At 38.4% G+C, this 72,089-nt stretch overlaps 2 protein-coding genes across 2 annotated transcripts; one reads left to right on the forward strand and one right to left on the reverse strand.

The window, feature by feature from the left end:
* The first annotated feature begins 11,823 nt into the window (after nt 1-11,823).
* myl13 (myosin, light chain 13) lies at nt 11,824-14,551 on the forward strand. The gene is made up of 5 exons (XM_054624805.1): nt 11,824-11,925; nt 13,385-13,412; nt 13,773-13,922; nt 14,072-14,245; nt 14,346-14,551. Exons 1-5 carry the CDS (start codon nt 11,824-11,826, stop codon nt 14,450-14,452), a joined length of 561 nt encoding a protein of 186 aa, XP_054480780.1. The 3' UTR covers nt 14,453-14,551.
* Nucleotides 14,552-24,571: 10,020 nt separating this feature from the next.
* On the reverse strand, nt 24,572-49,917 carry LOC129088841 (corticotropin-releasing factor receptor 2). Its single transcript, XM_054596080.1, has 12 exons — nt 49,797-49,917; nt 49,534-49,653; nt 33,597-33,682; nt 32,594-32,700; nt 31,667-31,784; nt 31,367-31,520; nt 28,533-28,593; nt 28,371-28,443; nt 27,755-27,840; nt 26,548-26,683; nt 25,992-26,033; nt 24,572-24,712 (listed from the first exon to the last, which is right to left on the reverse strand). Exons 1-12 carry the CDS (start codon nt 49,915-49,917, stop codon nt 24,572-24,574), a joined length of 1,245 nt encoding a protein of 414 aa, XP_054452055.1.
* Nucleotides 49,918-72,089: the final 22,172 nt, after the last annotated feature.

Below are 72,089 nucleotides of genomic sequence, written 5' to 3' on the forward strand. Positions count from 1 at the left end.
ACCTAAATTAATATAATCACAGCACTATTGAGCCGTGTGTTCCTATAGTCCTTAGTTCATGAACTTCTTTAATGATATGATTCTAACTATTAGAGACAAGATTATCGTTCGATCTATCTATCGATCTATCCTCAAACAGAGTAACCTTAGAAACAGCTGTAAAACCTGATATATATTTAGAAAGCTTTTCTCCCATCAACCTTCACCAATTGACCTCAACAATTTCTACATCCAAACCAGCACTTGATTTAAAAAATATCTAATAAATTGATCTTTGACGTACGATTTTGTGTCAACCTACAGTTTGTTCAGCAATGATCCAGTCAATGATTTGTTCTGGATTACCAACAGGGAAAAGGAGGCAACTGCCCCAGACACTAAGGGGGCCTGTAGACTGCATGTTCACCGTGTGGCACTCAAATGAATGGAATTGATCGGGGCCACTGAGGTGCTCGGCCCTGGAGTTTAAATGTAGCATTTAAGCTATAAATTCTTAAATACATTTGTGATTGAAAAGAGAAACATAAAGTGGGAGAAATTTGAGGTCCACATCTCTTTAATTGGTGCTTGATATTCAATACCTGCCTCATGAACATGTGTTTGTACAGTACTCAGAATATAAATATATTCCTTTTTTCCACTTCCCTTTCTTCTTTCCTTTTTTTTCAAACTCTGTGCATGCCTCTTTCCGATGTTATGTTATAAATGTAACAATATCATCATCAACCTTAAGAAGCCCAGGCCTCTTTCATATCAGAAACAGGTTATTCCTAGGGTGATAGGCAATAAACAATATGAACGCTGTCATAAACCTGTGACCTTTTTTTTCCTCATCCAACATTCAGAAAGATTGATACTGCTTCTCCATGGGACACCCAAAATACTGCAAACTGCAAGAGATTAACAAAGGAGACTGTGTTCATGACATATGCATAATCTCCACTGCATTTCCAATCTGTCAGGGTCTATCACTCCTTTCTTTAAAAAAAAAAAATAATAATAATAAAGAAAGAAAGAAAGGACACGCTTTTGTTTGGAATGTTCTCTCTGAAAGGGTAGATGTGCCTTTAATCACAACTGTATCTCCATGACGCTATCTATGGTTATGGTACTTTTCTAAGGTTTTGGAAGTTTTCATTTTTCACCTTGTGACCCCCTCCTGCATCAACCTCCATCGTATTTATCATTCTTATCTTGCTATACATCTGGCATTAATAATATCCAAACCGCATGGAAAAATGCCATCAATTGAAAGCAGCAAAACAGATGAGGGCTTATTAATATTGGACACATTCTAAACATCTTTATGGGTGTAAGAGGTGTTCATTATATGAGGCATTTGTGGCAGCCAATACTTATTAAATGATGGTGTAATTTACTTAGAAAAAGCTGGAAAGCTGCCATCCTAACCCGAGTCCCACTCAATAGTAAGTTGACATGTAGATGCTTCTTTTCATGGGTTTATATTAGTTGAATGATGGGAATCAGATGTCAGCGTGTTCTCAGGGAAGTGAAAAATTGGCAGTCATCCAGGAAGTTGGACACAGATATGTTTCTTAAATCTCACCCAATCAAATAATACGCTGACAGAAAATTGGGTTCTCTATCACTTAATCTTATCGGCGCACTGGTTCATATTTTCTTGCTGTGATTTCTTCCCAAATCATCAACTGACTTGTCACTAGCTGTTACCGTCCATCTCTGCCAATGGGCTTTCTCTGGTGTTTTTTTTAAAGCCTTCCAAAATCAGATAAACAAGTCAGCACTCACACAAGGGTAGGGTACATTGTATTGCCAAGAATTAAGCTATACATTGTACCCTAAATATCTACAGTCCTTTAAGAATGGGGTACACTGAAACCCTATATCTGTGTAACGCATTTCCCAAATGTCATGTAAAAACCCATATATATATATATTCAAAGCACATGTATGTTTTGGACACATCATGGTTTTAATGTCTGAAGCCTTTTTTGGACTATGCTTATAGTTTAGTACGCATGAAGATTTCTATTAATTCGTATAATTTGATTTCCTTATGAACATTTATTTTACTTTTCCACTCACATTTTCACCTTTACACAAGCCTGACAAAGGCTAATTCAATTGTATGTGAGCGCTTCACTTGCCATGCATTCTTGTTGTGTTTCAAAGACAATAAACGTCACATTCAATACAACCAATTTTCTTCCTTTGTCTCAAAACCATTGGTGCGATCCTCCAGAGGAAGCTATTTCAAGTTTGATTGAGGTCATCTCATCTTCTCTGAAGCAACCCATATTGTTTTGACAGCTCTACCACATAGGTCCCCCAAAGGTTTACCACAGAAATAGAGTAAAGCAACAATTCTGGTCAAAGAAATTCCGTCATTGGCACCCTGAAAACGGGTTACACATACACGCCACCAAGGTCGAAGACTTTATCAAGACAGACCTGATTCTTTCGACCTTCATGTCTTTTTAGCTATTGAAGAAACTTTGATCAATGCTATGGCTCAGACAGATAAAGGAACTTGTGGTAAATAATGACCACGACTGACCTCTTCACTATAACATCCACAAGCATCTGAGACATTTTACTATGACCTGGAATTGAGACAAACACCAACAGTGGGTTTTTTTCAGTAGGAGTTTTAAAGCCAGACATTTTTTCCACCCAGGGAAGTATACATTTAGTCACTAAATGTCACATTTTGTTTTCATCAACATGATAAAACCCAAACTAGGGGGCTAGCAAAGCAAACACTTTACTCAAGATTTACTGTGGACCTTGAACAAATTGTTCTGAAATTCACAATTACGTTAATCAAAAATAGAGTAAATGCAAAAGCATGCAGAGGCCGCACACACGGCAAGTACAAAATGCGTTGTGATCTTTGACTGTCAACAATGTCCATCGATGTCAACAAATTCCTAAGTAACCAAAATGTTTTGCAATAAGATAGCAGTGGTAGAAAAAAAAACGCACCCCACCAGCATTTGGGAAAAGAGTTCTTATAGTTGACAAAACAATTCACCACAAGGTACGATAAGTAGCTTTTCATGAGCTTCAAATATATATCACACAATCTTCTGCAGATTTAATTTCAATTTTTGGCCCTTTATGGAAATATCATCTATGTTTGCTTAAAAGTTGAGATTGAAAGACCATTTTGGAAACAGCAGTTGATAAAACAATCTCACAACAAGGTCCATGTGTTTCTGTTCAAGTCCCTAAAAATGTATAAGCTTCAAAACAGCCTTTAAATAGAGATTATTTTATTAACAATTGTTTCCTGATCAAGAATGAACTGTAGGGGGCCATTTGCATGTGTACAGTTGCCATTGTAAAGAATTGTGACCATTGTAGGGGTCTAACTTCCGAATAAACTGCTCTATAAACCATCTTAGATATTAGTAAGCCTGTGCTAATTTGTAAATAATAATAGTAATCCACAATTAAATGTTGGTACTCTATTAATTATGGACCAGTACAAGTCACTGCATAATCCACAACTCTTTCCTGCAAATATTTCGGAATAAAAGCAATGTGTTAACAGGGGATTCTGTCCAAAGAAAGAGGGCTTTTATTTTGAAATGGTAACAGAATGTGTTAAGTTGAAAATAACTATTACCTTTTCTTCATGTCTGTGCCATTTTCAACAGATATGACATTGGAACTATAGTAATGTTGCTGGTATTGTTATAAGACATGATATGTAAGGTGTCATATAAGACATTTCATACAATCTTGCCAAAACAAAACTAAACTCATCAGTAGCTGGGTTGCAGCGAGGTACAGCAGTGTGTACTTTTATTTCCATTAGCTGTTGGCTGATCGGCCAATTACACTGTTTAAAGCACTGAAAGTGGGCAAACAGTTTTCCCCCATTGTCTCGCTGGGTGTCGGCGATGCACTCAGATGTTTTATCACTAGCGCCTGGCTGGGGAAGGTTAAGAGTAGTGAATGAGGAGTCAACGGCAGTATAAACAGGCTATAAAAGGTGTTTTGAGAAAGTTTGAGTCACCGCAACAATGAGAGGTCCTCGAGCATGCAGCCATAAGTGGGCATAATGCAGTTGGCTACAGCAGAATGGGAGATAGCCTTGGACAGACACAAAGATTCACACTCACTCATTCAAGGACGCACACACAAACAAGGTCGATAGAAAAAAATTTGAAAAATGCATGTATACAAATTATCTTGAAATAATGGATGTAGAAAATGGTACATAAGTGAACAGACATTAAAAAAAATTAGCAAATGAATTGATAAACTATATGTTTTTATGCATGACTTTTCATTACATGGCATAAACAGTACGCTTAGACATTATCTGCACAAACTTAACCATTAACGTTTTTGGTAACGTCTCCTGTCCTTTACAACCATCACCATCAGAATCATTACGTTTCACAGCCAGATACAAACGATAAAACCCAGGGGTACATGTGGCTATAGTAGAGACTCATAGACAAATATTATGTTGACAGATAACCATAACTTATCTAACTTATCGTTAACGAAAAGCAGCAGTGGGGTTTAGCAGCTCTGATGAGAGGCTCATTTGTAGCTTTAATACTGGCGCTGCACTTTGCAAAGATCATAACAGAGGACGCCATTTTATGTGAACGAGCATTTGTCACAGTCACTTGGCAGAGTCGCCTAGCAGCAAGGGCGTTCCGTTGTTTAGTGGTCATTGTGTGCCGCAGAGAGGCTGCCCTCTGCTCTGCTGAGTCAAATTCAGAGGAATTCAGATGAAAGGATTAATAAACATCAATAAATCCCTTTTTTTCTGGCTCATGACTGCTCAGTAGGGGACTGGGTGGATACGGGCAGGTGATAACACAGAGAACATGGAGAGTGGGGTTTTAATGTCATCTACCTAATGTGAGGATCTTAGGAATGTCAGGTGGATTCACTGATGCTGCTCAGCGGGGCTTAGGATCCAAATGTCCAAAAAGACCCCATTGTTTGTGTGTGCAAACTCATTAGAAATTGAGGTAAAACATCCAGGATGAAAAGATGAGATGAGGAAAACATCTGAGAAAATCTATGAATGTGGGGATTTACAAGGTTTAAATTTGATAGTGATAGCTAGTTACCCTGTGACCAAAGGAGGGCGCTGTGGTTCAACTGCTGGTACTGCTGTTGATGTTTGACGGCATAGAGTTTGACAATTTATAATTTAGGCCCACATACTAACAACCTGCCCCTGAATAAACAATATTTCATCCAAATTACCTTTCAGAGATTTGAACTTTCCGATTGTGAACACTGAGGATACATTCTGATGTAAGACATGTTTTGTTTGATTGGGAAGGAATGGAACAAGAATAGTTCAAACTTAATCAAATTGTTTGTTGTCTCTTTGCCACACACACACACACACACACACACACACACACACACACACACACACACACACACACACACACACACACACACACAGACACATAGACACACATACACACACACACACACACACACACACACACACACAAACAGGAACAGCATATACGTTGTTTATTAAGGCTAAAATGTCCTATGCGAAACATGTTTTAACGGAAATCCAGCTGTGAGTCGCAAAAACAGTGTTTATCTTTACTAAATAAGAAATTCTGCCAAACAACATGGCAACAGAGTCAATGTTGGAGTGAAGCCTGTACAGGCTGGCACTGCACACTTAACTGGATACCTCATCGGATCCTAGCTGGACAGGGGACAGTTTAATTAAATGCTTGCTCACTTCACTGACTGCCTTGTGGAGTTGATAATGAACACGTCACATCTACCAGGAACACAGCTGGTGTATTAACCACCTTATTAGTTTTAGCATTGGCTTGGACACACTATATCCCGTGTGCTGGTAAATGATGATGTGGAAAAGTGTCGCCACAGCTCCTCAGAGAGGTAATACAGAGCCATAGGGGAGTTTCTGTCTGTCAGTTTAAACTACAGAGCACTGCACAACTTAATACTCCAGTTTAAAGCCAACAAATGTAAAGTAAAGGGTTGCCACAAGATTGAAACCTAGCGCTTCCAAACTGTCTTTCAATCCGTAATAATAACGTTTTGTAAATAACAGGAAGCAAACCTATATTTTGATAATGACCAACTGAGAAACACAAAGAAATGCTGAGTTTAGATCCGTTGCTAAACATAACCCAACATAGACAAAAAGCATTGCAAGGTTTCATATTAAAAAAGTATCTGAATGGCATTCAAATGATGAATGCTAATTTGAACTTTGTTGACATCTATGGTAATTTACATACACATAGTGTGACAATTGATCAATTCTAATGAACAAAATGAAGAGCAGTGTTGTAGTCTAGCACACCTAAACCGAGACCAAGTTAACGCCAAGACCAAGGCAGGGTGTAAAATGTTGAACATTCGGTATATATATATATATATATATATATATATATATATATATATATATATATATATATATATATATATATATACAGTGGGTACGGAAAGTATTCAGACCCCTTTAAATTTTTCACTCTTTGTTTCATTGCAGCCATTTGCTAAAATCGAAAAAGTTAATTTTTTTTTCGCATTAATGTACACTCAGCAACCCATCTTGACAGAAAAAAACAGAAATGTAGAAATTTTTGCAAATTTATTAAAAAAGAAAAACTGAAATATCACATGGTCATAAGTATTCAGACCCTTTGCTGTGACACTCATATTTAACTCACATGCTGTCCATTTCTTCTGATCCTCCTTGAGATGGTTCTACGCCTTCATTGGAGTCCAGCTGTGTTTAATTAAACTGATTGGACTTGATTAGGAAAGGCACACACCTGTCTATATAAGACCTTACAGCTCACAGTGCATGTCAGAACAAATGAGAATCATGAGGTCGAAGGAACTGCCCAAGGAGCTCAGAGACAGAATTGTGGCAAGGCACAGATCTGGCCAAGGTTACAAAAGAATTTCTGCAGCACTCAAGGTTCCTAAGAGCACAGTGGCCTCCATAATCCTTAAATGGAAGAAGTATGGGATGACCAGAACTCTTCCTAGACCTGGCCGTCCAGCCAAACTGAGCAATCGTGGGAGAAGAGCCTTGGTGAGAGAGGTAAAGAAGAACCCAAAGATCACTGTGGCTGAGCTCCAGAGATGCAGTAGGGAGATGGGAGAAAGTTCCACAAAGTCAACTATCACTGCAGCCCTCCACCAGTCGGGGCTTTATGGCAGAGTGGCCCGACGGAAGCCTCTCCTCAGTGCAAGACATATGAAAGCCCGCATAGAGTTTGCCAAAAAACACATGGAGGACTCCCAAACTATGAGAAATAAGATTCTCTGAGATTGAACTTTTTGCCGTTAATTCTAAGCGGTATGTGTGGAGAAAACCAGGCACTGCTCATCACCTGCCCAATACAATCCCAACAGTGGAACATGGTGGTGGCAGCATCATGCTATGGGGGTGTTTTTCAGCTGCAGGGACAGGACGACTGGTTGCAATTGAAGGAAAGATGAATGCGGCCAAGTACAGAGATATCCTGGAAGAAAACCTCCTCCAGAGTGCTCAGGACCTCAGACTGGGCCGAAGGTTCACCTTCCAACAAGACAATGACCCGAAGCACACAGCTAAAATAACAAAGGAGTGGCTTCGGAACAAGTCTGTGACCATTCTTGACTGGCCCAGCCAGAGCCCTGACCTAAACCCAATTGAGCATCTCTGGAGAGACCTGAAAATGGCTGTCCACCAACGTTCACCATCCAACCTGACAGAACTGGAGAGGATCTGCAAGGAAGAATGGCAGAGGATCCCCAAATCCAGGTGTGAGAAACTGTTGCATCATTCCCAAGAAGACTCATGGCTGTACTAGCTCAAAAGGGTGCTTCTACTCAATACTGAGCAAAGGGTCTGAATACTTATGACCATGTGATATTTCTTTTTTAATAAATTTGCAAAAATTTCTACATTTCTATTTTTTTCTGTCAAGATGGGTTGCTGAGTGTACATTAATGCGAAAAAAAATGAACTTTTTCGATTTCAGCAAATGGCTGCAATGAAACAAAGGGTGAAAAATTTAAAGGGGTCTGAATACTTTCCGTACCCACTGTATATATATGCGGTCCTCAAATTGATCTGAAAGTTCCACATTCCCATAAAATACTTAAATCAATCAATAAATCTCAATACCCTGAGAAATGTCTTGATAAAAATATCAAAAGGCATCGCAGAGATTACTTTTCCTTTGTTTTCCATGAGTAATAACAGTAATCATGTTAACAAATAATTCAGACAGTGCGCAGGGTATTTATTGATATCCCTGCAGTGTGTCTGTGTCTGAGACCGAGACAAAACTAAAATTGCCGTCTATTCCAAACGGGACCTTCAGAAAGTGGTCTTGAGAACGGTCACTATAAATAAACAGTAATAAAAGGCAATCTTTATAATGCATGCAAAAGTGATGTAAGTGGCAAAACAATTATTTTATAATGTAAAGTACAAATCAAAAACTCATGATCATATAATTTTTCAAACATCTAGTTAAAATAAAGGAAAAACTTGTAGTTTTCTTTCAAAATTAAGATTTTTCAAAACTCTTGGCCTAATGCACTGCACAATTCTAACTTGACCATTTCCTGATTTCAGAGCGTGTCTCCTATTCATCATCCACCTCCTCCTTTTGAAAATCTGAAAATAGGATTTTCCATATCTTCCCTAACTGGATTTCACACTTGTGCACCATCACAAGTATAAATTGCCTCAGACTCACACTAGATGGGAGAGACACCTCGGACACTTGATTAATGAGTTTAACTTGTGCAGTGGTTCTAGAAAAAAATGAGCACTCTGGCTAACTCTGGAACATTTACATTGAGGTGGAAACTGAGATGTCTTTTAATGTGCACTGTCCCTGGTAAATAAATAAATATAGGAATAAATAAAAATATCCTTTGGCTAGATACTGAACCCAAAATTGCTACTTAGAGTGAGTGTGAATATCTTTTGCTCCTGATGAGCAGGTGGTACCTTGTATATGGAACCCATCCATAGACCAGTGTATGGGTGGGTGAAAGGGTTGAATGCTGGTGTGTGTTGTAAAGCGCTTTGAGTGGTTGCAAAGACTAGAAATGTAAATGCAGTCCATTCAACACAACTATAGAGCTTGTTCATCCAAATTCAATAGTAGTAACATATATTGAATCACTGCATGAATAAAAAAAAAAATCCTTTCTGTGGGGATAAATGTGTGGTAAGAAATGTATGAATATATTTGCCACCCCCCTAGAAACAATTTTCTGGGGTAATTATATACCTGCTTTGATCCAGGCTGTTAATTCACCGTACCACAAAGGCTACAGCTGCAGTGAAGGTCATCTGATGGGTCCAAGTAACAATTGGCATTGTACACAGAGTGGAGCCTTTCCAGTGTACATATCAGCCCGATTACCAGTCTAACTCCAAAATAACAAATTGGACATGTCTTGGATGTTTTAGGAGCTTGACTGGATGCGGTTGGTCATGTCGTGAATTGTTGCCGCAGCCTGTCAATGACAATCACCTGGTGAGACCTGAAGGGGGGTTGGCGATGAGCTATGTAGGGCTGGATCCGTTTATAAATCGGCCTGACAAACACAGTTTCCGTCTGTGTCTTTCTGTAGGCTAGCTCCAGCCAGACACTGACCACTTCAGTCATGTGCTATTTGAAAATAATGAGGAACAAACGGCAGCCATGACTTATTATTTCTCCAGCACGCACTGATCTGGGGATTTGTTTTACGCTCCGATGGCCCAACTATTCCGCTGCGGACCAGGCCATAGTGAGCAAGAACAAGAGAGGCAGCCTGATTATATTACGAGTGTGATTCTCTTAGTTATATTTAAAGGACCTTGCATCATTGTTTAATGAGCAGTATCAAGATGCGGTATATCAAAAAGTCTCTCTGTCAGCAACAGTCCTAATGCACAATAGCAGCTGACAGGTCATGCGTTGCCTTCTTAGTCCAAAGCTCATAATACCTCTGACATCATCCCAAATGATTAGTTAGTTCATAATGACTTGTGTGTTGATTGAAGTTGGTAGATTGTGTTTAAATTATGCACAACAAATGGATTATCATCACCACAGGGAAATTATTCTGTCCAGGTTCCACCAATATTGTTTTTTCTTTTCAACCTCTCGTTGCAGAGCAAAGGCGATCTCATAGCTCATTCAAAATTCAAATTGACTTCTACGTCCTTGCTTTTCATTATGACCAGGAGATGTCGAAACTAATTAACATCATTGTAGTGCAAAGACAAATGGATGCAATGAAGTCTGTGTGGTTGGGAAATATTTCATTCTCCATTTGTCAATAGATAAACAGATCAAATAGATCGTAGCATCGGCTCACAGTTCAAAACGTCCTTTTCAACAGTCGAAAAGAGCTGAATACTGAATAACTGTGAGCCTTTACCTAGAATAAACAATATTTTAATGAGTAAATCTCCCTTAAATTAATCAGCCCTCATAATTATGGTAATTATGGTAATTATGGTTATCTATGGTTATTTAAGGGTATTTATGACTGCTGTGATGAAATTTAAATGAGCTGACCAATGATATTCACATGCTTGGACTTTCTTTTTGCAAATTATAATTGCAAAAATATTGCGTTCATGTTTGTTTGTGAAGCGGAGCCTCACACATAAGAAGCTAATGATGCTGACAACAAACATTAATGCACACCAATGAAACAAAAATGTATTTAAATGATTTCCAAAGAAGGTAGCTTTGGTGCAAACCCAGAATCAGCAGGACAGCTGTCCCATATATTTTCTGAGCATAAACACTGAATGCTCTGTTGCCTGGATTGTCCTGTGAGCGGAGAAATCTGTTCCTGGAGGCATGTGAGATACATAGTGTGCTTATACAGTAGTTCTATAGGTGGATATACAGTGAGGAAGCAGTGTAACAAATGTCATTGGAAAGAAAAGGTCGTTAAGAAGGGCTTTGAATGAACATCTTACGTCTTTGTTTCATAAAGATGCAAACATCAAATACTCCACCCTGGCTGTCACTTTGTCTACAAAGCTTGTCTCCACTCAAGTGTGAATGGCAGCTTCTCAGAGTGGCACTTAGTGTCATCTTAGATTACTTTCTTGACTTCTATGTTGTTGGCACTCAGCTTTAGAGAGGCTTGTTCACAGATACAGAAACGACACTCGAAAAGTCCAAGATCAGACGGTTCTATGAATCCTATTTTTGGGGCCGCCAGATTTGAGTTTAAATCTCCGCAAATCCCTCTGATCAGACCAGACAAATGCTCATCACATACATGTGTCCTGGCGCAGCACTTGCACAGTGAATACTGCTGTGTCATTGGCTGCAATTTTGTAATAATAATCAAGGATAATTGCTGTGAATTGCAGCTCCCACTTCCCATCAGACAGCATTGTGGCATTGTAATTTAGACAACTTCGCCACCATCGTGTTCAGTGATGATTGTCTTCGTCCCCCTTCTCGCTAATAACTGCCACACTTCACTGAACACGTTCAACAGTCCAAGACAAAGGGGGTTACATAAAGGTCTCACTCATATTGATGGAAATAGCCTGATTAAAACAAGGTCCCCGTCATGGGATTTCAGCTAATATTGTTTTCCATCATCTGTATGCTGATGATGGACACCCACAACAACAACCTTTGTCTTAAATAGAAGCACAAAGACATATCCTTTTATAGTCCTCCCCCTATTGTTGGCAGTGTGGTTGGTTATTGTACTGTAGGGGGGTGGTGGTGGAGGAGATGACACCTGTGGATAACAGATAAAGGGACCTGACCGCATTGTGCTGTGTCAGTCCTCCGAGCTGCCTCCTGAGAGCTTCTTGCGATGGCCCCAAAGAAGAAGGAAGAGCCGAAACCTGCAGCACCCCCCAAACCCCCAGAGCCCGAGCGCCCTAAGACCCCGGTGTTTGACCCTGCAACAGTGACGGTAAAACAAAAGAAAAACAGCAATAACAAGCAATGCATTTTAATCTTCTTTTAAATGGCCAGTGATTAATCACACTTGAAAAGAAACTTAAAATGTAAAAAAAATTGTTATTGTTATCAAAGAAGCATTTCTATTTATCTTAGGATTGTTACTAATAAAGAAACTTCCTAGAAAATGGTCACATATTCTTTCCCTGAAAAGGAAAAGAGCACCAGAGACCCCATGTGATCCAACCTTGGCAGTGCAAGCACACAAGGACTTTACAGCCATTTGAATGGGCTATGATATGATTATGCTGGCAATTTAATATTTATAATTATTTAATGTCTTTTTTGCACTTCAAACATGCATAATAAATTGTGTTATACATTTAAAAAAATGGGGGAGGATCAGAGTCAAACTCGCTGATACCAGACATCATGGAAAGATCTTCTGCTGACTTGGCCCCTTCTCAATGGATAAATGTTTTCGTGGTGGAGGGAGTCGCCATGTTACAATGAGGAGGCGCGGTTAAAGCCACAAAATATGATTTTCATTATGTCTGTGAATAGCGGACCACCCGCACCATTCCTCTGAGGGCAAAGGGGTGGAAAAACCAGGAGGAAGAAAAATATAGATAATTACATCCATCACCCTTCCGTCTTTAAACTTGCTTAGATAAGTGCTTGGATAACATTTTTACAAAGCTTCATGGATGTTTGTAGAGATCCAGACATATACGGTGGGAGGCCAGAATATATTGTTTAAATAGTCAGCATTTGTCATGGGTGTTCATAACAGGGATTTATTTTAAGACTTATAACTTAAATGTTATACAGATTGTCGTTTTCTCTGCTTTAAAAGACTGTATTACTAAATAACTATATACTGTATTGCAAAATATATTGTACAATAGAACCTACATTATGACGCATCCCAATCGAGTTAGTATTAAAAAGCCTGTTATACCGTAAAAATAAAGTTTCTGTTCAAATTTTGAACCACCTTCATGTTTCTATCGACAAGTGGTGGATGAATCAGCAGCACATGTTAAAATGTAGTGCTTCAAAACTGCAAACGAGACTCATCATCAGATTTAGATTTCTGCACCTGGTTTAGATTGTAGTTTATATCCTGTTTGTGTTTACAGTATCAAACATTCCTTGACACATATTGCGACTAAAAATAAACTCAAATGAGGCTGACAGTAGCAGACATGCTGTTGGGGAGGGGTTGTCCGACCCAAGGTCACTGATAAACAATGACATATGATCAGACCTGTAACTCGATCTGCTGGATTGGCATGATAAAGGTGGAGGCAATGGCTAGGGACAACGATTAAAAGTTTGTTCTCTGTTTTTTTAATCTCTAATGAATTTCCCCTGCTGTAAATCCCTCCCACTCACTCGCCTTGTGAACTGCACTAATTCCTGAATGATGAGCGGGATCTAACTGCTTTATTTGCTTCGTCTCTTTCCAGCTGGAATTCACCCCAGAGCAAATTGAGGGTAAGGTTGGACTGTCCGCTATTTATAAAAGGATTGTGGTTTGTGGGGATCAAGTTGTCCATTAGTGTGAGAGAAATGTCCAGCAACAGCTGATGAGGGGGATTATTTTAAAGTAAACATTTCCAAGTAGATCTCTTTGAAAGGAGATGAAGGCACATGCCAATCAAGGCAGAGCGTGACACCTGAGGATTTGACAATTGCTGGCATTTTCTTTAGCAGAGGACCCTTTTATCTGAGGGATGCTTTTATACATCATTACTTTGAAGCGTTTTCAAGGCCTCTCGTCAAAGCTTCTGCATGCACTCTTGGATGACAATGAACTGAATAGATTAACCTTTTTGTTGATGTTGTTTTTCACAGACTTCAAGGATTCTTTTCAGCTGTTTGACAGGACACCAGCCAGTGAAATGAAAATCACTTATGTGCAGTGTGGTGATCTGATCAGGGCTTTGGGCAAGAATCCTACCAATAAAGAGCTCATGTATGTCCTCGGAAAACCCAAGCCTGAAGGTGGGTTGCATGCACCGCAAAACTCTGGGTTCACAGGCAGCCTATGTGGAAAAAAGAGAAAGGTTTAAATAAAGTTCAGCATTGGTCATGACTGAAGCCTGAACAGTTTTTCTTTTCTTTGGTAAAACCCCCCTTTTTTCCCCCCACAGAAATGCAGACCAAGATGCTTGACTTTGACCAGTTTCTGCCCATACACCAACACATTTGCAGGGCCAAGGAATGTGGAACATATGAGGACTTTGTGGAGGGTCTGAGGGTATTTGACAAGGAGGGGAACGGCACAGTCATGGGTGCTGAGCTCAGGCACGTTCTGGCAACACTGGGTGAGTTGAACAGTTTTTACCGCAAACAGATTCTTTAAAGCCGTATATTAGGATGCATACTGTGCTGACAGTCCTCTTGTTTCCTCCTTATGGACCACAGGTGAGAAGATGAGAGAGGACGAAGTGGAGCAGCTCATGCAAAACCAGGAGGATACTAATGGATGCATAAATTATGAAGCTTTTGTGAAACACATTATGGCATCTTAAAAATAAACAGAACAAGTGTATTTCAACCTCATTGTCATTCTGGTGCTACATCTCTCTGCATGAAATCCATATGAGTGAGTAATGAGTTTGTTTGCTCTTCACCACAGAAGATCTTGTATATTGTTTATTTCCATGCATTACAGATGGATCTATAACTCATCAATATTTCACCTTGTTTTTCTAAGGCCGACTGTGTTGATGCTGTGCACAAATTGCACCTTACCTCTGTTCATGTTGTAGATCATGCTAAATAAATAAATAAATAAATGATGATGGTGTTCTCTTTTCAAAACTACAATTCAAGACTGCTCAACAAATTGAGAATTATACATAGTTAATTTCATTAGGAACTCCAGCACGCTGTCAGCACTGAGTTCATTATCAACCCATCATGGACCTTTGTCAGGCATAGCAGACATTTTGACTTGTCGTTATAGAAAAAAGGACAGGTGTTACCAATAACACTTACAATGGCTCTGCTCTATTCAGGTGTATCAGTGGGAGTGACAGTGAGCCAGCGTGCACGAAATACCTTTTTCACAGCAGACACTTTGACATGTCAGAGACGGAAAAGCACAGGTGTATTAAACAGCATTAATGATGCAATCCAATTAGGAGAGTCTCTGGTATTTTGCATGCTGTCCCTCTGGAAAAGCCTACAGGGCACATAATGGGAATGAGGCTGAGCGACTGTTTATGTTATCAATTTCACCGCAACTTTTCCCCATTACAGTATGAGTCAAAATGTCTAATATGAAAAATGCATATTGGTGCTAAAAAACTCTGACAGCCGACTTTGGTCAGAAACTAAAACTTTTTCTTGAATGAATTTATTTTCTCACATATCTTTCCACCAAGTGTATAATAGACATATTTTCGACATCTCCTCGCTGAAAAATAAAAATGAAAAGAAATGGGCAAAATAAAGATTATGCTTCATTAAAGCTTAAATTAAATGGGGGAAACAAGGAAATATTGATTCATGTATTTATCCCCAATAAATTATGTTCTTTAGATACTACTTCAAGGTGAAATGCAGTAACACATACACATATATGTTATTTTTTGTGACAAGACATAACATATAGGCTTTAGACAAAACGTTCGAATTGGGGTCTCAAATGTCTAATTGTCCTTATTCAGTGTAAAAATAGTGTAGAAATCCCACCGACAGTTCAACATGGACATAACATATTTGTGTAATAAAGACAGATAAAGATTCCAAGTTCAAGAACCACCGAAAAATATGGCAAAACATAAATTATTAGTGCATAAAAACCATCCAGAGATGAAAGATAAAACAATATGTATATATCAGTATAGAGATTGAATTAATGGAACCCTCTGAAGGAAAAAATACGTTGTAATTCACTTATTTAGCCAGCAGGGGGAACTGTTGTAAAGATTATTTCATCTTCAGTACACATTGTGGGAAAAAAACAACTTGCCATTCCTTTGCTAAATTAACCCTGAAAGCTTGATTGTTGTTTCCCCCTCCTCCACTACAGATTTAAAGCATTATAAACCTCTAAAGTCAACTTGTCCCAACTCGCCCATCCCACTGTGCCCCAAAATGGAACTTCATTTAAATTCAAATTTCCATTTGATCCAATCAACGCCACAGTCACAGTCACATTCACACGTTAAATGAAGACCCATAATTAACAAAACTGACAGGTGCTCTTCCCCTCAAAAAATGCAAAACACACATTCACTGACTTCTGGTGGTTGAATAACTCTTTCTATTTCTGTCCTTCTTTCAAACCCACGTTTAATTAATGTGAAATAACACAACCTACTCACAGAATTAAGTATGATTCATTTTGTGCTGTTACACTGCATGAACTTTTTGTCCACAGTAGTTTGGTGTTTCGTGCACCATTTGTATCATAAAACATCAGTTTCTATGCTGTAGGCTAGCCTGGTAGTACGGTTGGAAAGAGTACTAGAATATTATACTCAAGTAATAGTCATACTTTATACTTTTTTGCAGTCACAACAATGACACTGATTAACAGTCACAAACAGCAGTAGGTCTCACACACCTAACTGAAGGTAAAAGTTCCTAAGTGAACGCAGAAGTCACCTAGCAGTTGTATTCACCATGCATCAAGAGTTGGTGATGCAAAATCGTGGGTATGTTTGATTTTGATAACTTCACATGCTCGCCGGACGGTGCATTAAATCACTGATAAATAAGATATGCAACCTTTTTTAAATATGCATTGTTGAACTGCTTGGCCAGACCTGGTTGCTGCTCTCACAGCCCCTGAAACTGTCAGTGAACATTTACATTTTGAACATGTATGATTTCCAGAGTGTGTGTGTTTTTTTGCTTTTCGCATGTCATTTAGGTGGCTATATGCACCAAGTAAAAAGGGCTCCTATTACTTTTTGAAGGCCTTCCCCCACTCCAACAAGTACAATCACCACTCACTTAACCTTGGGCCCGTCCAACCTGCACAAACATCAGCCACGCTTAATTTGCATACAAATAGCCATCAACAATCACTTGTGACTGCAGTTTAATTTTATGACTAAAAGTCGCGCTAGATGGGATCACACCAACCTCCAACCATAAAGTGGGGGCACCAACACATAATGTGTGAGAGAGATGGATAATGTGTGTGTGTGTGTGTGTGTGTGTGTGTGTGTGTGTGTGTGTGTGTGTGTGTGTGTGTGAGTCATTCCAATGATAGCTGATACATAATATTGGTTTTGATTCAGTAAGTTACAGCTTCAATAATGAAATAAACAAACAACAATAACTGGACTCAACCGTCACTAATGTTAACGTAGCTCCTCACAGATTGAAGCTGATATTTTTCCTCGTTTTGACAATCTAACAAGTGACAACACATAAATTAAGGTCGTAAAGACAATGGCTGTTGGTCGTTGAGTGCTAAGGTCAGATGTGACTTATTGCCCTGGTAAATATTCATGTATTCTGCAGTCTGAATGATAGCAGTCAGCCACCAGTGTCACTGAGGCCAGGCAGCTAATTTACGAATCCTGCAATGGCAAGAATAACCCGACCTACTCTGCCTCTGATACTAGTAATCTTTACCCTCATTGGTTGGATTGGTTACGTTTAGGTTAAGGAGTAAGATTGGATAGGGTAAGACAATCAGAGGCAGAGTATGGCGAGTCATGCCTTTGCTATAGTGGGATTTGTAATACCACGGGTCAGGCATGCAGCCTCCCAGCCATGTATCACCTTTTTCACTACTAACTTTCAACTACTAAGGCTCTTTATCGATGACAACACAGAGATACCAAATGATACCATCATCACCGCTCACAAGCCTTATTAGAAGTAGCAAAAAACGTCAATAATCAATAACTCACAATCAGAATGTTTTTTTTAAATGTCCTGAAAAATGCCCTTAAAAGTGTCATGCTATTTATACGCGCTCTCATTTGTACGCCTTCCTGTAAGAGTGTCACCTCTCTGGAGCTCTGCTTAATGCGGCCGCATAGACACACCAGCTGCTGTTTTTGGCCATTTCTTTTGTCCCTTTCTCACACAGTTCAAAGTATCCTCATACTACAGTTCCTATGATATCGTGGAAGTTATTTTGTTATGTTTTCCAGCCAATGTCCAGCAACACGAGCGATCACTGTTCATGTGTTAGACCGTCTGGTATTTAGGCAACAAAACTGCTTGGTAAGTTGTTTTCCTTGTGTCGAAAGACAACTAGCCACTGAAGTATTCCTCTTTATTCCCCTCTCAGTAGCTTAAAGTGGAAAAAAACAACTATTGTCTACCACTAAGAATTACATATTAGCTTGAAGTTACAGTTTATAACATTTACACTTCAAAGAAATACATTCTAGATGTCTTATGCATCATGGCCTAAACGTATCCCTGGTATTCAGATATATTTTGTATAATTGGAAACATTGGGGCTTATATAATATTTAGAAATAAGTGGGCTCTGTGGGCTTAAACATTGTAAGGAGTTGTAATGAGTAGCCCATCAGCTTGTTCAGAGACTAATTTGGGAATAAATTCACCCAAACTTTTTTAATTAGATACGACCTTCAAATTTAAACACTCCTCCTTCTACGGTCTGCTGACCAAAATCAAACCACATAATCTTGGTCGGTCAATTTTCCCTCTTCCAGCCTGAGCGCTGGGCTCTACATCTTGCCATTATTTGTGCATAGCTAAATTTCCCACTGGACCTCCAGGACAGCACCGGTTTAAATTGCTGGGGAATTTCGACTTAACTGCACAGCCAGATTAATTCACTGAACCTATGGTATCATAATGGAATCATTTCTCTCATGTGAGCAATGCTGTTCTTGTTAAAGTGCACTCTAGCTGTGCTCAACTTCAGCTCCCCAAGGCTGAAATAACATGTTCTTATTTGACTCCCCTGATTAATGTAATGAATTATACATATATATTCAGCATTCACTGTGTATTTTATAAGCCAAAGGTTTGAACCATAGTATATTATTCTACTTGCATTCCTCTGACATTCAGCTTCAGTGTCACAGCCTTAACCTAAACCTAATTATTAATTTGTCAATTCAATTATGTTTTCCCATTAGTGAATGATTGGTTGGCAACAGGTGCTTCTTGGTTGTTTTGATGTAACCAATGAGGGGAAGAAAACTTAATTGTAATCTTGGTCTTAATTGTAATCTTGGTCCTATAATGTTATGGTTAAAAGAGGGTCCTTTATAATATTGTAATGTAAAAAAATATTAATCAGGATGTGATCGTTTGTATCACTCAACCTTCACATTTAATCTCTATTGTTACTATTGTTAATTTAAAGGTTGTGGTGCTGCAATTGAACTGCACAATAGAAGCTTAAACTTACTTTTCAATTTAGTCACAAGAAAGTAATTAGCAATTAAAGGAAAACTCCACCTATTGCATTTCCTTTAAGTTGACTTTCCGTCTTTGGGTCAAGCTCTAAACTTGTATTACTTCCCAATTGATTTAGAGAAATAATACCATCAAAAAATGGTGCTGGAACAGTATTTCTGAGATCCTGCATATGGCTCTGCATGCTGGCTCCTCTACAAGATAGTGCATTCAGATACAGTATTATTCAGAATGTTTCACATTTTGTTGTGTTGCATCCTTATGCTAAAAAAATGGAGTTCATACTCTCATCAATCTACACTCAATACCACATAATTACAAAACAAAAAGAGGATCTGAGATTTTTGGCAAATTGATCAAAAATAATTTGCTATAGACTTAGACCAGGTGCATCTCATTTCTCTTGATCACCTTCGAGACATTTCTACACCTTGATTGGAGTCCACCTGTGATAAATTCAATTGATGGGACATGATTTGGAATGGCCCACACCTGTCTGTTTAAGGTCTCACAGCTTACAAATCTAATCAGACCAAAAAACAAGTTTCTGCTGAGCTCGGAGACAGGATTGTGTCGTTGCACAGATCCGGGGAAGGCTTCAAAAATATTTCTTTCATTTAAAGTTCCCAAAAGCACAGTGGGAACCTTTTTTCATTTTTTTTATGATTTTGAAATAATCAGTACTCTTCTTGGAGCTGGCCGCCTGTTGCTATTGGGCTGTGTGTTTTTCAGTGGCATGGACTGGGGAAGTGGTCAATGTTAAGGGAAAGTGATTATTGAAAACCTGGTCCGAAGTGCTCCCTACCTCAAACTGGCCAATGGTTCACCTTCCAATACTTCTATGAACTTAAGCACACAGCAAATACATCGTAGGAGTTGGACAACTCTGTGAATTAGTGTCCCAACCAGAGACCAGACTTAAATTATTATTGAACATCTCAGGAGACACAATGTAATTGAGGCAAATGGCAAACTTGAACCCACGTAATAAAGTAGAGCTTTATTCATTCCAAAGACTGACAAGGTTCAAAACTAAGCATCAGGCAAATAATTATGACCAGGGACAGGCAGGGGAATCCAAAGCTCAGGCAAAAAGTCCAAACAGGCAGGTGAGGCAAATCTGGTAATCACAATGCTGGAAAGCTATGCGATGCTAAACCATCTGGTAGAGAGAGTGAAACTGACACTGAGGGCCTAATGAGGGAATGAGATGCAGGTGAGGATTTGGGTGAAAAGCGGGTTAAGAGCTTGAGAGGATCTGCGGAGAAAAATGCAAAGCTTTTTGTGTCATTCTCAAGAACTGTGTTGCTAGATCAGATTGCCAGTTTACAGCACAATCACAACTTAAAACCTTGCCATTTCAATAAAAAGCAACCAAAAGCATAGCTGTAAAACCGTGACATGCACAAAAACACCTGAGCATGCAAAGCCTCATATCTGCATCAAAGAACCAAACATAAATTTGCTAGATAAATAGGCGATCACAACCCAAAAAGGGTGAAGTCATACAATCAAATACAAAAATTTTCATAGTTCGAATTTCCCATTATATCAGTCAAAAATACTGAATATTGCATCTGTGTTTTTAACCTTCAAAGGACTTCCATGCTTGTTTGAGTAAATTTTTTCTTTCAAGTATTTCAATTCCATGCTAAATTATGATAAAAGCAGCCCATATTTCATCTGCCAGCTCAACTCTTTTCCCTGCACAGCTTAATTAGAAGTAACCAGCAGCGGAAACCAGCCCAATGTGGCAACACTGCTCATGAACACCACAGTTATTGCTGCTGAAGGTACTTCAAAGTACTGAGTTCAGGGTCTAAATATTAAGGTCAATGTGATCTTTCAGGGGTTTGTCTTTATACATTTGCAAACATTTCTTAACTCCTGATTTTGCTTTGTCATTATTGCGTGGAAAACATTAATTTAAGCAATTTTAACATTTAGATTTTAAGTTGCAACATAACAAAGGGGTCTCATACTTTCTGATATGTAGAATGGTAGATAGGTAATGACTGGTGAAATGCAGTTTAGTATCCACACAGAGGAGCTAAGGACAGACGATCCTAAATGGCGTGCATATGTGCTGCTTGCCTCTGGCGCTGGTTCACTCCAGAACATCCTTTTGCACTGTGTGCCTTTCATGCTTTTGTCAACCTTCAAAAGCATTAATTGTCACAACAAGCCTTTTATTAGGCTACATCAGAGTCTGGGCTAATTGTTTTTCAGGATGTATAACTCATAATGACCTAAGGGCTTAGGCTATAGTTTCTGCTCCACTGCAACTGCATCTACATTCATATTACATAACTGAGCAGGCACTCTCAGGACACTTCGATCACTAAGAACTATATTTACAAGTAAGATAATTACTTGCCACAGTGCCAGTGAAGCTGCAGTAGTGTACTATATACTAAGAATAATTATATGACTGTTATATTTATTTCATACAGTGCTTGGAGATATGGGGGATGCAAAAGCAAATTATTTAACTAAACAGATCCCATTAGTGCAATCTGCAACTAATGCCAGATTGTCAACTGTAACTGACTGAATGTGATGCGTCATGTACTCTGTCAACACAGATCACCGTTGTTTACGAGCTCTCTTGGAAATACAAGACCTTTTTAACATGAAAAGTCAAAGAGAAAAATTAAGAGTATAGTTTTAATCAAAATCAATATTTTCGCTTTCACATGTGCATGTAACACAATGATACATGATTTACAGAGACATTAGCTTCCTTTTCACACACAGACACACACACACACACACACACAAAAAAAAGCATTTTCTTTTGTTTGTGTAAGGCAACATGGGTGGTTCAACTAAAAGTTTATCATAAAATCAGTAAGTCCAATGTGTTCATGTACAGTAATAAGTTAACAAATCTGACATCACACTGCAATGAATGCATTTCATCATGTACAATAATGGTGTATAAAATAAAGTCAATATGATTTGGTCCACAAAGTGCAATGGCAAGAGTAGAAATATGTAGACAATAAAAAAATATGGATGCTGGTAAACATGGTTTGTCTCTTTGGTGAGTTTAAGTCCTTTTTCATATTTACATGACATGATAAGTTCATGGAGGGGGGGGGTGCAGTGTTACAGGAGTGTTACAGGAGTGTTACTGGAGCTGGAAACTTAAACTAAATTTTAGTTAAATGTCATAAAATATAAAATATTTACAACATAATTGCTGGATTTTATGTCAGTCCAGTCGAGCAGCATACAGTATCAACATCAACAACAACAAAATGTCTACTTTAATGTAACAAAAACATACAAAATACATTTCTGAAAATGTACACTTTACTACACAGTGCTGAAATATTTTATGTACTATACAACACCCTCAAACAAATTTGATCACAGAAATTCTGTATATTTTCCATTTATTTTTCAATTCCAAAGTCCTCAGAAGAACTAGTGGATGTTATCCTGATGAAAATATCAAATAACTACAGCAATATAAATAAACAAATAAATAACAAAACATTAAATACGAACCCAAACTGAAAAAGACCAAGATTTCTTATTGTGAAAATAGTTTGGGGAAGTGTGCGTATTTGCTTTCTCTCCTAAGAGTTACATGAGAAGGTCAGTACCAGTTGAAGACTCCTGTGGACAGAGCAAAGCTAGCTGTTTCCAGTCATATGCTAAGCTAACTGGCAGATATGGGACAGATTCGAGAGGGGTATCAATCCTCTCCTCTAACTCTCAGTAATTTAAATATATGACAAACTATTCCTTTTTAAACATTCTTAATTGTACCAGACGGAAATACTCTACTGATGTAATGTAGTAAATATTAGGGACACACAAAGGAACATCTGCATCAAAACTAAAGCTTGAAAAATAACTCACTTTTTTATTGTTCCTAATCCTTTTCAAAGATCACACTACATTTCCTCTCTTCATCCTTTTTTTGCAGAAAACAAAGTGGTTTTGGACTTTGACATCGAGGATAAATGGTGGTTCCCATTATTGTGTGAGCGGCCTGAGCAGATGTTAAGAGTTGGCATTACAGGCAAATGTTTGGTGCTCATTTCATCAAGCCTTCCTTCTGTTAAACCTGCAGCTTAGCTTAGTTGTGACACTGATTACTGGAAAGCCACAAGGATTTCATAAAGCCAGAACAATTTAATCTGCTTCCACTGTGCCTACGTGAAAAATTCCACGCATGGCAGTTGACATACACATAAATTACATAAATGACTCACTTTCCCACCTATATATATTATATATCATCTTATCGTTCCTCATTTGGAATAGATTTAATTTCGTACTGCTCATCCATCAGCCGCAGGGAGTTTAAACACATGACACATTAAATTTCTCGTTATTTTCACACCCCTCCCTCTCTGAGAAAACCTGATAAAGTGGAAGTGAACCAATATAGAAGGGACAACAAACTACAGGAAGCTGAAGTATCATGACAATGTTCACAACAATACAGTACAAGACAAAAATTTCATCACGGTATAAAAGAATACATACTTAAAGGAGAAGGCTCAGTCTGCTCCGAAGACACATCATAAAGGCTCCATTAGCATGGCTTGTTCGTATAAAATCAGCTCACATTGACGAGAAGGTTTTTAACACTCATTGAGAATGTTTTGATGAATACCAAGTGTTCAAATTATCCTTTGAATCGTTTGCCTTTTTATACAGTAGTTATTTATATTTAATTCAGGTGAACCTTCTTTGTCCCCGAAGCCTTTTTCCTAGCTGTCAAAAGCAGATGGATGATGATATTCATCCCACCAAATTCACATCTGACAACATTTCTGAGTGCATCTTGATTAATCTATCTAATTAAATGGCAAGTGTGCCATGCCGCCTTACCATTAAGTAACAATGGGAGCAGTTGTCTATGATTGCGTGAGCTGTGGAAGTTTCCTGTTGCAAATCCTGTTGGATTATTTTGCTCCCCCATCAACCGCTAAGCAGTAAAATGACAGCGATGAGAATGCTGTAGGATAAGACTTAAATACAAACCCCATACCTCATGTACACTCTTTTACGGGAGATAACTCTTCCAAGAATCTTGTGTGTCCATTCTACTGCATGTGTTGTTAAAGTATATGTTGAGGGCGCAATAAATAGTTCCCACCAAACAAGAGAAACTGCCAGGCTCTTCAGTCCCACTCGACACACTGCACCCTTGTTGGAGGAATCAGTCTGCTCCACACATCACTTCCTTGTTTGGACTGGAGAAAAAAGATTTAGTCTGTTCCCTTGATGTTGTAGTGGAGATTGTTTGCTGGTCACACAGCTGTGGTCTGTTTGATGCTGTGGAAGCTGATCCTGGTTGGAGACGTGGGGATGGACATGGCTCGTGCCACCCTCACTCGAAGGGCGTGGTTGTCCTGCCAGCGGTGCCATCTTTTCCTCACTGCAGAACGTACCTAAAGTGTTGACGATGAAGATGATATTATTGTAATTATTATGGATACTTTGTATTTGCAAAGAAGAATGATTTCTTCTAACATGTGACTTTGAAATCTTTTTTGTTAAAGAGATACTGTGGCGTGTTGGGAAATTACTATATTTGCTAAATGTGAAGATAAATATCACTATTGTGTTTGTATTAAATGTGAATCTACAGCCAGGAGACAGGTGGGTTAGCTTAGCATAAAGACTGGAAAGAATATTATCTTGTTCTATACAAAGGTGGAAAAAAAACTACAGGACATCTAAATCTCACAAATAAACATGTTACATCTGCTTTTGTTTAATCAGCACAAAAAGCAAAGTGTAAAAACAAGTTGTGACAGAGCTAGGCTAACTGTTTCCCCCCATTTTCAGTCTTTATGCTAAGCTAACCAAACTGTCTCCTGGCTCGAGCTTCATACTTAACAAACACGTTGTATCTGTGCCAATGTCAAAGTATTCTGTTAGTGTTGCATCCTACAGAGAATCCAGACAGAAAACGTGATATAAACTATTTGATTATTAAAGAGCAGTATGTAGGTTGAAATTCTTACAGGAATTTAGTTTAGGTTGATGGAAATATTCATGTTGAAAGGAATGTTATTATGTATGCACTGTAAATATTGTCAATTAAAATCAGTGCAGGACAAGAAGACAATTTACTGAAAACAAGAAAACACATCTATGTGAGCACTGAGCACAAAACTCTAAATGTCTGAAACTCAAAACTAGGCTTAAAGCCAAACAATTAATGATGCCAAATACAATTTTACACTTGTATTCAGTTATATACCAAAATGGGTGACTCATATTCTTCACAGTTCATTAAATGAACCACCTCTCCACCACTGATTTCAATTATTCGAGGGTTGTGAAAGAGCGGGAAAAGGGTCCTTCATTTGTCACAATTACTGCTAAATGTGTCATTCTTGTAATGGCTTTAATGACTTCAACCTGCTCGAAGTCCGCAATTTGCTTCCATTGTAATTAGATGAATTTGACAAAGGCTTTCCTTTCGTATCTAATCAACATGCTACAATTTCATAAGCAGAACGGAACATCTTTTGGCATTTTTGCCTGATTGAATTTAGCAAAAATAAATCTAACTGGAGGGTAGTTAGGAAAAGAAAAACACGACTAAACTAAACAAGTAAATCCATGTTGGGCTTTATTAAGATCATATGTCAAGAAACACATTGACAACTTAATTAAATTCATAAATACTGAGTCTTTTGCAAAACTCATGTGACTCACCTCTCCATTTAGGAAGCAGTAAAACACTGACACAAAGAACCCCTGCAGAGTAAAAAGACAGATTATTGTTATAAGAGGTAAATGCAGCTGTGTTGTGTAAGAGCACAATAATTAGACATCTTAGAATTCAGATGGTGCGGTCATGGGAAGAAAAAGAAAAATTAGGTGTTCAGTTTGGAGAGCGAACTGAGTCATGCCAAATATAATTCCTGACTGTAAAGAAGCACTGCATGAAAACCCCCTTTTTTTCCACCCACTCTGTCTTACAGTTAAAGATAGAAAGTCCGCAGAGCAGAAATCATGCCCACACCGCCTTGTTAATCCTGTCATCTGAGAGCACTGAACAGGAGGCAGAAGGGGCCACTTTGTGTGCCAGCAAAGCCAGGATGCTACTTCGAATCATCTTCCCACGAAAAGGCTCATAAACGGCAAAAGAAGTGACAAAACACGGCTGTAAAACACATTGAGAAATCCGTATGACTCGCACTGTTCACTGTGTGTGTGGGTTTTTCGAGCGTTGGCCCGTGTCACATGACATCAGTATCCTTTGTCTCACCTGAAAAGACTGTAAAAAGGAGTTGAAATAGATGAAAACGATTTGTGAGATGTCGTCCTCCCCCGGATTCACAAAGAAAAGCATGTAGGTGATGCCCAGCAGAGGTAACAAGACCAGTGTTGCTTTCACTGCTTTCCTGTGAAGACAGCAATAGAAAATCAGCAGCTTTATTTGTGAAATTTCTCTAATAAGAACTGGGATTTCATCCAAGTTGATTTGGGAAAAGGCATTTTGCACCAATGGGCCGACTTGGGGAATAAAATCCACATACACACACCCTCTTTGTTTCTCACAATATCAACAAGTTATTAGAGATGAAGCCTCCTTTGCAAGATGGCTACAGTACTGCGTTCTATTGAGGCAATTTGCACTTATTTGGTAATAATGCTTTCTTAATTTGTGTTTTGTTAACTTGATTGCAACCCCCCAGGTCTGCAGTGTGCCATGTCATTAAGTTTGAGTTTACAATTATACATCAAGTATGCAGTGCAGTATGCAATGTTGATAAATTGTAATAAATTAATTTTGATTTGGAGGTTCTGAGGCTCCGTAATCATGACAAGCTGTGCAAATCAAGCAATTCACACATCACAGAAAATTCTATTTATTTCCTTGTCTTATTTACACCATTGTTTATAATGTACTTGTCATTCTGGTAAAACCGACAGCGCTTTGAAGGAACCATTATATTTTCCATTTCAATAATTTATGTCTGACACTCCGGTCCTCCACTCACTTACATCTGCATGGCTCATGCCAGCATATCTGTCACACCATGCAACCATAAATCCAACACCAGCCTGTCAAGCCTGAATTGAAGTTGTCTGAGCTGTAACTCTACAAACACACTCGAAATAATCCCCCAAGGAAAAAAATACACTTGACAGAGTAATCAAAGGTGAGAAAGCAAACTCGTACATAGAGGTTTGCCACCTTTAAAGATGACTGGTGGGGCAAAATGAAATAAACTCTTGCACAAAATACTAGACTTTCTGCTCTGGCAGTAATTTCCCTTTGGTGTCATAAACATTGGAACCTTTGATCTCCAAATAGCTTCTCTTTGAGAGGATTTGTATGAAATTAAGTCAGAATTTAAACAGTGGCAGTAATTATAAAGGTTAATATAAGTTTGCTTTCTAAATCAGCTACTGTGGCGCTAAAAGCAGAAGGAGAAAGTGTCATTTCTATTCTGCAAACATAAACTCACCTGTACTGTATTGTTTCAGACGTGGTTGAAGCTCTTAGTTTGGTCATAAGAATTCGTACTATGTTGAAGAGAAAAACAAAGTTTATCTAGGAAAAAAAACACAAAAGAATTAGTCTTTGGCCCGGTGCTAATGGATTTCTTTGCAATACATCAAGAGCAAGAACATACTCTGCTCATTAAATACGGAGGAGGAGGAAGAGGAGGAGGAGGAAGAGGAGGAATAGAGGACAGACACAAGTCAAAGCCACCTTCTTATTCAACAAGAACCGGTTGCCACACTGCTGCATGCCGATAACAGCTTGTAACAAACCATTAGTGGATACTTTCCTATGAATACAATTTCCTATTTTTAGTATTTATATGCGCGGAAATGCCTGAACCCATCAGGAAGATTAATACCACCTTTCCAAAAAGCGAGACGCACGATGGAAATGGTTTTCATTATAAAACAATTTTCATTTTAGGGCATATTTTTTTAATCAGTTTACATCTTCAAGTAGGCGTAAGGGATGGATCTTAATGTAAGTGTAAATAGTGTGTTATGTGAATGAATGGTTCAACAAAATGATGTGGAAAATAACAGCAGTGGATGTTCGGTTAATGTGATACGGCTCACCATAAGCACAAGAATAACCGGTCCCTGGTAAATGTAGTCCATATATTTTCCAGGCTCTTTACCAAACCAACATCTGTTGACAGGAGAAAATAAATAATCAATACCGGAAAATTTAAGAATAATATCAGTGTCGGAAAAAGTGGAGAATAACTGGATACTTACTGTTCATTTTCATAATATAACTTTCCTATTGCCCAAGCAATTATTATAGGGCATGGAATACCTGGAGTGAAGATATAAAATGGTTCATGTAAGTCAGAAATAATTCAAAGGCATTTCAGTATAAAGGGAACAAAATTATGTTAGAAAGAAAATGACAATTGAAAAAATTGAGGTTTTAATGTAGCAATCCATATTTGGTAACCTAACTTCAAACTGCTTTTTTCTTGGTTTCACTGGAGGGAGTCAGAATAACGAAGGTGAAAACCACAGAATTTCATTTATTTTCAGATCAGGCTCCTTCCAAAAAAAGAAGAAACATGCTCTCACTTTTCTCTTCCGAAGTAAAAACATTTTCCGCCTAACGTGGCTTCACAGTCGTATACATGATTAGTCATAGAGGTGGAGGAGAGAAATGATGGATATAGTATATATCTGGAAAACAGATGTTATAAAGAAGGTGCTGTTTTTCAATAATACATTTTGTGAAATCCCTATAATGGGATAATGAGATGAGATGAAATCATTATTTAAATGATGGAACAATGCATGTTTATTTCTCCATTTCTCACGTCAAGCCTACTGGCTCTCTCTATAGAACTTGGACCACATTTCAACACCGATCACATCAACAGGAGCTGTCTGGGGAACGCACACCCAGAAATGAGTTGCAGTTAACGGCACTGACGTGATTCGAGAAGAGGATGGCCAAATATTTGGCTCTGGGGGTTTTATTTTATCAAGTCTAACTTTAAAAAGAAAGACCAACTGTGCTTGAATCATCTGCAGTAAAATAAAATCAATTTAACTTTGGGTGCTGTCATCCTCTCTCCAAAACAGACACAACTTTTGGGGATAATTCCAAAGATTTTAAGGACTTTTCTTTGCAAAATTCATATTTATTTTTCAGTTTTTCCCATTTTTCACACTAGCACACTTGCATCTCCTGTAGTCTAATCTTATCATGTTAACGTGGTCTGCCTTTCAAAGCTTTTTTTTTGTGACCAACATTTTATCAGTTTTCCCAGGCCTCACAACGCTGCATAAACATACAGACATACAAATAATACATCTGTAAGTACAAAAAAGAAAGAAGAGCAAAGAGCCACTCCGCCTCAGCATCAGCGCCTTCTTCGCTGCGTGTTAAGATCAAAGTAAAAACACCAAAGCACTCTGGACTTTATTTCAAGGTAAATCTGCTCCAACAAGCAGTAAATTCTTGACTTTCACCCTGTCCGTATGCCGACCAGTTAAATTAGCTTCTAGCTAAATATCATTAGTGAGTGCACAAATCAGATGGTGACAGACAGCTGACCAGAACTGGTGAAGTTATATAGACAAAGTGGATCAGAGGGTCAGATTAAAATGAACTTTAATGGAGATGAAATGCTCTAAACCTATTTGGATCTAACATCAGGCCTCTGGTGGAAGACAGATTTAATCCGCCCCACTTCCATCATTTCCTTAATGGATTCTTATTAACAATCTCTCAAGACTTATATCAGTGACACTATGAGAAATGTAATCCCTTCACTGGCTCCTGGTTTCCACAATGCAGTTGTAAGAAAAAGAGAACAAGATCATTTGTACAGATTGTATTTATATATTATATACTGTAATAATGCTACCTGTTTCTGATTTAGTATGACCCTTAACAACTAATATTAATTTATTCTATTACATTTCAGTTAGTTATAGTTACATGTTTCCTTTATCTGCTTCCAATCTGATTAAGCCTGCTTCTTTGGCAGCACCAACATGTGAATTTATGTAAATGATGATAGACTTTTCACAGATGAGATATTACAAATGAAGGGTATTGATTACAGAAAATGAAAATATTAATTTTCAAGATATTATGTTCACTAAAATACACCACTACTTCACATATGTATTGGATTAAAACAAAACAATCATGCTTCATATAAACCTGCAGGAGAAAGAGGAAGCTGCACACACAATCTAATCATCACAAGAAAAGCTGTCAGTTACTTCATACTCTAATCATATTAATTAATTTAACTACATTGGTATGATTGATATATGCCTTTGGTTATTTATATTTTAAAGCCAATATGAGCTTCCCAATCATGTCATCCATGTGTCATTAGTAATCATATGTCATCTCCTAGTTATATTTTTATATCATTCCAATGTTCATAAATCTCTGAGTCAGTTTAGCATGACCTAGATGCATTAAAGTGTGTTTAGTTTCCTTTCTGCAAGAACACACAATGTCCATTACATAAACAGACAGAGAGGAAATGTCAGACTGACTCAGGGAAGCGTACAAACACGTTTCCATGTTTTTTCTGCCTCAAGATGGAATATTTTGACACCATGCTCTGCTAAATACTGTACAGTAGTTTTAGTCAAGGTGAGCATAGATAATTAATCTGGTCATAAGTGGCATCTGCTACAGTGCATGTTCAAAACTCATTCTAACTGTTAGTCAAGCACAAACAATGACATTCTCCTCACTTCACTGGAGCTCTGTTCTCCTGAAGTGAAATTAAAGTACCATCTTGAGTCTGAAGCACTAAATGGTCTCCCTCTGCTTCACTTGCTGACCAGACTTTTCTTGAACTGCTTTCAGTCAAGCAAAAGTTTGAACGGGGGAGAAATGTCATATAACATTGTGGGTCAACTGTTCCACAACCTGGTTTTAATTTAAATTGTACAATGTATCAAATTCATTTTGGGCAGATAGTTACAATATTTTAATGAAAATAAGCTTCTATTATGTCAAAAGTACTCACAGTTAATCCCAAACATTCATAATAAATAAATCAGTCCAGAGTAAAGTTTTAATGCACCGTCAACATGGAAATACTCACACCAACCGATGAAAAGGAAGACCCACTTCCTGAGTTTATCAGTTGAATAAGTCATCACGATGGCTGTGTGAAGGTAACATCCTTCAACAAACATCCAGAAGAAGTTTGTCACCACAAAGTAGTTGTATATTGTTGTAATTAATCGACACCAAGGCTGAAAAAAACAACAAGATTCAAAGTTACTTTTAAATTGCAACAGAAATACTTGATATAACATTTTGTATAGCTTATCTTAAAGTTTCTACTTTATGCAGTACATGTAGTATATGTGTGTACAACCCAGTGAAACAAAGCTGTTACCTCATTGCTCTCGTGGATATTGTGGTCGATCAGCTGAAGCAAAAACCACATAACGTTCCTCAGTATGAACGTGGTGATCAAGTTCCAGTGGATGATGTTTCGAAGACATCGTATGCTCCTTTACCACAAGCCAAATACAAAACATGAGTTATTATCAGGATTTCATAGAGTCAGAACAGCTTATTCAAAGTAACTTCATATTCTAGATTCTTTTTCATTATACTGTCCGTAAATTATTGGCCGACCCTATCACAGAAAGAGGCTCCAATATTACATGCAAACAGTTTGTAAAACCTTTATTCATTTATTTATTAATTAATGTCATGCATCCAATCAACTCCCTTAATTCCTGATTGCACTGTACCAATGGATGTACAGACAACTATCACTGGATTACTTTGATACTGAAAAAAATTCCAAATGTGGTGATTTTCAGGCAATTTCTGGAGTAATGAGGGGAGTTTTTTTCCAGATTTATGGACGTGCCAAGAGTATAGAGTCACAAAAAGCTAAGTAGTTGTAGATTGCTCCATGAAATCTTAAGAGAGTATTCTTAGAACAAACTATTGACTATTATATACTTTAATCTAAAGAAATCAATACTTGAGAAGCTCACATGGATCAAACCATAATGCACAACACAGCTAAGGCTGTTGTTTGTTCTGTCATTGTAGAGGTAGGTGTGTGTGTGTTTAAACCAGGTCATGAAAGAAAGGTACAGCTTCTTATAAAGGAAATCATGTTTTTTATAAAATTCCCATTGTGTCGTTATCAGCCTGCGTACTCCAGCTGAGTCGCATCTATTCATTTTTACATAAGTGAGTTAATGATGTGCAATCCAAGGATATTAAGTGAATTTCCCTGATTGTCCTCTACGACTCTCATGCATACAGGACACATTTAGATAGGGACTATTTCTGTACTTGCCTTAAGCACAAGAAGAGAATGAAGGCCACGACTAGAGCTCCCACAGAGATACAATGACCTAGGTAGTTGATGATCAGCGCAATTTTATAATGCATTGGATATTTTCTCTGTAAAGACAACACATGAGTTACTTCTTGAATGCAACTGCTTGATAATAAAACAAAGAGAAGAGGGTAGGAATAAAACAAACAAAACATGAATATAAGTGCATACAGTATTTCTATTCATCTATCTCAGCATGTTGTTTTGAGGTTTAACTAAAGTGAAGAAAAAGCATTTATCTATCTATATATATATGTATCATTGACACACTTCAGATGTCATGGTTTAAAATGATCTGAGAAAATGGAGCAAGATCCAGAAACAAGGAGTCATAATGTGAGGTAACAAGGCCAAAACTCATTACATGCAATACATAAGTGTTACAGTTTGGCCTCAGGCTTTGCTTATAGGGACACAGACAAGATTGCTCCTATTACATTACATTACAGTCATTTAGCAGACGCTTTTATCCAAAGCGACTTACAATCAGTAGTATGTTACATATCATTCACCCATTCACACACTGATGACAGGCTACCATGCAAGGTGCCACCATCAGACTCTAACTAACATTCATGCAACATCCAGTCCACACCGATGGCAAGCCTTCAGGAGCAACTTGGGGTTAAGTGTCTTGCCCAAGGACACATCGACTGCCGAAGCCGGGTATCGAACCACCGATCCTCTGATTGGAGAACTACCTTGCTCTCCACTACGCCACAGCTGCTCCTATGTTTTTGTTAAGTAGTCTGGTAAAAAATGTTTCAGCAGTTTAACTGGAGTGCAGTTCAATAAGCGTAAAGCAATCAGAGCTACACATTACTTTTGCTGGATCTGATTGTTATTCTCTGTGTGCCATCAGTGTAGTTATGACAAGCTGTGATCATTTATCTGAGATGCTTAACAGGTTGCTAACAGAATGGGTGACATAGCAGGATTGCTCCTGTGACGCCACACTAACCTTCTCCTCCAAAATAGGTTCACAATTGGAGTAATTGCTCTTCAGTGCCCAGGTCCCATTATCCATGCATTCTCTGTAAGCACTCCCTGCAAGAAAAGAGTCAGAAGCATGGTTGAAAAAACAGTGAAAGTGTAGTGTAGCATTGTTGCAAAAGTAATTCATGTTTTAAAATACTGGTTAGTCTTACACAGAATACTAATTCAGCAAGGCACATTTTATCCACGGTGGGGGACTGCAAAGCCTCTTACTCCTTCAGTTTATATGCATATATTTCAAAACCCACTTTCCATAATCAACTTCGAACTGAATCTTTCTCATTTTGCAGTTCCTCCCCACGCGTTCCGCGCCTCCTTTATCTCTTTGACACAGAAGAATGTTTAAGGAGTTGGGCGGAAACAGAGCAGCAATAAAAGTGTAAAGGTCGTTTTCTTCTATTCCATTATGAACAGCCACTTAAAGTGATAAACCACTCTGATGCTGAGATACACATCAGTAATGTAGTTTTTTTTTTCATTATTCTGAGTGACAACTTGCAGCAATTATGGGATTGCTGCTGTCAGAAGCTACAACTGTGATTTATACTAGTAGAAATAATAATACTAATAAAGCTACTACTACTACTACTACTACTACTAATAATAATAATAATAATAATAATAATAATAATGATGCACAGGTCAAGGTCTCCAGTATAAAATTCATATTCAACTCCAAATAATTCACTGCGTGATATGTGTATTTCTAAATGAAAAAAAATTTCAACACTATTACATAAATGTGTGCTTACGTTGCTTCTAATTATCCTATTTCCTGTGAGTTCAGTCCTCGGGCCACTATGATATTATTCTAAATATCTGAACGGATGAATGAACAAATGTGTACATCTCAAATGTTCAGAAAGTTGCATATTCCTCCCCCCTCTGGGATTAATGGTTTAGACAGAGTAGAATATTATGTTTATATTCACTCATCCCGTGTCCAAGATTTTTGTAAACAACAAAACAATATGGTAGTTGGTAACAAGTGAAGATAACATCTTGCCTACAGTGACTCTTGGAGCAGTGGCAGCAGCAGGAAAAGATCCTTAGCATTCAAATTAATGTTACGTCATGTGACATTTGTATTTGGAGAGCAGAAAACTGCTTGTGGCAGCTAGAAACGGAGAAGGAGCTGAGCAACACTAACTGTACTGTGACTAGACAAGGCTTTGTGCTGCTCATGAAGGAAAATCCCAATCCTCAGCTGTTTGAGTAGTAGCTGTTTAGCACAATGATCAATAAGAGAAGGAAAATCACTCAAGCAGCTGACTGGTTTAGTCGAAGGTATTTCCCCTGAAACGCAGTAGGAAAGTAATTTGTAATGCGCCCTGAAACAAACAGTGCTTGTTTGTTTGACTATCCCACCATGTTCATTGATCAGCTGTCATGGGGCATTGATAGAGTTGATGTGCAGTGTAGGCAACCATGAGAGGACAGCTACTCCCTCACGTATGGTTTAAACATGAACTATAAGGCTATGGAAGAGATGCAGAGCAAATCATTTATTATCATTAACGAAAGTATCATTTATATTTGCAGACCTGTAAGGAAGCAAACTGTTTTCACCATAGACATACAGTCTATGGTTTACTCTGGCTGCAGAGTAGCGTTTGGGTTTCAGTAAAGCACTTGTGGCCTGGGGCTGGTTCAGAGTGGTCAGTGATTCGTCAGCAGGCAGTCAATGGCAGTATCAGAGAGGCAGTAATAAGTGTTTTGAGAAAGTGTGTGTCACCACAACCACCAAGGGTCCTTGAGCCTTAAGGCACGCAGCCATAACTGGCCACCCAGAAGACGCAGTTCGGGGAGATAAACTACTTTATTACAGTATAAACTCAATATAAACTCAGCCTGAACCCATTTTTCACAACCTGGCAACCCAAAGACTGTTCTTATAAATACCTCCAAACTGATTTATGCCATATCAATAAAACATTTTTGTCAAATATCAAGAAAGACATTAGTTACAACTCATAAAATGTGACCTATTTGATGGTGTGTACTGTTAGGTGTTTATAGAAGACACATGTATGATGGAGAACTATATTCTTATCCTGAGACATTATATTTGCAAACAAAATCATAGATGTGGCACGTTTTAGGTTGCTTGAGCTAATATTACAGCAGCACAAAGTGATTCCCAGATAAAGTTCCGAAGTCCAGGAAAAAGTCTAGGAAAAAAATCTCACTGTGTGTGTGAAACAAGCATTCGTGTTGCAGAAATAGAGGAAGAGGAGCAGGTTGTGAGTGTTGTCCCTGTGAGCTATTCCGCTGAGGCAGGACTGAATCATGGCACTGGTGCATGGAAAGCACATTTCTGACTAACCATCTGTGCACTACGCATGGTGAAGCTCTTCTCATCACACTTTTCTTTACAGTGCATTATATTCACACAGTGTGAATAAAGAACACTAAATTATTATTTTTTTGCTTGGGTTTGGATTAGGGACAGGGCTGCCATGCGAAGATGTTAACAATACTGGAACGACCAAACACTGTCCACACTCCAATCGTGTAAAGATGCAGAAGAAAATAAATAGAAAATGTGCAATTTCCAACTGACTTCCTCACGCTAACATTGCCTCCTCCGCCATCCACTGTGCCAAACTCGCTGGCTTTTCTTGGATGCACAAATAAATACTTGCATGCAAACAAACACAGTGTGATTGCTCAATGATTGGAGGGTTGGCAGCTTGTTTCTCGAGGCAAATAAGGAAATGTTCTTTAACTTAAATATATTTAGTGTGGAGTGGTTCTTTAATTTGGGGATAGAACACTTTTCTATTTTGTGTTATCATTTTGTAACACATTCTTAATTGCCGCTGAGCTGTTACTGTCAGCTGATTGCAACATTTTTATTCCTTTGTCTTGAATTTGATTGCTCTGTGCTTTAGTTTGTCATCTGTGCTGCTCTTGAGTCAGGAGGGTCGTTTCCTGATGACATGACTGTTAGTGAACGCCTCGTCAAAGCACCGAGCTGCTGTTCATAGCTTAGTGTAAATTACCCATTTGTGTTAGCTGTTTTGTGAAATAGTCAGTAGAACAGGGGGCCTTTTATTCGGATGAGTTTCAAATTGTTAGTTAAGATGAGAGGGGACGATATCTAAAAGTGGAACGATGAAAACATCTCATGTGAGCCACACACCTGAGTCAGTAACAGCAGCTTTCCTTCAAGCCACTTGAAATTTAATTCTGCGAGCCGGAGACAGAGTAAACTGGGCTTTACCTTAACTCCATGGGAATCTGGCAGCAGTTTGATATTTCATTTAATCTGCAGGAAATGGAGCAAAGCTGCTGTGTCACCTACACCAACGTCAGAGGGTTTAAGAGAGGACTTGACGGAGTGAAGAGGTTGCAAACACTCATTTTGTATTTTTGATATACAGCATGGTGAGGGAATAAACAGTATTCAATCAGTCTTTCGTTGGAGTTCTCCGGAGCATTTTTTAAAGCTCTGTTTTCACTCTAAATCATTTCAAGTTTAAACCACTTACATTCATGCTTTTTAATTTATGTATTCTGAATAGAGCACGGCTTTAAAGTGCGTTCAGTCTCCTCAGAGAGCCGTATTAGGAGCTCTTAATGGCGAGCGGATGCATTCGCTCTTTAAGAGCATCCCTGATCATTCTGTTTAATTATCTTCCATCAATTAGGTTTTCAATAACTTCATACAGTTACCTGCTCTCACTAAACAGTACATCTTCATTTATTTTATGGTGAGAGACAGGAATGGAAAGCATTTTCACAACGAAGCTAATCTCTATGACTGTGTGAGCTGTGTAGTTTTTTTTACAGGGCACCACTTAAGCAATGCATTTTTAATAATTGTCTGTTTTAGTTTTTGGGTCATGATTTCTTTTACATTGTCAGTGATTCACTCTGGGGCTTACATCTCATCTCCAAGTCTCTTGTTTTTTTACTTTGTGCGTCTCAGCGACCTCCCCTGCCCTTTTTGTCTTAGATGCAAGTGTCCTTTTTCAAAGGGCAAATATATAAATATATATTTTTCTTTTCCTCACATATTTCTGTTTTATAGTCTAGCTAGAAAAGGAATGCCCCAAGTGATATGTTTGCTCAAAACACATTACAGAATGCCCTTGTGACAGATTAATAAGTAAGTAAAGCACATATAAAAGCTCCCTGTGAGCAGTATATTGGAAAACTCAAACTCTTCTCCAGACTATAAATAGCACATATTTGTGACCCAGACGACCTGCGGTTCAGATCATAAAATGTTAGTCTCCAGTGTTTCTAACCTGTCAGCACAAACATGCCAACATCATTCACAATATTAAAAACGCAACTGTTCCCAAGCCCTTGATTGACCCAGCTTTGATCAAACAGAGCTTGGCATCTAAACCACTTTACACAGAAAAATAAAACTGTCCTGCTCTTGTCACATTTACTTTGTTATACATTTTGTCAGAGGTGCTGATCCTGTTTTAAAACAAGTCCCTGGCTCTCTGGCATTATCAGTCCATGGTCCAAAAATGATTGCATTACCTGAAGTACATCTCTGGGGGGTTTATCTTTAGGAGGTAATGAAAGCCTAGTCACACATGCATAAAAAAGTATTTAGACTCTGTTCAGAGCTTTTATGTTTTCAGGTGCATTTGACTGCTGTTTTCTAGCAGTAATAAGCACTTCATGTCTTAAATACGCTAATGGGAAATAACTTGTTAACTCGTAGCCTGCCCTGACTAATAAAAAATCTGTTTGTTTTCAGGGAATATTTGTGCAACTTATTATTTCCTCTGCATTGCTCCAGGAAAATCAAGCTTTTGCATTAAACTGCACATGAAGTGAGTGTTAAGAGGGTTTAGAAATCAAATAATTATCTGACAGACTCTGCTGAATATCTTTGTTTTGTCATATTTTCCCTCTGTGAAATTTTGACACAGACTACTATAAATGTAACTGCCCAAGGGGAGGACGAAAAGACGTTTGAGCTTTTTCTTGCGTCATGCACATCTGTTGCTTGTGCAGAAATATACATATATCTGAGGACAAAATCAGACTTCTACTGCAGGTGCTTCTTGTAGCTTAAAATAGATCTTGGGAACATAAGTAAAGTTCAAATTTTAGTTGGTGACAATGCAAGGAACCTGCCAGAGCAGAAAGCCCACTGTTGCTTTATTCTTTTCTCTGTGACCGTACACCTCTGTGTCATATTCTCTGCCTCCAACAGATGACAATTGAGTTGGCAGTTGGAGATGTGGCTCTAGAAATGCTGCACCAGGTCTAAAGGGGACATTTCTCAGGGTGACTGGGTCCCGGAGCACCCGCAGGGACCAACAAACCACACAAACTCAGGACAACCTCCACTGAGCCCATGAAAAGAAGACGCATGGGGTTAGTGAGCTTTGGCTGCTTGACTGCTCCAACCAGCTGCTACCACCCGTTACAGCGACATACAGCACAGTTGCTTAAAGCAGGGGTATCTCTCTTGACAAATTTGCAGCAAATTGGCAAAAAGAAACCTAAACCCCACACTCATGAGAGATGTCCTTTATGTCATGCAGTTTCTCTTGAGGTTTCTCTTGTGTTTAGCTGGTTCAGCAGGGAAGTTCAATCCACTGCTTTTGGCTGATTTCTCCCAGTGACTAATGCAAATCTCTCGTACGTCCATCAAGGAGGGAAATAAATCAATTTATAAAATGTAAATGAGAAAACATTTGATCATTGATTGAGTTGATTTTTCAAAAAAGTATCAAAAAAAGCAATAACAGCTAACTGGGCGATCATTTTTTAAGGAGGTTGTATAAAAATCTGGATGTAAATAGTTAAAAGTGCTAAAAGTGTCTATGAAATACAAAGAGACAGCTATTGACAACAACCCGTCAAGCTCCTTTTGTCATTTAGCACACAATGGGCCCTGACTTTCGCTCTTTAGTTTCCCATCTGCATCATGGAAAGTCATGCTGCTTTGGCCTTAAACACCTCCTTTCATTAGCATTCATACACTGTGTTAAAAAGGCCAAGGCACAGAGGGATCAATTAGCTTTAAATCTTTTACCCTAATGTGAAATTCCAGGATGTAGGTCTAGAATTGATGATCAAGGAGAAAGAAAAACTGCCCGAGCAGCCACAAAGAGAAGCCAGCGGACAACATGTAGAAACAGTTTAATCAAACACGTTCTTATATATCATCATTCTCTTTCTGTTTCGAGTGTCTTGAAAAGAAGATTTTATGACAAAAAGAACCTGCAAAAGCCTGTCTTCATGTTGTTAATCTCTGTATTTTAAAATGGAAACGGTTTTGTGACAACCCAAAAATCCCTCCAAAATTGAACCCAAGGGAAATACAATTTTTACTCCCCAGATAAGGGATTATAATGTCATCCAAATATCTTTGGCAATGGAGCTGAATACTAAAAAAAACAACCAAGCATTGAATATGTTAATAACTGACAGTTCCATTACAAACCAGGGATTGCATGCATCAGTGGTGAAGTAAAAGATTAGTCTCAAAAAAACTCTGCATGTCAGTACCTCTTGATTGCTGTACTGAAGTGTTGTTCTCCTGAGCTAAGTATGTCGGCTATTTACTTGTGATAATCCATTGTATTTTGCCTTTGAGTTGATTCATAATTTGCTAATTGCCCGATTGTGTGCATCTCCCTCTTTTGTAAAGGCTGTTCGGCCTGGTTTAAGACCCTATGCATGCAACCAGCAAAAACTGACACGTTTGGCTGGCTTCTGTAGGAAAACGCATTAAAAATAAGTACTAAGCACAATCAGTGCAGAGTCAAAGTGAAAAAAGCTCAACAGATATATTTCAAAGCATGCAATTCCCTGCATAGAAGTGGCAGTTCTCGAGAAGAAAATGATAAATTTGCTCCTTTGGTTAATGCCCCTCAGCAAATTATTTTATTTGTAAGTAGAATCCAGTGGGAGTGCAGCCTTTACTCCGAAAGGATGGAAAACATGATCAGGGGATTTTTGACATTTTTATTCCCATCAAAGGGGTTTAAATGTAATCTTCAAACTGAGCACTCAGTAGGGATTGCTTGGAGCTCTTGTCCTTTTAAAAACACCTTCTTGATTAAGTGATCGATAAAACAACTGCAGCACAAACACTTCTTTTGGCCTTCTGGGTTGTCACAGATTGTCATGATTGTTGTGATATTTCATATTTTCTGAAGGACTCGGGGGGGAAAAAATTGCTGTTTCTGTGACTTGGCGACCCAATTAGGGAACTCTGCCGCTCCACTGTGTTGCAGAGGTGATTTCCTGAGGCAAAATACAAATGCAATCTTGTTTTAAAAAAAAAGAAAGAAAATTTAAGCCACCTTAGAATGAATAGCTTGTTCATTTTAGGGAGGTCAAATTTGAACACCCTTATATCATCAGACGATATTATATTTCTCTTAACAATTAATTTGTAAAGATGGACCTGAATGTTTATTCCCCCTCTGAACCGAGTGAGACAACAAGTATGATTGGCATTCTCATTACACTTGAGATGGTTCAGTGAATTTTATAGATGAACTAATGAGATGGAGTGTAATGGACATACATGACATAGGTTGTATTGTATTACTTGCTTCTGACCTGAGGTTGTAAAGTCATTAGACAAACAGTGAATCCAAATACCCCCTCTGGTAAAACAATAATGAACCTGGAATTAAATATTCTTTCAGAATTTGATCAGTATTAGTCAGATGTCTAATAGAGTGATTATTTCCCTAGAAGAGGAGGATTAGAAGTGAAAAGAAAGCAGCTTTTCTCATTTAAATTCAAAAGATGGGGGCAGGTTTTGTTTGGGTTTCAGAGTAAGACACATTCGTGCCGAGAGGGAAAGGAAGAGGGAGAGAGTCCGTACAGCACACAACTGTTATTATTTCTCTAAGTGAAGATTGTTTTGTTTACATACGAAAATAATTGTGAAGGTCGTTGCTTAGAATTATATTTATGAACCCAGCAGGGATACATGTCAGACCCATGATGCACATTTCAAGGTGAGGATTGTTATTTAGAATTATGTAGAGCTCTTTATTTCTTGGGTCCAAAGTTTTAAAGTTACATAAGCAAAAGTCTACTCTATTGTCCTTAGAGATGCACCAATACTGTAAATAATATCGGTTGGATACTGAATAAAAGAGGCCGATCTGGTATCACATACCACTATAGTAATACAAAACAATTTATAGCATTAATATCTAGGGTTTTTTTCAGGGTTTTTTTTCACAAAGTTAGGAAAGCAATGTTTAAGCCAAGCCTGAGGTTGCTTTACAAGTAAATGAATGATTCTAGTCTCTTCCACACAGTGAGGCTTATTACACATACAGCCAATACCTAAAGCCCAAGTATCAGTATTTGGACAACTAGAAAAAGTTGGATTGCTGCATCTCTAATTGTTATATCCTTAATTCTTATAAACACATGTTTTGCATTTACATGTGATATTGGTTTCAAAAAGGTATTCGGTTAAAGATCAGAAGACTGAGGAAACCAGCAAATAATCACATTTGAGAACTCATCTCATTATCAAATTTCATGACATTGGCAATCCATCCAATAATTGATTAGACATTCAATTAAAACCACAAATGAGAACTTTGTGGTGGATTAGTCAGGGGATTACCAAAGTCAGAAGGATACATCTTCTGGAGATCATGAATGTGTGTAGAAAGTTTTTTGCCAATCCATCAAGTAGATTTTGTATGTTAACGATACAGGGAAATTCTTAGGAACACCAAACTCTAGGCACCATGGATATCTATACCATTGTCAAGGGCAATCCATTCAATAGTTGCTGGGATATTTCTGTCTTGACAAGGCGGCAACCTCTGGCTCTGGAAAGTTAACCCCACGCGAAAGTGCCTTAAACTTGCATTATTTCTAATAGCCATCAGGGGGCGACTCAACTTTTAAAAAGATGTTCGATTGTATTTGGGTCTATTAGATAATGACCCTACTTCTCACTTGATTGGCTACCAAAGTTGACGTTGTAAACATGAATTTATGATCTCGATTTAAGGAAGTCTTTTACAATGCAGCATCATGTTCATTTTATAAATGTTGTCCCATTTAGAGAAAAATAAAGGCATGCTTCAGGGCAAGCTTGTGTTTGAAAGGTCGCTATCACAGCATGGTCTGCTCTTTCACATTGTGTTTTCAAATCATGAAAAAGTCATTTGTATGATTTGTGGTTGCCTGAAAATTAAGATGATACAAAAACCAAGATCATGGTGGCAAAAATGTTGAACTTGAGACTTCAAACTGGCAGTCCACAAACTGATGGGTGACGTTACGTTGACTACATACATTTTTTGTATACAGTCCACGGTCTGTTAGCAAGAAATTCTAAAAATGGCAGTTAATCAATTAGCAAAATAGATGGAGAGCAATGTTCTATTTATTGACTGATGAATTTAGACCCTTCAACATCCGATTTGATCATTTTAACATCAAGTTTGAGCATTTGAATGGTTGAACAACAAGATGTTTGGATAAAAGTGTGACTGGTACTGTAACTCCAATGCACATGTCTTGTAAGTGTCACACTGTGAAGAACTGCAACGGAAGAGAGCCGGGGTAAGTGTCAGTCTATCTCCTCTTGTTAAGCAGGGAACGCTGACTCTCTCTTAAAGAGTGATGACCATTGAAGCAGACAGGACAAAGGAGCCCGAGGAAGAGTTGCTCTGTAACTTCTACTTACAGCTGTGTCTCTCAAGCTTTCCTGTTTCCTTCCATGCCCTCCAGACACATTAGTAATAACTACAATCGTAGGTTATGGATTCAAATGTTCGTGTTTTCTGTCAAACCTCGCAGCTGTACTAAAATCAGTCGGTGAGAGAAAATGAGCAAACGGATGTGAGCTACAAGTCAGTGGCCCTAAAGGGAAACTGACAAACCAAACATGGAGTTAAGCGTGTTTGGATAATGAGAGCATATTATGCCACCACATTACACAGCTATAGAGCAGGCGTATGCTGTCACATTTTATAAGCACTTCATCCAAGTCATTCATAGCAGGTCACTGCAATAACTACAAAAAACTATTCTGTCTGACCTTTATCCTTAAAATCAAGCAATTCAATTGTATCTGTAGTGTGGACTTTTATTACAACAATAAGGAGCTGCAACGTTTTTTTAGTGTCAAAAATGTGTAATTCAACAGTTTTTGGGGAAACATTGTTCAAATACAAGAATTATGACTTATACCCTTATACTGCACAAAGTCCATGAGGAGGAGGTTGCAGTGATGCATGTTTAGGCAAATAAAACACTTTTGTTTGATTATTGAAAGAATCAGTCTCATGCTTCAAGTCAAGTGCACTTCTCAAAATTTAAACCAAGAACATGATATTCAAACCAAGAATCAACTTTTACTTCAACTATAAAATCGACAACAACAATTAAAACAGATGCTACAAATTACCTGTGTTTATACCAATTAGTTTTATGTGAATCATTCTAATGGAATACCTCAAAATGCACATAAAAATATGTGAAACAGGGCTAATGAAAACACAGAACACAGGGTTGGTATTTCAGTGACATTTTGAGAGGCTATCAAAATAAGACCTAATGAGCAATAAAATACATTGTGACCCAATGTATTTTTTATTTTGGGAAACATTGCTGTCGTGTCTATGTGAATGCTGAGCCAGTGGTGTGTGTGTAGTGGGGGTTGGGGGGGGACAGATGCTGATTACCCCCTTTGGCACTTGCTGTGCAATGGCTAGTGAAATGTTTGCTACACACACATGCTGGGTGATGAATTCACTGAATGACTACCCGCTTACCAAGTCTCTCTGTGGAGTAGTGGATCAAAGCTTTCAGGAGGGTACATCCACCGCAGGAGAGGTGCTTTAAAGCACCACTGGGAAGAAGTGAGTGATTCTCTGCATGAGGAGATGCACATCAGTTGCATCAGTAGGTTGAGTGTCTGACATTAGATGTTCTGTGGTTTGGAAATTTGAAACTGATAAATCAAGTGTTACATTTTTACATGCAAGTGTTTTGTATGGCTTTATTTCTCCACAAGGGAATTATGGGGACAAATTCCGACTGTCATTAAACTTGAACTTATGCTGACGGTACACAAGAGTATTCGATTTCTTTCACACTACTTGGGTAACCACGCCTCGCAACAATTTTAAAAGGTTTGTGCCCACAGGGTAGTCCTACAGTGTCTAAGTGGTTCTTGAAAAAATGTAATAAGAGAATTATTCTTTCAAAAAAGCATCTCATGATTGCAACTACAGTTGTATGTTTTGACGTGACGAAAAACAACAGAGACGCACCGTGAACTTTGAGAAAGCATGCCATGTTCATTTTTGATGATGAGATATTCACCGCTCTACTTTAGGTTCATGCTTGCCTGTGAAGACGAGGTAATGTTGCACACAATCGCATTTAATAAAAAATAAAATATAGCATCAAGCTGTACCAACAACAGCAGCAGCTCCGCTTTTCTCTCTGATCCCCATATACACCAAGGAGCTGATGCATCTCAGACTTTATTAATCCAGATAAGAGAATCAATAAAGTTCTATTGTAGAAGCAGCGATTCTGACTTTGATCTGTGTTGACTAAAGGGACACTGTGTGCTGACGGGATCAGAAACAATGAACAAACAGCGATGAGGTGAGTTTAGAAGAAGCGTGATTCATTCAATGATTACGGTTACACTCTGAGAGGCTGAACAGAGAATACATAGGTCACCGAAATGCGGCTTGAATTTTAAAAAACTGACACGTTGACAGAAAACACATCACAAGGTAACCCAGCAGTGACAATGAATGACCTTAAATCACATCTAACAAAGCTCTGCCTCAACTGTGGTGATTTCCTGTAAACCAAAGACCTAAATAAATGCACCAAAAAAAAAAAAGGAAACACAGCAAGGTTTAAAAATGCATAAACCTCTTAAGCCACTCAGCGCAAATATTAATATTTATATATGCTCAAAGAAATGGAAAGGAATTTACAGCGCCCCTCACCTAAACAGGCAATGTCAGATTTATGTAAAGCTACAATTTTGTTTTTACTCATCCATTCCCTTTAAAGTCCTACAGTAAACATACGAGGTTAAACCAAAGATAGCATTTATATTCTCCAGTGTTCACCAACTGGGAGTACGAAGCACAGGGGCTTGTCTTGAGATATAACAGAAGCCCCTCCTGGGTCATGCTATTCAAAAATGCAGGCCTGTAGCATTAAATGTTTTGCTCTGAGACATCCAAGGGAGGCAAATGGAAGAGAATCTATTGTTAGTCCCATAGGTCAGATACTGTGTGTGACCAAAGTGAGCCATCATGCATCCAGTTCGGCTTCAGCTTGCAAAACGGCGTGCTTTTTTTACCTATTTCAGACTCTCTGTGTAACTGCACCGTTCTAATTAACACTTTCCCCGCGTCATGTTCGGGCCTACTTCTATTCTTAGTCTGACCTATTTAGTGATTTTAAATTTTTATTCATCTGATGCCAATGTGACCCAGCAGCATGAAGAAAACTCTCCTCCATTGTCTCAGGACCCATGTCCCTTTAAATGTAAAACATGCAGCAACCCGTGACTTAAGTATGAATTATGTAATAAAGAGTTTTGTAAAGGCTTCACTACTGTTCCACTAATACACTCACCCTAATACAGTTAAGTTAACACAATGTATATGCTTAAAATTTAACGTCGACAGTTAATTCTTTGGGGGCAATCATTTAAATCTACTTCATATTTGTCCATCTTGTTTTGTCCATAACTCAGAAAAACACCTCTATTTAACTTACATTTGAGCGACTAAGAATAGGGAATACGTTGCACTAGTAGTTTTTCTTGGTGGTGTCTATGTGGAGATTTACTGGCAGCCTACTGAGTTTCACAGAGCATCCACACAACATGACACAAGATCAACAGGATCTCATGGTGCATTAGTGAATAATGTCAAACATAAACTCCACCTCCTCTCTGAACCTACCTCAACAACTACTGTAAGTGCTATAGACCTCACACAACTAAGCCTGTTTTTGATACATGAAATAAGTTCATGCTAAGGTTAACCAGGCTTCGTTTGAACAAATCACGCTACAGTCCCATCAACCTCCCTCCATGTACTCCATGCTCGTATGCATCACTGCCGTGATCTATAGAGACTCTAATGTTCTCTCACATGATCAAAAGCTTGTTAAGGAGCTCCATACAGCGAATTCTCATCAGCCTCTTCAAATCCCTGTGTCTTGTCATATATGACAATTGATCACAGGCAGCTAAACTATTCAAGTCTGCCTCATTGGCTCTGATACTCAATTATATGATGCAGAAGTCTATTAACATCAGCTACAGTTGGACATCTTAAAAAGTCCCAAGACACTGCAGTCAGTGTGTGAAACGAGCTGTAAAATAATTTCAGATATATGACTGCAAAGTGGTCAAACCATAAACTCCCATCATATTATTTTTCTCCTTTGTTATCTGCCTGAAACCTTTTGTGTATTAGTCATAGTGTAAAGTGCAGTGACACTAAGAGCGCTAATGCAGCTATTTTACAACCAATGGGCCCACTGGTGCGCCTCTAGTGGGCCACAGCGGTACTGACAAATAATTTGATTAAATTTAAAATATTTATTTTTTGGGGTAACTTCCAAAGCTAGTGATTTTTATAATTATATGTGCTCAGTGATTCAAATACATACATAAACAAAAGCATCATTTCAATGACTAGTTACGTTTGCATATCACCACGCCAATCACGACAAATAATCAGGTAGAGAGAAACTTCTTTTGCCACTGTTAGCTGGCTAACATTTCCTCGGATTGAGTGACGCAAAAAGGATTGATTCTTGAAAGGAAAAAGTTATGTGGGAAAAAGCGTTTAAAAGGTAAAAGCTCTTTAGTATGTGGTGAGGAAATGTGACCCTGAATACAATACATTTGGATTCATAATGGCAGGCAGGGATGTGTGCAGGGCAGCAGTACGTGCATAAGGTTACAACTCCTCTCTAATTGCCTGGATTTGTTCCCAGTCCAATCTGCTGTAAAAGTAAGTGGACACTTTCAATAATAATTACCTTACCTATCGGGTCTACAAAAGGGAAAAAAAACATTAGTCTCCTGTGTCATTCCACCCCATGTGTTCAACAATGTGGCTTCATTTTCCTGAAAAGTTTCTCTTTGATTCCTGTACTCATTATATCCTATTGGATTTGTCAAACCTGTTAAAACAGCAGGAGGAAACAACAGTAGTGTAATTAACTCATCACCTCCAGCAAACAAAAATAACTGCCATTAAACTCCAGTGCATTTGGCAGGTATATTTGAATGGAGGATGAATTTTACAAAAAACATTCGATCACTGCAATCTCACTAAAATATCTGATCTAATCGGTGAATCAATGCAGTAAGAGGTACAAAGGCAGGCTGCAGTGCGTGTGTGTGTGTGTGTGTGTGTGTGTGTGTGTGTGTGTGTGTGTGTGTGTGTGTGTGTGTGTGTGTGTGTGTGTGTGTGTGTGTGTGTGTGTGTGTGAGTCTATTACAGAGATAACAGCTGTGTTAAATGGAAAGTCCAGCGTCCCACACTCTCACACTGTCACTCTGAACCCCTTACGCTCAAAAGATATTTTCTGATGTTGTTTTCTGGAATTAAAAACACTGTAATTTACTTTTCTGAATGTGTCAGCAACTTCATCATTCTTGTGATTAATCAGTTCACCAGTTATATAATGTGACATTGTTGAGTTGTGATATGCTGCTCTCAGCACTTTGTAAAACTGTTGTCTGAGACAGAATGGGTTTGGAATTGCTCAGACTTTCAAGCCAGCAGATATAAATCATCCCTTCATCTTATTGTTGATAGAACCCAGCACGTTATAAAAAATGTCATTATTGTTGAACTACAGATAGCAGCAGTGACTTGAGCTGCAACTGGTTCAAAACCAGCTTCAAACCACACCAGTCAGTTCTCCATCAGGCTACATTCACAACCAATACACTGATTGGCTCTGTGATGACAGGTGTGGTAATGGGGAAGTTGTAATGCCATAAATTCAGCCATTTGAAATGTTAATGGGCTGGACTCAGCAAAACATATGTGATTGTCAGAGACATTGTGAACTCAAGTCTGTACCAGAATCGGTGGCCAAAAAAAAAAATGGTGCTGGCTGGCGGATAATTCTGTTTGTTACAGAATAGCAGACTGCAACCCATTCTGGTCTAAGGAAGCTGTTAACCATAGCTGCTTGTGATGGATTATACAGCTACACTCTGAGAGGCTGAACAGAAGAAAAAAACAGTTCACTGAAATATGGCTTGAATTTAAAAACCGACATGTTGGCATTTATATAATTAATCATTATTATATAATAAGATAGATAGATAGATAGATAGATAGATAGATAGATAGATAGATAGATAGATAGATAGATAGATAGATAGATAGATTTTTTTTCTCTTCTCTATAAAACTCCTCTGTAACTACATCACAAATATCTTAACATTGTCCAAGTTTGGTTTGTTACAACATCTGATGGAAGATTCAAACTGGAGTAAGAAGTATTATAATCATATCACGTTCCAATGATGTGATTTGTGTGAACAGCACACATGCTTTTTCTTCCAGTGACACAAGTGTAATAATGATCACTGAGATGCACTGACACCACTGCTCTACTTCAGAGCACAGGGGGGGGGGGGATACCACAGAACGATTTAACACGAGATGTGCAAACACATTGCAGTGTTTGCTTATACTTAGCTTTGCATTTTCATAATCATTATATCATTATATATAATAATATATAATAATAATCATGTTTCACTTTTACTTTTACAGCCTGCACATTTGGCTTCATTGTGCCTATTACAACAACAAAAAAAGAAAAAGTCTCGTTCGTGCAATGTCATTTCATCCAAATCAATGCAGAAAATAACTTTTTTTCCATGATTCCATAATTCTTACTGGTTGTGTTGTACTTCACCCCGTTGATGTACTCAGGGCAGGGTATCTCTACAATCCTGCCGGTGCTGCTCCGCGGCCAGCATGTTCCAATCTCATCGGTTGTGGCATTGCAATAAAAACCTTAAGGGAGGGGGAAAAAAATAATAATAGAACAAAACTGGATGCTTATAGTTTCCGTTCTCCGAGACGCAGCATCACTCAATATTGTACAAGACAACAAAAAAAAAAAAAAAAAAAAAAAAAAAAAGGAAAATCCATCTTACCATCAGAGCTGAGCAATGACAATGAGGCGTTTTCCAAAAAAGTGTCCTGGAGCGCGTCCATCAAACTACAATTTAGGTCCCCGAGCTCTCCAAATATGATCTGGTAGATTGTAGCATCCATGGTGCGAGCCTCTGCTTTGAGAATGTCCTGAGATGAATCCCCGCACTGAGCCCAGCGGTGTTCACGGGCTTGTGAATCGGAGCAACAGTAATGACAAGCAGGGAGCCCAGTGCCCCGCTGGGAGCCGTGTGCCTGGCCAATCAGAGCCGCTCAATTGCTCCATCATCCAAGTGCTGCAGCAACCAGGTGAAAGAGAGCCGAGGACCGGACCAACGGACCATTAGGGCTTTGTCACCCTGACATATCCCATACACCTGTTACCCACCTGTCCTGGATTTTTTTTTTATTGTTATATATAAAAAAAAATGTATGGGAGAGAGCTTTGAAATAGAACAGTGATAGATAGCCTATAGAATAATAATAATAATAATAATAATAATAATAATAATAATAATAATAATAATAATAATAATAATAATAAAAAATAATATGTAGCCCAGGCATGTGGATGACTAAAGCCTGAATGTGTACTAAATGTATGAAAAAAGTAATTTATCAGCTCATGTGCAAAGTACAAAAAAGAAAGAACCACATAGGCCATTGAATTTGCAATAAATAAATAAAAAGTGCAATAAATGTGATTGTAATCTTCATCATCAGTTATCGTCAAGGCAACAGTTTATAAAGAAATTGGTTGATAACATCCAGCATAAAGGTATAGCCAACCTCTAAAATCCCTTCTTTTTCATCAACCATCCATGTGCTGCAGCAACCAGGCGAAAGATGAGCCGAGACCGGACTAACGGACAATGAGGGCTTTATCACCCTGACATGTCCCATACACCTGTTACCCACCTCTCCTGGAATTTTTATTATTATTATTATATATATAGAACAGTGATAGATAGCCTATAGAATATACATGTAGCCCAGGCATGTGGATGATTAAAGCCTGAATGTGTACTAAATGTATGAAAAAAGTAATTTAACAGCTCATGTGCAAAGTACAAAAAAAAAGGAACCACGTAAGCCATTTCATTTGAAAAAGTGCAATAAATGTGATTGTAAGCTTCATCATCAGTTATCGTCAAGGCAACAGTTTATAAAGAAATTGGTTGATAACATCCAGCATAAAGGTATAGCCAACCTCTAAAATTCCTTATTTTTCATTATGTATCTTAAACCTCCAAAATGTCTGTGAAGATATTTAGTCAATAAGGTTTATGGGATTTCTGCGGGTTATAAATCAGAAGGACTGTATTAAAAAAAGTTAATTCTTCGAGAAATCTACAGCAAACAAGAATCCCCAGGACTATATTGGACAAATCCGCACCTCACAATTTTATTACAGCAATAACCAAAGGTATGGCAATTTGACATGACCTCAAGGACAAGCTGTGCTTTTGCAAACCATTTTGCCAGACATAAAGCTCTCTCTCTCTCAAACACATTCGCAATGCCTAATCTCTGTGTCATATGTGAGTTATAGAGAAAACGTCTTTCACCATATTCATTTTGACCAATGTTTCCACACTGTGGACAGAGATTAAAGGATTACACGTTATGCTATCACAAACACACACACATGCACAAAAACATACACACTTGCAAACACTCAAAACCTGCAATAATAACAGGGTACCATTTATCCAGGAAGATTAAAGCACAAATGTCTCCTGTGGTGATGTGTTAATTTAACTTAGTGTACCATTTATCTGGAGAAGCAGGTGATAGGGGAGTGGATGCCAGGGTGGTAGATGGAGGTGTAGCAGATGCATTTAATGCTTGAGACCAGCATTCGTATCCCATCATAAACCTGTTATTAAAGTAATGCATCAAGCTTGGCACAATATTTACCTAAAGGTGCTGAACCCCCACACAGGTGTTTTCAGTTATTCTGGCTGATTAGACCTCTGCTCAGGTTGAATGAGAGCTGGAGCTTTGATGGGAATTCATTCTCCATCTACCAATGAGAATGGAGGTGGTGTAATTTGTCCCGCCCTGACAGGTTCAACCAAGCTAACAGGAGGTTCAGGAAGATGTCCCTCAGCTGGTCTTTACACCCACACAGTCCTGAAAAAAAAGGTGTTCAAAGCCTTCTTAGTTGCCTTAACTTAACCAGCATGAGGATATTTGTCATAACCAGTCCAGTCCTAACCACAGTTTCCATGTGCAGAAAGGGCAAAAAGCTTTGAAAGTCAGAATCCTCTAATACCGACCTTCTTGTATGCACTACTGTTTTCTAAAGCTAAAGGCTGGAGAGCTGACATTGATGTGACATATGACATTGAGATGTAAAATCCGACGTCAGACAAAAAGTGTGGCTTTGATTGAACAAGCCCCTCATACTTTACCTTGACAACAAACTACTGAAGGTCTTCATCACTGAGTTTTAAAATGACTCAAGCCCTTAATTCTTTGGTAATGGTTTAGTTAAGGGTTGGCTATTGTCAAAAGACTCAATATTGACTATGGCTGATTCATATATAAATATATATAAATATATATTTTACATATTTATTGAAAAATGCAGAGGCTAACACAAAATAGTTAAAGGAGAACTTGTTTCCGTCGTGATCCTCAGCCATGGTTTCTGGTGTCAGAGTCAGACCCCTAATACACCTAACCACACACCTCACACTCATCCTCATGTGGTTTTGTGACCTCAAAATAGCATCGAGCTGTTTCCACCTTTGTTTCCGAGACAGGACAGACATTATTTCCACAACCATAAAACATTGGTTGTCCTGAAAATGTAAATAAAAGGTTATTTTAGCATTTGAACAAATGACAGACAGTTTTTTTGTCTATGTGAGGGCAGTCCCCTTTTATGATGGACACTATCTTTGAATCCGTCCTGTTTTATATGCAACCCGTCAGGAATGCTGAAATACAAAAAAGAATTATTCAGTGTGACTGCCCTCACATAGTATGACTCCACACATCGAGTCAGCAGAGCCTGATTTCACTCTTCAGTGACATTAGCTTTCAAAAAAATGAGCGATAGATAAATTGCTTTATCCTTTAACTTAATAGGCCTATTTGTAATTTCAAAATGTGAAAACAATTATAACCACAATGAAAATTAGCGTGAAGTTTAGAGCTCTCAACACTAACCATTTTCCCCCAAAAAACTGCAATTTACGTTTAGGTTGAGTGACCCTCGTCTCTAACAATTCACCGCTGTGTTCACTTGAGCGCGGATTCAGACGGCGGATGTTTGTCAGCCTGCGATCCCACCAAACCATCTCCCTGCAACTCGGTTTGATTTGAGAGTTTCAGTATGAGTCACATGAAAACTAAAAACCCTTTCGTCATACAGGATGCAACACATTACTCAATGGATCAAATGTTTTGAGCGCTTGTTAAAATTGCCAGACATTTGCTGTTTGAACTTGAAAGACTGTCAGTTTCTCCATTAAAGCGCCACGGACTAAAAGAAAGCTGTCAAAACAACTTTTCCTTTTCACCCATTTGCTCATACAGTATATTCGTTAAAATGACTAATAGATAAATATAGATACAGATATATAACAGTAAAATATCAGTGCATACAATTTAGGCTCTGAAACGTTAAAGCTGACCAATGACAAGTGTCTAGAGTAGACATGTGACTCATAGTTTAATAACTTGGCTGTTTACCTGTTACATTTGAGGCATGACCTTTTCACGTCCCGGAGGCTTTCGATCTGAAGCTCTCTCTTAGCTTCCACTTGTAGCACTTCATCTCATTTCACCCCTCCGTGCTTTCAGATCACGTACTCAAATATCTGTAACACATCAGTGCTAAGTCCAGCATCTGAATGTTGACTTGACCTCATAATGAACAATGTTATAATTGACACCTCCATTAATAGAACAACAACAAGTTAATGAATTATCCCACAGTACCTCATCTGAAGTACACTGCATTCAGTGGTGGGAGGAGAAAGGAATGCTCTTATCCTGACTGTTTTAATATGATTTATTGTGTGGGAAGAATATTTCTATATTGTCTTATGCTGTCACACAATTTATCTGAGATTATAGTTTATTTATGTTATATTGAGCAGAACTCTTTAAACCTCTTTCATTCTTCACATGAAGACAGTTGGTGAGAAGTAGGCCATAGCATGTTGCAGCATGGGTGGCTGTGGCTCAGGGGATTCAAAGGGTCATCCTTTAACCTCAAGGTCGGCAGTTCGATCACCAGCTCATCTTTGAGTGATACACTAAACCCCTGGGCGCTTTACTGCAGCACACTGCTCCTAATGCTTCGGATGGGCTATATGCAGAGGTCGGATTTCATTACATTGTGCTGTTTACGATTGTATATGACTATAAAAAAGTGAAGTTTCTCTCTTGGCGACAAAAAATAATTGGGGGAGGGGGCTGCATCTTTGGACCATCTTATCTTCTTGACTGAAAAGACACCAACCCCATGATATCACAAAGTTATATATTTATGGCAGACAAAACAAAAAAGGGTGAAATGAAGAGCTGCTAAATACGCAACAATGACAGCCACCAAATAAGTTAACTGGGAGACAGACTGTGGTTTTAATAATAACAAAGCCTTAATACAGACATGAGTAAAATCACTTCTCATCATCTTCACTGACAACGTAAATCATTTGTTTCCTTCCAAAATGTCCAATATTCAAGTACAATGTCCGCTTGTACTTATCTTAGCATTATTAAACTTTTGTGTGGTTATGTTTAACGACTGCAGTGACTTCAAATTTAACCAAAACCACAATCTTCCCCAAACCTACAGTGCTTTTTATGCCTATAAATAACCACAGAATCTGGTGGTCCTCAGTTTGTTTGTACATTTGTCATCACCATGTAATCAGGTATGTAGTATTACAGGTCATTTCTAGGGGACTAGATCGGATATAAAACACCAATACATGTTGAGAAAAATTCCCACCCTCAGCAATAATATTCTCATATTGGATCGGATATAAAACACCAATACATGTTGAGAAAAATTCCCACCCTCAGCAATAATATTCTCATATTAACCCTTAAATATGTCCATTAAATTACATATATACATTTTTAGCCAAACAAAAATTCAACCGGAAAAAATGCAGTTCAAAACATATTATCCAAACCACATATGTGCTTGGAACCACAAATACTATATACACTCATGTATTTTGCTGCTAACTTAATTTGGTTATAAATAGAGTCTTGTACTGATTTATCCATACTTTTTGCATTATATTACATACTAGTTTTGAGCTCCTAATTGCACTCTGGTCTTATTACCGTATAGGGAATTATAACAATGACCTGCTTGAAAAGTGCATTTTAGATCAAAGGATAGTCAAGATACTTTTATCTTCTGCCTACATGACATTACATGATACATACAGTGTGTTTTCATGCTTTTAGTCACCTCTACCCTTTGTTTGAACAACACAGTGTTCACTTGGAGCACAGATGAGGGGCATTTCATCAGGGTTGCACGGACCCAAAGCTTGCATCAATGAGCCTCAGATGTGGGAGTTCGTGTATTTCAAGACCCAACAGTATTTTAGTCTAATCCCACACAACTCAATTTAACCATGAGCTGTGTGCTGATTTTAAAAAAAGATGTTTTTTATGTGGGATTTCTCTGGTGATTCTGAGCCTTAGGGTGCTTGATGACTCAAAGAAAATACAGGCTGCAGATAAGAAGCCAGTTTCACAATGACTAATCAGGTGTACAGTGGACAGAGATGTAACTTGTGATTATTATTGGTTTTCACCAGCTCCTTTTGAAACTGCTGAAATGGGTGCAAACCCAACAAAGAATGTCCCATTCAGTTCTAATGATTTACTCAATCATTGGAACTGAATAGGACATTTTTTGTTGTTCCCTCTGGCATGTTGAAAGCCCTTTGAAGGAAATCATTTACCCTTTAGTTCAGATGACCTTATTCTAATTATTGTAATTTCTCAAAGTAAGCCTTTATGCAGAATGAGAGACTCATATTTTCTCCGTTAGCTGGCTCTTAACTCTAAAGAACAAGAATATCAGATCATGGAGGAAGTGGCTCAGAGCAAGGATTATGGCTCGGAGAAATCCACTGCAGAGAGGCAACAGTAGGAGGGAACACAAAATGCACCTTGGAGCCTCTAAAGAATACACAAAACAATAGACCTAATGAGACACAACAAAACAATACCTTTGGCTACAGTCAACACAAAAAAAAGGTCACAGTGATATTGTGTAAAAATATAAAAAAAAAAAAAAGAAAAATACCAGCCGTGGATTATGCAGCACACTGACAGGATTTGATAAAGCTTTAACATGACTCCCCACAGTATGGAAGGGTGAAATGTTCTCATGAGTCAGCCGGAGAAGCTTGGCATGACTGCAGGGTTTGGTGTGAGTTAATGTACTCAATGAAATGACAGCTGCCGAATCAATCTCCTCATGCACAGCGGTGCAGGCCTCGAGGTGACTTAATGAAAGCTTGGAGCTGTCTGACAGTGCGGCTCGGCAGTCACATACTGAGCCCTGCTCAGGTGACACAAGTGATAAGCCCCCCCCCTCTCATAGTTACCATTTGACTCCCAGCTCATTTGGCAGAAGATGAGAGCAGTCGAGTCCAGTCTGTCAATGCCCTCCTGCTGCCAGACATGACCCACTCCTCTGAGTCATTGTGCAACCAAACACTAGAGCGGCGAGTTGAACACATGCCTCATGGAGAAAAACCTTTGACCACTATGTGAACTTTTTGGCACTGCCTTCATACAGCAGTGGTTAAAAAGACTGTAAATGACCTCTCTGGGGGGGGTGATGCAGGCATCTGTGGTGCAATTAATATGCTATACTAAATTAAATGTTGTCACTGGTGTCTTTGATAATATCTGCCTACGTCGCACTGCAAGCTCTGCTTCCATGCTGAGCCATGACAAATGCAGTGTGTTATCACTGTCCATGCATTATAAAGGGTGAATGGAAAATAACATATCATCTTAACATTGTTTCACCGGAGCATCTCATTATGGTGGGCCGAGCTCAGAGGCGCTGCAAAATCCATGCTGTTTCACAGCAGATAAACATGCAGCTTTGTACTGTTGCTGCTGCCTTTGTATCTCACGTCACTTTGTTGTACACTGAATTTTTACCCGGCTCCATTGTGAGAACACAACTTTGAATGCAGATGATTCTTGTCTTTCCACATATATCTTTTTTTTTATTTATTTTTTTCACCTGAAATGTATGAGAAAGAATTTGCAGTATATTGTATTTTTAAGTTATTGTAGCCTACTCTTGTGGTCTTGAGTCACAGTCGCTAAAAACACAAAATTGTGTTGAAGAGAAAACCAGTTTGAGGTTGTTCAGTTCATAAAACAGAGTGGGCACATAAAACATGTAAGAAAAAACACATGTTCAAGGGAATGAAGAAGAAGGACACTGTCCGTGGGTACAGCAAGCACCGCTATAAGGATAAGGTCTATGTGGGTGGAGAGTGAATATTCGCCCGCTTCCTCCAGTTTTCACCCCAAGAAATACGCTCCGAAGTTCAGTTCAAGCTTTGACTTTTTTTGCCAGTCGATGCTGTTTGTCTGTGCCTGTGTATGCATGCCCTCGTGAGTCAGTTTGTGTGTGTATTTGCATGTGTTTTATTTCTCTGCCACTGTGAGTCTAATCCAAGTGTTTTTTTCAATGTGGAGCTCAAGTGGCTGATCTGGAATGACACTTTTAGTAGTTATATTTAGTAGTATTACCGAGACTCTTCAGACTATGCAGTGTGAGTTATTAGGGTGAAAATGAGAAAAGACGTGCCAGCTGCAGTCTTTGTTTTTCCAAAAATGTAATAACAGAGTATACAGCTCACCTTACAAGAACTATTCTACCTTAATGAAGTTATTTTGTGTGTCAGTGTTTCATTATTTTCTGAATAAATCCTTTCACACCGCTGCTATCAGACTTGTTAGTGCAGGCAATACAGATTGCTATTTGCAATCAGGCTCCAATCTCTGACAACAGCTGTAGGATGCATGCTGCACATACTCACATCTGTTCTTAGAGCATAACTTTGTATAATGCCAAATATTCCAATCTGGTTTTATAAGGAGGCTTTGCACAGTAAAATATGGTGTTTAGAACATGACATGAAATCTGTCATTCATATTCTGTGTTCTTGTGAAAGCAATGTTTTTTGATATTTGCACTGAATGAAAAGAAGCCTTGGAACAGCTTTCCACTCCTCCTCACATACAGCACAGGTGGCACAAACCATTTGTACACGACTGCTCTGTTGAAGTGGTTGGAAAAGAAAGTTGAATATTTAGTTAGTAAACAATTCTCAAATATAAAAGGGAGACAAGGCTGAAAGAATGAACCATAGATATTGCCATGAAACTTCCCCAGTTGATTACTAACATTAAGAAAATATTGTATTTATATTACAATTTTTCCGAAAATATATGTTTAAATATGCAAATCATATCATATTTGTGCCAATTTGCATTTCCAGAACAGAAATCTGAACATTGGATGAAGCCAGGTTCAAATATTTTGAACCTGGCTTCAGCCGTAAAAAAATAACTTTTGCCATCATTTTAGGAAATACATTTTCTATAAATTATTTATGAACCCAACCCTCTCTGAAAACATTCTAAATATAGACAGCTATTAATCCGGGATGTTTGGTGTGTATAAATGCTACTGAAGTGGAGTTTTCTGGCTCAGAGAATGAGAAAAAAATAATTTTGAGAAAACGTCCTTCAAAGATGTGTATTGTAATATTCTAAACAGATTAAAAGGCTAAGAAACAACTATATCAACAAGAAACAATTGTGTTTTTGCATTACATGTTTTCTAAATTGTTATGTTTAAATATGCTAATGAGGCATAACCATAACTTTTGATGAAATTAAGGATAAATATAAAAGACGCAAATAGACAAAGGAGTAAAATAAACACATAAATGTGTTTTTGGGATGTTTTCTTTCCACTAGTCTCAAATAGCCCCAAAACCCAAAATTAAACTAAAAGAGTTTTTAATGAACATATTTTATATAGTGTGTATATAAAAGAAGAGAAGTCTTTTGAACCTCATGATGATGTTTTGCGTGTATTCCACTAACCATTCAAAGGTGCTTCAAATAGGAATACATTTGCTTGTAAAAGAAAACCTCCAGGCTACATGTCCCGCCTCTGACTTATTTTTAGAGGACCTATCTGACTTCAATTCTTCACACATGTTCCGGTGTTAATTTAACCGGCCCTCTCTAAAAGAGCAACTGGCCTCTGGTCGTTCCAGAATCGACTGTGCTTTGTTGATGCTTTCTGTAACCTCAAGGAAGCATCAAATGAAGCAGAACACGGAAATGAATAATAAAAGAAAACAGAGATTGCTCTTCCCTGAAGGAAAAACAAAGTTAATTTTGTTCTTGGAATTATTATTCAAACCCAGTTTAAAAGCATTGCTGGCAGCACAAATTATGCTTTCATTTACAGAAAGCTTGATGCTTTCTAATTTCATAGCAAACACCAATTTTGTATTATTTCATAGACTTTTCAGTTTGTCTTTATAAAGAAGAGAGGAGGTGTGCGCTGCCACGTAAGGCTTTAAAATATATTTCGTTACTTATCTAAAGTTATGTAACCCAGTAAGCAGAACCTCCAAAGCTTGAGAGGATGCTGTGGTGTGCAGAAATGCTTAAACTAAATAATAAGAAAAGTGCCATTCTGCGAGGCTAATTGCATGAGCCGGCATGAACGCTCACTGAAAATGAAGAAGTATGTTGTTGGCAGCCACTTTATTTCCCAGAGGCTGATTCCTTTCATAAGCTCCATCATAATACAGCGTGCTAGACTGATGCAATCTGGGTACCTTATGGGATGTCACTCCCACTGCCTCCGATTAACCTGTGGGAAATGTTTTTTTTGCTATAAGACCTTTTTCAGAATACCGTCTCAATATACAATGTTGGAAATCGTACGGATGTGTTGCAGGAGATATCTCAACACCAACACAGCCGTGTAGCAAAGCCAAGTTCGGGGTTCAGTTGAGCTGTAATGATGCCACATTCTGCTTCTTGGTACGCGAAACTAAGAAGATTAAGCTGTACCATCATGCTATCAGAGCTCTCGTTTAAACCTTTTGAGACTTGAGACATCTGCTGCTCCTCTTCACTCAGTTTGAGACGAGATCATGTGGTCTTTTCTAAAGTGCAACATTTTCATCCCAGAGACCTTGGCCATGTGGTGTTCCCAGGTGTGAGCCAAAGCACTGCAGCCGTAATCGTAGCGATATATGAGCACCACAGGGACAGAAATAAATCAGAGGATATGAACTAAATGCCATAAACTGAAGCTGATTTCTCTGGTTTGCTAGAAAATATAAGAAGTGTATTTAATGGGCTGGATGAGCTCCACTATAATGTTTTGTCCTTGTTAGAGGTCTTTGGGAAACGCTGTGTTTTACTCTGGAGGAATATTTGCACAGTTGTCTGTACGCATCACCAGTGAAGAGTGAATGACAAACATCGGCTTCCAGGAGGATTAGACAACTCTTAGCGTTGATTCGTTCCTTCACGGGTTTGTGGTTTTGTAAAAGCTCAATCTGTTTCCTAAAACACTGCTGCAGAATAACTAGAATTATAGGAATCAATATTTAAGTTTTGCAACTATTTTTAAACATGCATTAATTGTATGTACTGGCCACAGTGCAATAAAAAATACATTCAGCTAAGCAACATTGACATTCATTTTTTTTTTTTGCTATCTGATGAATCTAGCTTTGCAAAATGCTTTTAGAGGAAGGACATGCATTTTTAAAATTTTATTTACAAGGAAACTCCATAGGACACCTTTAATGGGCAGCTAAACCGGCACAAATATGGTAGTATACAATTTTTTTTTTTACAAAAAATAGTGAACCAAGGGAGATTCATTTAAATGTGTAAAGCATTCTTTGTGAACCTCATATACAAAATATTCACACTGTTATTGGCGGCCTATGATTTAAACTGATACCAGTTTTCCTCCAACAATTGATTTATGTTAACGGATCTCTGTCAAAATGTTATCTGTGTTTAGACTGACTGACACCATCATTGGTATTTGTATTCCAAGTGTGACCCGCAAGTACATATATAAATAAAGAAATACGAAACCTCTGGGACCCAATCCCACAGACCTCCACGAGTAGCATTCACATTCTGATTCATTGTCTGGATTTACAGCCGCACCTTTAATGAAACACTGAGTGGATGAGGCTGAGGTCTTCGCCATCTAAGTCACGGATAATAGAGGTGATCCTTTTGCCACGAGCTGTCGTATGATGGGCAAAGCAATTCTGTCTTCCCCCAAACCTTTGACCACATCATTATTCGGGAGATTTCTCCCTTTGCTTGCAGACATGCAGGCCAGGGTGCTGAGGAAGTTTTAAAGAAGGATTTCTAGTAGGAGCTCCTCTGAGTATCTGAGAGACTGAGCAAGTGGATAAACTGTTAAAAACATAGAAGTGCCATCTGATCAGAGTTTTTATTTTATCACCAGAACTTTGTAATCCAAATCGATGTGCATGTGAGTCATTCGCATTGTGCTCAGTTAACATCTTCCCCGCTAAGTGCTATTGTATCTGTCCGCGTTGAGGTTGTTCGACCTTGGATTAGGCAGGTTTGCTTTTCCAAGTGTTCAATTTAAGGGAACATTCTCTGGATTGCTGTTCAGTACAATGCGCAAATCAGGAAGAGGCTCTAATCAATATGTATTCTTCCATCCTGAGAGTATGGAAGACTTTACCTCGCAGCTCAATACCCTGTCCCCACGGTCCTCTATCCACTCCTCCACGGTATGTATATTCTTTGAAAAGCTACATGACTGCAGGGAATTCCCTGAGAAGCTTCTTAGCTCCTCTCATTTCATAATTTTCCTATTCTATGTTTTAGTTATCACTATGATGAAGCTGGTTTCCATTTAAGGGCCTGATTTTTGGCCAGATGCAATGACAGGATGTCACTATCAAATGTATCATACAGTAGGCTATATTTCAGCCCAGTATCATGGCAGGTTGTGAACCAGTCACAAAAGGCAATCTATTGGTTTTGTTCACATGGACATGTATTGTTTTTTTATGTTTTTTGTTTGGGGTTTTTTTGCATCCAAAATGCCAATGGATAGACCATAAGGATTTTTTTTTTGTGGCGGACACAAAAGACTTTAAAAAGGTCAGAGCTAGTGACGTAATTTATAATATCGACAAAGACCACTTATGGTTTGCTGTTGGGGAGGTGAATAAACTTTCAACCACGAAAATGGTGTTAAACACTGCGTGTCCCAAAGTGTTGTTGTGGTTTTGTGGCCGAAACCTAACTTTAAGTAGCCATTTTAAACCCAACCATGAAGTTTTCCTAAACCTAATTAAGTGTTTTTTGTTGCCTAAACGTTATTGCTTTTTGTAGCGTAATGTCATTCCATAAAATAAGTCGTTATGAGCGACACGAAGAAGACAATTGTGTCCCTGTACATGAAAATTTTACTTTTCATTTAATCACTTTTTCACAGACTGTTGTAAATTTAGTGCAATATATAAAAATCTGTAATATATCTCTCAAACACCATGTTTCGATTGTTGGTATTAAACAACAAGAAATGAGAAATTGTGCCAGCCCTGAAGTGAACCAATTTAATCTGTGGGTGCGGATGGTGTATTAGTGAAGTATTTTATCCCTCAAAGACTTATAGCTGAAGTTCTTGTTACTTATTTCCATTTCAGAATGCAAATATTCATCAGCACAAAATTCAAGCTGGAAAAAACTGTCCTCGCTTAAACAGTTGGCTGTCTAAGATGACTGGGAAGCAATCGTACCTTCTCTATCTCTGGCTATAAAGCAGTTTAGGACTCATCAGTTCCTTTTAACATATCATGAAAGGAAGCCCAAATACAATTTAGACTCCGATATGCAGTATATTGGATTGTGATCCCCTGCCATCTGCTTTGAGCTGTTTTGAATGTATTGTAGGTACCACAAGAATAAAAACTCTCTGCCTTCATGCTTCAGCCTCCCCAGAGATGTCGGGCTCATGTCGGGGAGAGAAGCTATGTGAACAGAATGCAGCAAAAGGACATATAGTTCTGAGCTGCATCCCTCAGGAAGTGTAACAAGCTCATCACAGAAGGTTTTATTTCTGCAGTTTCCAATGTGGTTTCCAACAATGTTTGAATTTTTCAACATAAACAAATTTCTATTAAAGGCTGGTTGTGGTTTTGCAGGCGAAATGCAAAAAAAACTATTTACAATAAAGTAGACAAAATAAAGGGTAGTTACCAAGGAACAAATCAGACTGAGCTAAGTGACTGTGTGTGGTCAAATAAAAGGGGAGGATTATATATTTATTTTCTTTTTGCTGAAGGGAGTGCAGTCTAATTTCATTGGAAAATCAGTTTCACGGTCTTTGATTGTTTTTGCCGAAGATCAAAGTTTTATTTCATCTTTCATTTGCTACATTTACCGTGACGATACATCTTCTCAAATCTAATTGAGAAACAACATTACATCATGATTACCGTACAGTTACCTACCATTTTTGTGTCAGCCTGAACCAACTGAATTTTACTGGGAATCTGGGAATGCATCTTTAGTTTGTGAGTGACACAAGCCAGAGACAGCCATTCAATTACATTCAATTCTTCATCCATATTCACATCCTGTATGTCATGTCGAACTGTACAGTCCTTTGGAATGGAGTCTGGTATGTAATACCATAACATGACATGAAAACAGCAACAAAGGGTGAGGCTCTTCTGCTTTCTCCTCAGACATCTATTAAATATGTGATGCTGCAGGGGAAAGCCTTCATTTATTTAAAAAAAGGGAAAGATTCTCACAGGGGTCACCTGCTGCAATCTATAATTAAGCAGCTTTTCATTTACCTCCACTAACCCGTGCTTCAGAAGGTGTTATTTTAACAATGACTTGGATCAGGGTGGAGTGCGTAGATAAGAAAACAGCTCAGTTTTGCACAAAAGGGAATTTCCAGGCCAGATGGGAAATATATCTCCAGGCTGCCCTTATCAGTTGGACCTACCTAGAAAATCTCTAACAAGAGGCGCCCAGGAGTCATCCTGATCAGATGCCCGAACCACCTCAGCTGGGAACAGCGGCTCCAAGCTGCCTCCGGATGTCTAAACTCCTCACCCTATCTCTAAGGCTGAACCATACATACATCTTCCGTAACTGCTTTATCCAGTTAAGGGTCGCGGGGGTGCTGGAGCCTGTCCCAGCTGTCAATGGGCGAAGGCAGGGTACATCCTGGACAGGTCGCCAGACTGTCACAGGGCTGACATATAGAGACAAACAACCACTCACACTCACATCCACACCTACGGGTAATCTAGAGTCTTTGATTAACCTTAGCTGCATGTCTTTGGACTGTGGGAGGAAGCCACGCTGACCCGGGGAGAGAACATGCAAACTCCACACAGAAGGCCCGTCTCGTCCGGGAATTGAACCCAGACCCCTCTTCCTGTGAGGCGACAGTGCTAACCACTACACCACCGAGCAGCCCCCCATCCACCATATGAAGGAAAATGAATGCTCTATCTTTCAGTTACGGCCTAAATCTCATGACCATCGGTGAGGTTTGAAAGGTAGATGGACTGAAAAAACGAGAGCTTCGCCTTCTGGCTCATCTCCCTCTTCACCACAACGGTCCGGTACAATGCCCACATCACTGCTGACTCCACATCAAACCGCCTGTCTATCTCACGCACCATTTAACCATCACGCATGGACAAGACCCCGAGATACGTAAACTCCTTTGCCTGGGGCAGCAGCTCACTCACAACATGGAGGGAGCAATGCACCATTTTCCGGCTGGGAAACAGACATGGAGCTACTGACTCGAGTCCCGACTGCCTGAAATTTGGCTTCAAACCGCCCAACTGCATGCTGAATCTCATAGTCTGATGAAGCCGACATCTCTAACTTTGGTTATACTAGGACCGGATGAACACCCCATATCCCTGCAGTACCCCCAACAGGACTCGGAGACCCAGTTGTAAGCCTTCTCCAAGTCCCAAAAACACATGTTGACTGGGTGGAGTGCCAGACCGGGATGGTAATTCCCATTTTTTTAAAAAGGACTAGAGAGTGTGCTCAATTATACCCAGGGAAGTTTATTTAAATCCTGGCCGAGTAACAGATGCATTGATTGCTTGGTGCAAAAGAAATGATGACATAATAAATTGCTAACCACTGTCTGAATCAATAAGGATTGAAGCACTTTGATAGAGAGCTGACTGAAAAGTTAGCTTTTATTTGATTGTTGGAATGTCTTTTTTCCTCAGGCTTTTTCTTATTATTATTCAAACAGCTGTTGCATTATGGCAATCTGTGCATTGGGGTAAATAGGTGAAATGTGTAGTAATAACCAATCTTGTAATTAGGACAAGAAAATCTATATTTCATAGCACATCAACAGATGTGATAGGGAGAAGTGCATTTCAAATCCAATAATACTGCCTTGAAGAAAACAAAGTGATGCATGGGAAGATTGGTGTCACAGAGGTGCGTCAAATCCATAGCTTCAAGGAGGGGGGTGATGGCAGTGTTTCAAAAATATCTTAAATGAATAAAGTGGACAACCCACCTCACTAGTATTTTATGCTGTAGAAATTAATTAATACTTAAAAATGCAGGCAAAATGCAAAACTCTTGAAACCTTTTTATGTATTTCCACGTTCAAATCTTTACAAGTGAAATTCTATGAATAAATGTTTTTTAGAACATGTTGTGAAGGCTGATCTATTAAAAGAGGCTTTCACATTTAACATTTTCTCTTAAACACCAAGAGTTTGTTTACTCCCACATGGCAGGTAGCGCTCTATCAGGCTAAACAGCATGGGCAATATTGCCTGGAATGATTGATAAAACCAAGGATGCTCTTTGTCTTCCTTCCATCCATCCTCCCCCTCTACCACTCACTATGATGCAGCCATTGATTCATCTCCAAGACAGGAGACACAACTTGGGCCCTCTGCCCTGATTCGTAATTGTAGCAATGTAGCAAGTAGTGTTTGTATCTGTGAGACGCCAGTGCAGCCAAATGGTAATTAATTATATTTATTTTTCTCTTTTTGGACTTTCCAAATGAACTGGAGAGATTTAAGTCACGAGAGGAGAAATGGTTGTTGCTTTAACTGCATTCTTTGAGTCATAACATGAGAGATGTTATTTTTCTTACAAATACAGATGTTTTTACAATCTCAGCTATTTCTCAGATTTGAATCAGTGTGATGAATGTATGTGTGTTCCCTTTACGCTTGATTTCCTGTTTTCCATGGGTCACTCTCAGTATAAATGAATGTACACAGAAGGGAGTCCACATATGTCCACATATGAAAAAAATAACATTCACAAATCCATTTCTGATGCATACATAAATGTTTCTTCAATCCACAAATATATGTATTTAAAATGATTAGAAATGTTAATCAAAAACATATTTGGATGTTTTTACATTTATGAACAAACTATTATACCTCCATTTATTTTTATATATTTATAAACGTATACATTTATAAATGGAGGAAATAATTTACATGTTAAAAAAAACAATTAGAGGTTTGCCATCTGAAGAGGCGCCCAGGAGTCATCCTGATCAGATGCCCGAACCACCTCAGCTGGGAACAGCGGCTCCAAGCTGCCTCCGGATGTCTAAACTCCTCACCCTATCTCTAAGGCTGAACCCATCCACCATACATACATACATCTTCCGTAACTGCTTTATCCAGTTAAGGGTCGCGGGGGTGCTGGAGCCTGTCCCAGCTGTCAATGGGCGAAGGCAGGGTACATCCTGGACAGGTCGCCAGACTGTCACAGGGCTGACATATAGAGACAAACAACCACTCACACTCACATCCACACCTACGGGTAATCTAGAGTCTTTGATTAACCTTAGCTGCATGTCTTTGGACTGTGGGAGGAAGCCACGCTGACCCGGGGAGAACATGCAAACTCCACACAGAAGGCATAATCCTACCTACAGTTCAGTTCACTGTGATTTCAACAGAATCTCCTTATGCAATATGATAAATGCATGCATGTATAAATCATTTCATAATCATTCTCCCTCCTTCATACAATGAATGGGTTATTCCCAAGCTCTTTACCTAACCCATAACCTGTCACATTTTAAAGGTTATTTGCAGCAAATCCAAATTCAATGTTCCGGACTGTTAATCTCTAATCTGACTCTATTTATATTTAGCAAACATGAAAAAAATGTTAAATAATAATATGTGAATCCTATTTAAACAGTGTTTGTGTAACCTAATGGTTTTACAGCAATAGTTTAGTTCATAAACCTGTGCTCATTAATAGGAAGTTTTAATTGCACAGGACATGTTTAATTTGTGTAAGTGGACTCTAGCTTTCGTTTTTTAATCTCCATGATATTATGGACCTCAAAGCGGATCTGTTAATCTGCCATATGCCACATATACTGAATGTCCCCCTGCCAGGTCATGTCTGAGTCACAACGGGATTACTGCAAAATACCTCTTAGGCTTAAATCACTTATGAATGGTTTTAAATCTGTCCCCTTGTTGTGAGCTTATTCAGTGTTTTTATGTGATATTTAATAACCAAATCTGTGAAACAAGGAGAATGGAGTTGGAATAGCAGCTAAATCCTTATTGTGAATCTTGAAAAGAAGACAGAACAGTCAAATATGTTACAATAAATCCATCACCAGGACACGTGGCTGGCTGGATGGCTGAATGATTGAACCATCAATAGTCACTAAATGACCCAACACTGGTATTTTCTTATCTTGTGAGTGTGTTTGTGAGTCATGATGGCAAAATGTGGAGAACCCGACTGTAGAAGAAACTACAGGTTTTTATGTTTCTGGACAGTTTTTGTAACCAGAGACGTGCAATGTGCAGTCATGAAAGAGATGTGTTATTTAATAAAGGTCAGGTTAAGATGGGTGTGGTTCAATCAATGGAGCAGAAAGTGTGGGGGGAAGTGGGAATGGGGGACGTGACCTCATCAAAAAGGGCCTGTAGTTTTAACCCCTATGAGCATTTACAGTGAGATTGAAAGTTTGTCAATATAATTTGGAAATTCCACGTCAAGAAATTCCAATAATCCTGATTTCCTCCCATAAAATGAATCATGGTGGGTTGGAAAAGCATTTAAAACAGTCTTCAAACACAATGAGACATTAAGCTGCTTTAATTAATGTTTTTATACCACCAATGGATTTAATGACTTTGTGTAAAAGTAAAAAGGCTGCAGTTCCCCTCAGCTCTACGGTTGTTGTGGTGAGCATAGTGGAGCAGTTAGCTATTGGAATAAAACAGAGTATATATTGGACTTACTTTTAACAAGTGGACGGAACAGAATGCTAATGCTCCAGGCCTCCTGCATGTGAGATAGGCAACTGTTTGCACCATAAGAACGTCATACTATAAAGTAATATTATGTCTATGTTGATGCAGTTAATGCCATTTTTTTTAAAACATGCCTAGAAATTCTACAAATCCAGATTTAGCATCCAACCCATGTAATCACAATCATTATAAGCTCTTTAGACTAGAGAGCAAAGGAACTCATATGGTGATATGAATGCACAAATACCTAAAATGTACAAAAGAATATACTAACTTTTACAAACTGTTTTTTAATAATGTCCTTGACATCAGTGTTTGACAACCCTTTCTGGTGCATAACCTATATTTATATAGCTGAGTATACTGTATATTATCATTATCTCAGAGGTCATCTGCTACAATCTATTATTATGTAGCTCTTCATTAACCTCCACCTCCATGTCTACACTTATTAGATGCTATACGGATGTTTCCCATCTCCCCTTGCAATGCCACCACTTGGCTTTGACATCCATGAAATTCTTCTCTTTTCCCTAAACATCAATTGCATGTCACTCTCATACTGAAAACTGTCCATCTTATTGTCTTCGCCCCCTCCCTGGTAGATTTAGGACAGAGCTCCGGTCTTCTAACACTCATCCTTCATCCCTTCTAATCTCTCTCAGCACCTTTAGTTGCCACTTCTCCTCGAGTGAAGCTTGAAGAGGAGATTCCAAAGTCAAGCTATTGAATGTCACTGTCACAGTCGAAGAGCTGAAGTGCAGTTTGATAGTTTGAAAATACAGTTTGGAGCTGATCGGCCAGAGTCTTGTGCTTCAGCAGGTGTTATTTTAACAATGACTTCAGAAAATCCCTTCCTAATTCCTTTTTTGTTGTCGGATAGACTTCTGTCCCTGACTGTGACTTGTTTGTCTTTGAGCTAATCTGCTTCATTCTGAATCTCTAATTTATGTAATCCACACCCTTAGACTGCCACTTTCTCTCATTTGTCAAAGGTTCTTTTCAACATAACCAGTCCAACTCAACCAATTTCCAGTATTAATCCATAGCATGTAGCTGTGGCAACAGATGCTTCAGAGGACATTAGTCTGGATATTTTTGTGCGTCTCATTTATAATCCCTGCCGCCGCATGCAGCATGCATGCTTAAATACAAACACGCAGGGGCTGTTTGTAATTCTAATTCTCTTTTTTTCTTTCTTCCAATTAGCCTCCCTCCTCCTACACATTACATCCATTTTGCCATTTTGAATCACAGACATTTGTGTTTCTCTGTTTCTGGGGGCAGAATAATAAGCGCCCTGATAATGGATGGCACCGTATGTACAGCTTTAGCAATGTACGGAAAAAAGAGGCCTGAAATGAATGTATGCACATTAAATTCCTGTATTAAAATATTTAGAAGATAAATGCATTTTTAATGTTCCCTGTGGGGATAGTGGAGCTTTGCTTTTAACACAGCAAATTGTATACAAACAAATATAGAACATAATTCACCTGGCAAATCCAATGTGTCAGGAACATATACCTCAAATTCATGAATGGAGTGTAAAGATCAGGAAATTCAAGAAAAAATCAATGCAGAGCAAAGTAAAGAAATATAATTCAGTTTATGGATACTTATTTATAATATGTTTCATATATAGTGTTTACTTTACATGAAATATTAACAACTTATTAAACGTATGCAATGAAAAGTCTGAGGCATTTATAGACCATAAAGGCTAAAATGAATTCATGGTCTGAACCAGTCCATGAATCGTAGTGAAAATGTCAATTGAAATGTTACAATATATTGAAGAGCTGAACCTTAAATCGTATTTGCCCAGAGTAAAGTTTTGTGGCAGTAATGGATCCTGGTTTCTAAATACTATAAACTGCAGGTGACACTTCTTGACCGATGGGTTCTTCTCTTCTATGACGGGATTTTGTTGGTTAATGTCAAACCAAGCAACTCAGAAATCCCATTTAAATTCAATCACATAAAAAGACTTTCATAAAACTTTGAATCAAAGACTTTAGATTGATCTGTAGCTCTTTTAATGTATTCATTTTTGTTACATTTCTTAACAAAACTCAAAACCCAACTCCTTGCAGCTCTTCCACTTTGGGGCTAATCTTTTTTCTTCTTTCTTCTTTTTTTAAATCATCCTATGAGAAGCTGCTAGCATGGCAACCCACACCTATTCTTCAATTTCTTCATTTATCCATGACTATAACATCGTTTATGGAAATCGTCTCAAGCTGTAACCCTATTTTTTTAATACCAAATCTAGGATCCACCTTTATTAATGTTTCAGAAAAATGTGAAAAATGTGTAGTTGGTGAATAGAGAGTGTTTAGTGTGCCAATTCATTCTGAACAATAGACATGCTGTTTTATTTGCATAGGCTTTACAGCAATTATTCAGCTTGGAGAGCAGCATTTTTGTTCCGTGTACCACTGTAGACATAGCTGATTACCTCCACCGCCCCCATGAAGGGTTGAGTGTGCATCTTGCCACATTACCGGTTCAGAGGATCTTTCATGCTAAAGAAAATGTCCCTATAGAGAGGTCTTCTGTGACATTTTAAAACGTGCAGCATTAACAGTAGCATTGTATATGCCCATATGACTCATTAGATATATAAAAAAGTCTTTATCTTCGGCCATTTGCGTTAGAGTGAACATCATTTGTATTCGATTGATGCATTCATGAGCATTGCCCTTGAAACATCCAGACCACGTTTTGTATGCAGAGATGCCCTTGCATCCACAATTCAATTGCGCGTGTATACATGTATATGCTAAATCTATAATCGTGGCATACAGCAGTCACATGTGACTCGCTAATCAGCTTTTTGTGCCTTCGAGAATTGAAAATTGAAAATGAATTACGAGGAGGTGAGTAAAGCTGAGGCACACACAGGAGAGAGCCCTCCGTCACTAATCGTGTGTCTGCCAGAAGGTTTTTATTTATTTTCAGCACACGGTAAACAAACTTACAGCTCAGTAAAAACTTTTAGGAGCGGTTTAGAACATGGACTTTTTTTCTTTGATCTGAATCACAGAAATAAAACAATAAAGTTTACTTTTTATTCATATTTTGGTTTGAGTTCACATTCACAGTTTCAAGCCCAACAATAAACACATAGACTAGCTGTACTGGCGTTTGTTGCCAGTCATTCTGGCAGGTTAGATATTTCAATGGAACATTTTTTATCACTTTCTAACACATTTCATGAGTTCGAGGACTTATTTGGTCCTTGGTTGACTTTGATTGGCATTGATCTCCACTGCCACTCACCAATGGGAAAAAAAGAGAAAAGATAAACACTCAAAGGTTTGGAATAACTTTCCTCTGCCCCCCACATAGTCGCTAGGAATCATAGAGGGGTACCGCCATAGAGGTTAGCATTTGCATCTTTTGTGGAAATGTTTTTTTGTATCAAGGTGTTAACAATCCAATTGTCAAGGCTCTGCAGGTGTTGAGTCATACAGGCATGCCATTTGGCTGAAACTGAAATTTAAAAGAGGCAGTTTTGACACAAAGGGCAGAAGAATGTATGCGGACGTGGAATAAATAGCAGTTAATAAGATGTTTGTCAACTGGTGGAACTGCTTCAAGCCTGAGTGTTGGTCTATCTGATTTTACTCTGCAACCAGTTCACTAACACCCCTCTCGTCCCATTGTCACAGCCCAAAAAAAACTGATTAAGATATCAGGGGATTAGCATAATTATTACTTGGTGCATGTAAACACATGCGTCGTACAGCTGTGTGAAGCTGTATAAAGATTTTATCTAAGGAGATAGTGAGAGATATCTTATCTAAAGAGAAAGTGAAAAATTGCCTTCAAACCCCAGAGGAAGAAGAACAAATGGTTGCCTCTCACTTATCTATCAGCTTCCTCTCT

This window comes from Anoplopoma fimbria, chromosome 3, assembly GCF_027596085.1.
Source record: "Anoplopoma fimbria isolate UVic2021 breed Golden Eagle Sablefish chromosome 3, Afim_UVic_2022, whole genome shotgun sequence".
In the NCBI taxonomy this organism is placed as follows: Eukaryota; Metazoa; Chordata; class Actinopteri; order Perciformes; family Anoplopomatidae; genus Anoplopoma; species Anoplopoma fimbria.

What these genes read in the sequence shown, in the direction of transcription:
- myl13 (XM_054624805.1), top strand. Translation starts at nt 11,824, where the DNA reads ATGGCCCCAAAGAAGAAGGAAGAGCCGAAACCTGCAGCACCCCCCAAA. An exon ending in TTGACCCTGCAACAGTGACG is followed by an intron (nt 11,926 to 13,384) that starts GTAAAACAAAAG and finishes GTCTCTTTCCAG; the next exon opens with CTGGAATTCACCCCAGAGCA. An exon ending in CGGAAAACCCAAGCCTGAAG is followed by an intron (nt 13,923 to 14,071) that starts GTGGGTTGCATG and finishes TTCCCCCCACAG; the next exon opens with AAATGCAGACCAAGATGCTT.
- LOC129088841 (XM_054596080.1), bottom strand. Translation starts at nt 49,917, where the DNA reads ATGGATGCTACAATCTACCAGATCATATTTGGAGAGCTCGGGGACCTA. An exon ending in GTCATTGCTCAGCTCTGATG is followed by an intron (nt 49,654 to 49,796) that starts GTAAGATGGATT and finishes CCCTCCCTTAAG; the next exon opens with GTTTTTATTGCAATGCCACA. An exon ending in CGGTTATTCTTGTGCTTATG is followed by an intron (nt 27,841 to 28,370) that starts GTGAGCCGTATC and finishes TTTTTTTCCTAG; the next exon opens with ATAAACTTTGTTTTTCTCTT.